General features: G+C 56.4%; 5 protein-coding genes across 5 annotated transcripts; 3 read left to right on the top strand and 2 right to left on the bottom strand.

The window, feature by feature from the left end:
- Positions 1-28080: 28080 nt before the first annotated feature.
- B0H18DRAFT_1045626 (uncharacterized protein) lies at positions 28081-29379 on the bottom strand. Its single transcript, XM_048030757.1, has 7 exons — positions 29141-29379; positions 29025-29087; positions 28940-28972; positions 28806-28889; positions 28544-28750; positions 28297-28482; positions 28081-28239 (listed from the first exon to the last, which is right to left on the bottom strand). Exons 1-7 carry the CDS (start codon positions 29233-29235, stop codon positions 28122-28124), a joined length of 786 nt encoding a protein of 261 aa, XP_047886558.1. The 5' UTR covers positions 29236-29379; the 3' UTR covers positions 28081-28121.
- An 829-nt stretch (positions 29380-30208) lies between these two features.
- On the top strand, positions 30209-31203 carry B0H18DRAFT_135970 (uncharacterized protein). The gene is made up of 3 exons (XM_048036800.1): positions 30209-30648; positions 30707-30955; positions 31010-31203. Exons 1-3 carry the CDS (start codon positions 30300-30302, stop codon positions 31036-31038), a joined length of 627 nt encoding a protein of 208 aa, XP_047886557.1. The 5' UTR covers positions 30209-30299; the 3' UTR covers positions 31039-31203.
- A 963-nt stretch (positions 31204-32166) lies between these two features.
- Positions 32167-32533, top strand: B0H18DRAFT_1125590 (uncharacterized protein; the record flags this gene model as incomplete). The annotated part of the gene is made up of 2 exons (XM_048035036.1): positions 32167-32363; positions 32437-32533. 2 exons carry the CDS (start codon positions 32167-32169, stop codon positions 32531-32533), a joined length of 294 nt encoding a protein of 97 aa, XP_047886556.1.
- Positions 32534-59463: 26930 nt separating this feature from the next.
- B0H18DRAFT_1045574 (uncharacterized protein) lies at positions 59464-60943 on the bottom strand. The gene is made up of 2 exons (XM_048030756.1): positions 59763-60943; positions 59464-59696 (listed from the first exon to the last, which is right to left on the bottom strand). The coding sequence occupies exon 1, from the start codon at positions 60847-60849 to the stop codon at positions 59770-59772; it is 1080 nt and encodes a 359-aa protein (XP_047886555.1). The 5' UTR covers positions 60850-60943; the 3' UTR covers positions 59464-59696; positions 59763-59769.
- Positions 60944-61337: 394 nt separating this feature from the next.
- On the top strand, positions 61338-64131 carry B0H18DRAFT_1108373 (uncharacterized protein; the record flags this gene model as incomplete). The annotated part of the gene is made up of 9 exons (XM_048032742.1): positions 61338-62083; positions 62152-62184; positions 62236-62295; positions 62357-62449; positions 62480-63154; positions 63232-63416; positions 63706-63724; positions 63983-63999; positions 64109-64131. The coding sequence occupies 9 exons, from the start codon at positions 61338-61340 to the stop codon at positions 64129-64131; spliced, it is 1851 nt and encodes a 616-aa protein (XP_047886554.1).
- Between the last annotated feature and the right edge of the window lie 6310 nt (positions 64132-70441).

Here is a 70441-nt window from a genome sequence, read left to right as displayed (position 1 = left end):
TATCGAGACGACGCAATACCGAAAGGACACGCAGGAATACACACATATACATGAGTCCCAGTAAGTATTTGTTCGGACACAAGGAATCAATTATGAAGATACACTGCTAACTCATGTGCATTCGCAATACGTGCTCAGTGCACTCAGTGTGTTGACAGAATAAGGAGAGACGTACATGCATAGTACATCTCAAAATGGGAGGGAGAATAGAGGGCTACTATCCAGACGTCACACAATGTTTTCACTGTAAGACGATAAGAGAAGGCGTGTTGAACAGCCTGTATCAAGGCTGCGGCCCAACAATGGTGCAACATGCATCTACGCAGCACCAAATGGTTAGTATGGGTTATCTCAGACTATGTGCGACAAACTCACTGAAGTCGTTGGGCAGCGACTTCGCTGCCTCACAGGTTCCGGACTCCTCTGGCAGCAAGTCCAACTTCGAGCCCGCGCCATCGGTTACCGTCTCATAGTCACTCTCGACACTGTCTTCTCCGCAATCTTCCTCATCGCCGGTATTGTTCATCGACGCATCTCCGTCGCTGTCGTCATCGCTGCCCTCGTCACTGCCCTCGTCATCGTCCTCGTCACTGTCCTCGTCACTCTCGTGACGTGTCTTCTCTGCATGGACGATCAGCGAAGTCAGAATAGGTGCCGGTACTGAGTAACTCACCATATAGGACACCGGACGGGTCTTCGTACTGGTACCAGCCAAGATCCCTGAGTGGCATAGCTCGCCCGAGGCGGCGATGCTGCTCGCGAGTCATGATCTCCTTGCTGACGAGTTTGGTCAGAGGATAACGATTGTCCCCGTAGTCGACATATGCAGCGTAGACGAGCTCAGGGAGGCTGTTGACCCAGCAGGTAAGTATAGGGATCATGCCGACTTGATCTGCGACCCATAGCCGGGCTGCTTGAATGTACTGATAGTCACCGGCATTCGGGACTTTCACGAGATGATGCTGTTTCGCGATTTCGATCGCATCGTCATCATAGAGAGGCCAGCCGAGTACCCAGGTCATGACAATTATGAGAGCACAAGCAGAGCACAGACAGGAAGAATGGGAGAGGACGACAGACGCAACTCCCGCATTAGTACATGCGGTTTGGGTTGCAACAGGTTGCAACCGGTGCAGAAAGTCGGATCCACGGGGAGATACGTTCCCGGAACGGGGAACGGGGAACGGGGAACATCACGCACCGTGACGCCGTGTGACACCTTCGTCAATAGCGCTGCCAGTGCCACTGTCAGTGGTTACTAATTCACCGCTTGAATTGTTGTACATAGTGGATAGTAGTAGGCACTATGTCTTCTGGGCCATTGTTCGGTTGTTAGGCCACAACACACTGCACAGTGAATATGGTCAGCGATAGCAATGGGTGTTTCCTGATATGGAAACAATCCCAATCAGGCAATGCCCGCTGGGCCACATTGGATCACGTGAGCCGTTAATGTGGCTCCGGTCATGTGATCGTGGCATGATCGCCCAACCAATGAGAGGTCCTTGTTCTCGGAGTTGAACGTAGGAAGGTCATTTCGGAGACGAAGGCGTCGAATGCGACACAAATGCAGGCAGAGACACTAGATCGTGAGACTGAACACGCGTACCTATACAGGAATCCAGCGTGATCATTTGCCAGAGGGGGTTCCCACCATTACAGCTGCGAAGCCACGACATAAGTTGATTGAACATAATAACATTGGGTCAGTTATACAGGCAGAGTACAGCACAACGTCGATGGCTGCGAAGTGATGATACAGAATATACTAGTACTATAATACAGATTCCGCATAGTATGATGGCAAGAGGAGGAGGAACGAACTGCCTTGTGTCGACGCTACGGCTTAGCGAATGTACAACAAGCATTTCTAGGCAACGTCAACTCGTCAACAGGCGTAGTTTGTTATGATGTGTGGCGCACTCACTAGAGGCCATCGGGAGGCGATGTGACCACCTCGGAGGAGCTCGGAGGGGCTGGACCCCTCTGCGGACAAGTCCGACCTCGAGACTACACCGTCGGTCACTGTTTCATTGTCGCATGCCCGGGCCAGCGTGTCTTCGTCGTCGCTGGAAGTCGACGTGTTATCGTTGTCGTCTTCTCCCCTATCGCTATTTCCATCGTTACTCGTGTCACTGCCCTCGGCACTACCCTCGTCACTGTTGTCAATCTCTTCGTCGACCATCTCCTCTTCATCCGACATCAGTCGAGTTGAAGAGATACAAGGGCACACGCAACTTACTGTACAGTTCACAGGACGGGTCATTGTGTTAATACCAGCCAGAATCTCTGAGTGGCATCACCTTCTTGAGGCGACGATACTGCTTCAAGTTGTCGGACATTGTCATGTTCTCGAGGATGATGTCGGTTGGAGGGTAGCGATTGTCACCGTAGTCGACATATATAGCGAATACAATCTCCGGAACATCGTTGACCCGGCAGGAGAGTGCAGGGACAATGCCGACCTGGTCGGCGACCCACAGCTGGGCTACTTCGATGCGCCGATAATTTCCTGCGTTCGGGTCCTTGACAAGATTGCGCGTCTTCGCAATCTTGAGCGCGTCATCGTCGTAGAGAGGCCAGCCAAAGACCCAAGTCATGATTACAATACCAAAGCATGCAAGTATGTTACTTAGGGAGGTCGAAGGCGACTTTCCAGATGTGTTGAGGTGACCGTGGGAGCTTGGAATGAACTTGAACGGCTGTGGCCTCGGGCATGTGATCGCGACAGGACCGATCGCCTACTTAGCCAATGAGAGTACAACTTCAAGTACAAGGACGCAGTTTATGTAAATGCAGAATGGACGCGTTGGAGATGGATACATCAGACGTGATACAAAACAGCTCACAGTAATACGACTTTGAGGCTCGATGCGGACGCATATGTGAGTTCAGTGTGATAACGATTGTTTGCCAGTGGAATGCTACTCTACAGGACCGCGAGGCCACAATACTTGATAGTACAGGTCGGAGATAGTGGGATTAAAACAAACATGCAGGCAAATTACAATGTAGTGTTGATGGTGATGGAGGAGTGCTACACGACAAGGCGCTAGATGATGATGCAGAGCCCGGACAGCATGACGACAAGATGAACTGTGTTGAGTCAAGGTTGCGGCGCAGCGATGGTGCAACACGCATCTGCGCGACGTCAATTAGTTGAAGCTAATCCCATATGATGTTCGACACACTCACTGAAGTCTGTCGATAGCGACTTGGCTGCCTCGGAAGTCCCAGAGTCGTCTGGGAGCAGGTCCATCTTCGGGACTACACCGTCGGTCACCGTTTCAGTGTCACTCCCAGCGGCGTCTTCATCGTCGCTAGCGAACTTCATCGACGCATCTTTGTGATCGCCTTCTCCATCCTCGCCGTCTCCATAACTACCCGTGTCGCTGCCCCCATTACTGTCCTCGTCGCCGTCGTCGGTGTCCTCGTAGAATATTTCCTCTTCATCGCCAACATCAGTCGCGCTAAAGAGATAGCAAGGCGCATAAACTCACTGTACTTTACACAGGTCGGGTCATTGTACTGGTACCAGCCGAAATCCCTGAGTGGCATGACCCTCTTGATGCGGCGATACTGCTTGTTCGTCATCGTCGTCTCCTCGGGAACCAGCTCGGTCGGAGGATAGCGGTTGTCCCCATAGTCGACATACATAGCGTACACGCTCTCCATCTCGTCGTTGACCAAGCAAGCGAGGACAGGGACAACACCGATCTGGTCCGCGACCCACAGCCGGGCTGCTTGGATGCGCTGAGCATTTCCCGCATTCGGGTCCTTGACAAGATTGTGCTGCTTGTCAATCTTGAGCGCATCGTCGTCATAGAGAGGCCATCCAAGAACCCAAGTCATGTTGATTGATATGTGTGGAGAGAGCGATGGTGGGGGGTGCGTGAAAGTCAAAGACAGTGATGCCCTTAAGTGTCTCGGAGGCAAGTGTGGCTTCGGCGCTCCCAAGCGGGAATTCTCTTTGCCGTGGCTGGACGGCAATAGCAACCGAACATTATAAGTAGCGCCGTGGCACCGTCGCCCGATATAGATGTTTAATAGATGTGGCTGATGCCTGAACTTGGGACTGATCGACTCTTTTGTGTCGAACCTACTCTGGGCTCAGTGGCCAATCCTGCATCGGGTTGCATGGTAGCGATAACCACGGGGGAACGTCCGGGATAGGCAATATCTGTAGTCACCAGGACACAATAACGCCTTCTCGGTTCGCTGCCTTCGCGTCTAGATGTGGCTGAGTGATCGACGCCCATTGTTCGCCCATTCAGGTTGTGTGGTCAGTGCCACTCAGTGCCACATCGGGATGCGTGGTTGCGAAGACCATGGTGGCACGCCTGATTTAGGCAATTCTTGGTAGCAAGACCACGTGCCATCTTCTCGGCTGGCTGGCTTCGTGTCTCAGCCATGCGCTCAGGCTGCAATCGTATAAAGGGGCCTCAGGTCCCCCTCGGACTTGACATCCCCAGCACCGCATACCACTTCTCCTACGATCCGACCATGGCGCTATTCGTACGAACGACTCGGGCTATCATACAATCCTTCGCTGGCGATCCCGGCAACTTTCTCGGCAGGACTCTGGAGTGGCCGTGGTACGGGTTTTGGACACAGGCGTTCTACGGCGAAGTGGATCCTCGCACGGTCAATGTTGGCCCGCAGTCTGAGGTTGTCAAGCGACAGCGGACCAACGACGGCCGGGTTGTGCTGAGGAAAAGAGTCCCAGATTTTGTCCTCCATTATGCCACTGGCGTCCCTCTGGATCACGACATAGGCTCGTTGCTCGAGGTGACCAATCACGAGCAGTTGCAGCAATTCTACCAGGGCAGGTGCATCGTGACCAAGTCGCTTGTCTTAGCGATCTGCGAGGTCAAACCCTATCCGGATCCGAACGTTATACCAGCGGGGGACCAATTTCGAGACAAGCTAGCCAAAGCGTTGGGGGCCATCCAGGCTGAGGCGCGGGCGGGTGCCAAAAATCAGGCTGCGCTATACCTGGCTTCACGACGGAACATCTCTTGCGTCGTAGCCATTTCCACCTTTGGAGCCTACTTTTCATGGAAAGTCTTCGTGCAGGGCGGTGTCAGCGACGTGTCGAGCAACCTTGATGCGACATACAGAGATTCGGGCGGGGCCAGCGAAGAAAGCTCCGCCGACCAAGCTGCCAGGTAAGTGAGCTCGCTTCAATTGCCTTCTTATAGTCGATGACGGTCAATTTTCTAGTAACAACGAAGCATCTGCCAATGTCTCTAGTGCCGCCGCGGCTCCATCGTGATTACCACATCAGACGCTCTGCTGAGGATGATGCTAACCAATTTTCAGAAGGAATGAGCGACCAAAACGAAATCGACGGCCAGTGTATGACGGTTCTCCTGTTGTTCGTTGTCATCATGCTAATCGATTTCCAGTGTCAAATATGGACAGTACCCGCTGCCAAGGAAGGAGACAGCGTCGGAAGGAAGGACCGAATACTTCAGAGGACGAAGGGGATGAGGACGATGCGTAAGTCAATCGATCCCCATGGCCTAGTCATCATCTGACAATGTGATATACCATACAGACCTCTCACAATGCAGAAAGTGACAGGGAAAGGCAAGGCAGTGGCGAAGCCGGAAGAGAAGACTGAAGGGGATGTCAAGAACCGACGCGTGGACGAGCACAAGGACAAGGGGAAAGGGAAAGGGAATGAGGTACAGAGTCGGCCAGCACCAGAAATGCCGCTACTTGAGCTGCCACCGCTCCTTGATTTTTCGGAAGAGTGAGTCGTGCTCCCATAGATTCTGATCTCAAAGTCCCATAACTTATTCGTGGATTAAGTACGCTCGAAGAGGTTATTGCGAGCAGTGCGCCAGCTGCCGAGGAGTTGAAATCCACGACGAGCAGTCCAGGTCCGGAGACCGCCTCGACATCTGCCAACACCTCTGGCGCCGCCCGAGGAGATCTCGAACATCAGCAAAACTGCAAGTTTGTCTGAAGCAGTCTGAGAGTACTGACTCAGACTCCTCAGACCCGTCAGACTTCGCGTCTGACAATGGGAGATTAGTTCTGACATCAGAAGCAATCTCTGATGTCAGACGGCCTTCAGACCATCACTCAGACCATTTCAGATGGTCATCAGACTGCTGCTTAGAGCGTAACAAAACGTAGTACTAATAGTACAGACAATACACTGTAAACTACCAGCTAGTACTCATCGTGCTCTTACCTGTCTGTCCACCCACATACCCACCCTCCCTTTCAATTGCCACTGTGCTTGCCGTTTCCGACAACACCCGACTTGCTGGGCGTCGGGCTATCATGTCAAGGTTCGGCAAACTGATGCCCACGGGTCACGGATCCGTGGGCAATCATGTAGGTGCTCGCGCTGGGCATGCGCTGCGCGCGCCCTGCCCGTCGCGGTCACCCATGATTGTTCCGTGCCCACCTTCCATTTGTCAGTTGTGCTCGCCCACCGGCCCGCCCGCTCACCCGCCCACTCGCCAGCCCGCTCTCCCGCCGTCTGCTCGCTCGCCCACACGCTCGCCGACCGCATGGTAGTGGGCGGCGCGGCGATGTAGGAGGGCTGTGGCAGGGCGAGAAGGCAGTGGCGTGGCGCGGAGGGTCCAAGCTCGCGACTAGTCAGTTATTGTGCGGGATCGCCCGGCGTGTGCGGTAGGTCCTCGGCGTGCATCGCACATGCCCGAGAGATGGTAGGATGGCAGAGGATGACTGGGAAAGCGGCGGCCACCATCCGTAGTGTTTCGTCACCATCACCCAAGGTCAGAGACGAGTCACTGAGGGACACGCAGAAGGGAACGTACAATGACCTTTGTCAGAGCACCCGCGAGACCGGGCAAACCGAGGTAGTACCGCTGGAGGTCGGTCTCGATCTGGTCTCGATGTTCCCTGCAGCGAGAGTCAGCACGGTCCCGAGCCTGCCGGCGAGACAGGGCCGGTCGACGGACGACACGCACCTGGGTCCAGAGAGATCGACATGATCCTCTTCCCTCCATACCGCTTCGCCACCTCGCGCGCCACGATCACGTTCCCCTACCGCCCCGCACCTCTCAGCCGGCATCCTCACTTACCCTCACACTAAAATTGAAAGTTCACCAGCTTGCGCTGCCCATCTCCTTCGAATATCGGCGCCGGGCTGGACCGTCGCGGACGGAGTCGAGGTCAATCCCGCCGAGCATCACGCCGGAGGAGGAGGTCGTAATGACGCGTGCGTGATGGTCAGGTGAGCTCTGCGCGCCGGCGAGGAGCGCGGGCATGAGCAGCTCGGTGAAGAGGAAGTGACCTGGGGAGGGGAGGTGAGCATGCGGCAGATGAGGAAAGAATACGGACCAATAACGTTGGTGCCGGATTGGAGGTCGAAGCCGTCGGCGGTGAGTTGGTCGATGGGCGGACCCATCACTCCGCTAACGATCGTCTCCGTGAGGCAGGGGTCCGGACTCAGAGCACTAAGAATAGATGACCCCGCTCTTCCGCGCGGTCGTCATGGGTACGTGCTGCGTGCTCGGCATGCGTTTGGCGCGTCCGAGAGCTGCAGAGCGCGGGGCGGCGAGGTAGGAGGGCTGAGGCATGGCGAGAAGGCAGTGACGTGGCGGGGAGGGCCCGGGTTTTCGACCAGATGTCCCATGGGCCATTGTCGCGCCGGGACGCCTGGGACGCCTGGGACGCTGGGACAGCGGGGGCGGACTGGGAAGGTGGTGGCAAATAGACTGCCTGAGGGTTGGTGTATGTGGATGTAAAAGATTGGAGAGGCAGTGAGAAGGGAGGCGAGGGAGGCATGGCGGAGGTGGGAGGCGCGGCCCTCGCAATGGTGTCCGCTCGCTGTGCATCGTGGCTGCGGGCAAGCCGGCGCTTATGCACCCTTCCGGACGCCTCGCGCGTCGCGACAGGCTTCTGCAGCCGCTGCGTGTCAGCGATGAACAGCGCGGGGGAACAAGTCAAGAGGTGGGAGAGCTTGAAAGGCGAGTAACGAGACAGAGAGGCGAGGGAACGATGACGTGGCGAGGTGCCAGCGTGGCGCAGTTTAGGGCAGGCGCCTAGTGGACTTGGGGAGATTCAATGTGGGTGGCTTGAGGTCGCGCCTGGAGGGTCTGACGGGTCTGACGGGTCTGAGTGGACTGCGTCGCTCTGAGAGAACGAGCACGGAACGAGCAGACGGAGAGGGACGAACGGCGCGGCCATGGACGCCCGATTGCGTCAGATGCGATAGAGCTCTCAGGCACCGGATCAGACGCCTCAGATCCCTCAGGCGCCCTCAGAACCCGCGCACATTTGCTGATGAACAGCCGAACGCCGACTCTGACCATGGAGACGAAGAAGACACAGAAGACATTCCTCCGGCTGAGTACGTCACTGTTCTTCCCTGTAATGGAAAGCGTTCTGATGTCCGATGGTTAACAGACTGGAATGGTCTCAGTGGTATCACTGGGACACTGCCAACGGCATCAGGGAACGAACGAAGATGCTTAAGGCCATTCAACGACAGCACCCTGACCTCCAAATCCGCCGCCAGTAATGATAAGGTCTGCATGAACGAACCTCAGGAACGTCGCCCCTGTCTAAAGCCTTCCCCTTCTCATATGTCCTTTACTGAACTCTGAAAGTGACCTGTACTTGTTCTGAGATGTAGTATATATTGTATTTGTCCGGTCCAATCTATACTAATTGTGTCTGCGACGATCTGAGGTGCAACGCTCAGGTGTAAAAATCCTGAGTTGTCGGACCAATTCCGCGCATACATCAGCCAAATTCACGACGCATCATTTGATTCTGGTACGTTGCTTCCCAACATGGACCAGACGTAAAACCATGGCTGTCTGGAGCTTCGCACATGTCCGGGTTTGCTAGTCAGGCGACCCCGTGTGTGATGCCAGTTTACGGATATTGTGTTAACACACTGCGGCAGTAAAGTTTGACTCGGAGCGAGGAGCGAATCCATTCACTATGTCTTCGCCTGGCAATGTCATCGGCGAGTCTGCTTGGACAAACATGGAGAGACAACACGCACCGCTGTCAACCCATGCATGCCGGTACCGAAAGGGCTACGTGTTCGCGTTCCATCTGACAAGAACACATACAAGACTACGTGGATCGTAAGGTACACAACAGCAAAATGCAGGCGAGCGTCCACCCGGATGTCTCCTAGGGTCACATTACAGCGCAAGACATGCATGGCACAAGAAAGTACGAAAGTACGAAGCACGACAGCGAACAGTGTCTCTCCTCACAAGGCAAACCGATACATCTCCTCAGGCTTATGAATTTCATCCTCCCTCATCGCAGCCTCCTCGTTTTGTCACCGTTAGAGGTCCATGGAGGCAGACGTAAGCGTATACGCGTCCACACCGTATGTCGCACGTCTAAGGGAGCGTCCAGCCACCGGCACACATACCGGCGGCGCGCCAACTAGTGCAGCTACAGCGCGCCCGTGCAGGCGGGCGCAGCCGCCTCCTCAGCCCACCAAAGTCCAGAGTTCAGCCGAGCTACATACCCCGGGCCCTCGCAGGCAGCTAGCTCGGCGGCTTGTCCACGCTCACGCTCCTCCGCCCCACGCTCGCCCTCTCCTCCGACCTCTCCCGGCCGGTTGCCCCCACCCCGCTCCCGCCGCTATGCATGCTACGCACGCTGTGCATACTGTGCACGCTCACCGAGTCGTCCTCCCGCGCGCGCTTCTGCCCGGTGCCCGGCGACGACGCGACGGACACGGACATAGACGTCGGTACGGCGAAGTTCGCCATCGACCGCGCGGCGCTGCTGATCCCGACGCTGTGCGGGATCCCCCGCGCGCTCGTGCTCGGGAAGAGCGAGGCGGCGCTGAGCTGGCTGGACTGCGCGCCGGACGAGGAGGACGTGCCGGAGAGGAAGTCGAACCAGTTGCTGTTGTCCGTGGCCGCGTGCGAGCCCCCTGGGTACCGGGAACGACCAAAAAAGATGAGTGCGACGCCGATCGGCGACCAAGTACCACGCACCGTTCTCTGGCCGATTCTGCTGACCACCTGCATGCACCGGCCAGTCAAACAAAGGCATCCCGCCCTGCCCTCCTCCACCCGCACCTCCCCCGCTCCCATTCGCCTCGCCCAGCAGCTCCAGGGCCATCGCCGTCGCCGACGACACGCCTCCCTGTCTCTGCTGCTGCTGCTGCTGTTGATACATCGGCGCTGGTTTTTGCTGCGGCGTATACGGCGACGCCGAACCGTGCTGACTATGCTGGCCACCAGGGAAGCCGACCGTGCGCAGCGACGGATGGTGGCCCGTGCCCATGTCCATGCCGAACGCGCTGGAACCCTGGGAGCCCAGCTGCGAGAGGAAGCCCGCGGGGGCGCTCTGCGAGCCGAGCCCACCGCCCACGTCGTTCATGCCGAGATTGAGGCTGGAGCTGGCGTACTGGAGCGAGGGTGGCTCGCGCTCTGTGTGGGCGGGAGGCCGGGCGCGGAATGGAGGGGCGTGATGCCCGTCTGGACGGGGCAGCCCGAGCTCATGTCGACCCCGTGGTGGTAGGGGTAGTGCGGCATGCCGCTGGAGCCGCTCGGGCCGGCAGCGAGGAAGGAGAGGCTGAGCGACTGCGGGAGGGCGGGCATGGAGTTGCTGTGCGTGGGGAGGTGGGGGCGCTTGGAGGCGAGGGAGTGGGAGATGTTGCGCACGGGCGGGGACGCGGCGCTGAGGCGCTCTCCGCAGACGGGGATGGTCATGGAGGAGGTCGTACCCGTGGATGAGAGGCGGTAGTCGAGCTAGAGTACGGCGGTCAGCCTATGGGAAGTCCTTGCCTCACGACATGAGGCAAAGGAGATAGGAACGAGACAGACAAGCAGCGAATAATACAGCATCCGAGGATGGCAGTGGCGGGGAAATACAGGACAGGGTGCTAGATCAATGACACAAATGATACAGTATTCATACAGTACCAACGACAAGAGGATGTGGCACGCGTCAAGGCTGTGGTTCGGTGATGGTGCAACGCGTATCTGCGCAACATCAGTTGATCAAGAGGAAGACTTATGTCATGCACGACACACTCACCGAAATCCGTCGGTAGTGAATGAGTTACCCTAGAGGGGCAGGAGTCCGACTCCGAGGGCGAGTCCAACCTTGAAACTACACCGTCGGTGACTGTCTCATTGTCGCTCCCAGCCGCGTCTTCTTCGTCGTTCGCAGTGTTCATCGACGTATTATCAACATCGTCTTCTCCATCGCCATCCGTGTCGCTACCCTCATCACTGCCCTCGTCACTGTCATCCTCGTCCTTGTCAACCAACTCTCCTTCATCCAACATCAGTCGCGTCGAAGAGACACAAGGGCTCATAAGCTCACCGTATAGTTCGCAGGACGGATCGTTGTGCTGGTACCAGCCGAAATCCTTGAGTGGCATCGCTTTCTTGAGGCGACGGTACTGCTTGCCGGTCATTGTCATGTTCTCTCGGATGAGATCGGTCGGAGGATAGCGGTTGTCGCCATAGTCGACATACACAGCGTATACGACCTCCGGGACGTCGTTGACCCAGCAGGAGAGCACAGGGACAATGCCGATCTGGTCGAGGACCCACTGGTGGGCTGCTTGGATGCGCCGATCATCTCTCGCGTTCGGGTCCGACTTGACAAGATTGTGTGTCTTCGCGATTATGAGCGCGTCGTCGTTGTAGAGAGGCCAGCCAAAGACCCAAGTCATAATTATGATACTGATACCGAAGCCTGGAAGACAAACAATATTGTCAAAGTCGAAGACGAGGTTCCAGATGCGCGGTAAAGTTGGTTTGAACAGGTAACCGTGAACTGTGGCTTCGGGCATGTGACCGCGACATGATCGATTGATCGCCCAACCAATCATCGACCTACATACTTGCTGAGTGTAATTAAGCCGCGGCAGATGTGGCTGCTGAATAGGTACTGTATAGTTAAATGAAGCAGGAGGGAGGCCCACCCTGTTGACCGCGCATGCGCACATTGTATCCGGCTAAGATGTCGCTTATTTGGCATCACCAGGTAGGGCCCATCTCGTCGGAGCCCCGACATTGAGTGTTTCAACGTCGATAATAAACACCAGCCACGGGCAACCGCGCTCCCCCACTTGGCAGCGGCACCTTCGATTTTCAAGCGCGTCGCAATCAAGGCCGAGCCGGCTTGATCCTACGAAACGCTGCCTTCCGGTTCTTCCGAGTTGACGCATCAGATGTCCGATTCAAAATAACACCAGACAAAAATAAAACAGGTCTATTCGTGACGATGCAATGGCCTGCGGGGAAGCTGACAGCGAGAGGACACCTCCGCTCGTTTGCGGGAGGAGAGCCAGAGCGTCTGATTGAGTGACCGGTAAGAGACCGGAACACCATCCCCTTGTCCGCAAACCTGTCTCGAACGGACTCGGCAGTGAAATTATCCAACGACACCGTGTAGATTCGGACTGCACAGGACAGACACCGAGCCTTGCAAAGGACCCGCCGCAGGGCCGCCGCACAAACGTGGATAACGCCGCGCAGTCGTGTCCCACCAGCCGGTATCATCGTCGCCATATCGAGGCTCCGAGGAGAAAGAAGGGTAGTGTGGGAGTGCGCGCACGTCCATTTGGCCATATGCAGTGCAGACGATCTGCCAAACCGCCTGCCGCATCCGCCTTCGAGTGGCCCCGTCGAATCTTCCGTCGACGCGTCCGGTGTAAACTCGCCGCCGTGTAGCCCTCTGCGAAGCTGCCTTCCTGCCGTGCACCCCATATCGTGTCGTACCTCTCTCTTTGACGCGCTCGGACCATCCGTCGATGCACGCTTCGAAGTTCGAATTCGTGATGGCGAGGCCCTCGTGAGCCAGAGCTATAAATAGCGGGCAAATGCGCGCGGCGAGATTTGGGGCAGCACAGCCGCCCATTTTGCGAGATATTTTAAGCGCATTTATTTTTGACCCCGTTAGGCGAGATTTACAGACCCGATAGACGAGCAGGCACAGCGGTTTATTTTTACCAGTCTATGTTCTGTCTCTTCTCGCGTCGGTGAGCGAGATTCGGCCCTCCCGATGGACGGCTTGTCCTAATTTTGGTGGTGAGCTCAATAGCCCGGGCTGCTCGCGCACGGCTCCGGGCGTCGTACCTGAGCTTCGCTGACGCGCGCAGCGCATGACGAACACTGACCCAGATGTGCGCGGTGATAACTTACAGCACCACTGCTCGCGGGACGCTGGCATGAGAGTCCGGAGCTTGCAGACAGTGAATTACGAAAGCAGTGGACGCACACTGTCGGGTGAACATTCATTCATGACCACGGGCCATACCAGACCCCACGTCATTCATAATACCCGGAAAGGCATCCAAAGGGGTGGACTCTGGATGGGATCCTCAAGGGAGAATTGTATGGAAGGGGATAGATGGACATGGCCATACGCTCACGGCTCGGCGCACAGACCGACCCCCAATCTCACGTCATCAGCAAGGCCCTCGCACAGACAATAGCGAGCGAACGGAAGGGCTGAGTCGAGGGCGGGCGGGACAGAGACCGCGAGGCGGAGCACCGCTGTGGCACGTCCCGCGCGCTCGCGTACAAGCGCCATCGTCAGCGAGAGGCTCGAGCGAGGCATAGAAGGAAGGTAAGTAGGCACACACGCGCACACGCCCACGAAAAGGTCCGCGTCCAGGGAACGCCCGCGCCGTAAGCTTCAGGCTCGATGACCCATAAAGGCAACTTTTCGCACCAGACCGCACGTCATGCGTAAGACGCGGAGAGAAGCCTCTGGGGACGTCGACGCGCGCTCGTTGTGCGCGGTAGAAAGGTTGCCCGCAGGACGAGACTTGGGAAGCGACATGAGAAGAGAATGCGACAAGAGCTGGGGTTGGGAAAGGAGTTTGTTATGACGTACAAGATGTCGATGGGTCCCCTCCGAGGACCATGCCAATGAAGAGAACAGCATCCGCGTGTCAGCGGACATTGCTCATCGGAAGAAGATAACTGCTGGCACATGTCAACGACACTCGTAAGTTATCTTCCTGCACGATGCAGGACACGGAAGAGAATTCGGCCTACGACGATGGATGGTCGGACGCGCACGGCTGGCTCCCGTCGACGTCATTGCGCGACCTCCCCTTCAAGGAACAGCGCACTACGTCCGCAGACGTCGTTGAGCGCAACGACATGACCCAGTGATCATGCCTCCGATGGATGAGGAGCACATGGGTTTCTCGGATTTTTTCGAGCTAGCAGTGCCAACGAACCCGGCATATCCTTGATCATATCAGAACTTGCGGCCATATGCGCTGCTGCAAGACCCGGATGGGCTCGCGGAAGCCCGAGCCACGACGTCGCCTCCGTGCGACGCCAACGGCGTAGATCCCAAGTGAGCAACACGACCTACTGACTCTCGGTGAGCGCAAGAAGGTTCCCAGGGAGCAGCGCACCCGCGAGCCACACCGGGATCACCGACAAACCTCCGTCCGTCCGTCCATCCATCTCATCGCGATGCTCCCCGAGCTTCCACCAGGCGTCCAGCGGACCCCACCCGCACCGGGACGGCCAGCGCAGATCCAGTCAGCGCGCAAGCCGACTGCCTAAGCCACAGCCCCAGTCTCCACATCGTCCATGACGCACCCAGGCCGCCTTCGCAGGACCTTCGCGGTCGTCTTCGCGTTCATCCCTCGTCTTCTCGAACCCTCACACGCCAAGAGCCGCCCGCAGCGACACGGACAGGCGGCCGGTGTGCATACCTTCCCTTCCGGGCCTCGCCCAGCCTGCTTACTGACGATATGAGAGTGCGCGCCCCCCTCCCTCGCACGCCCACGCCCACGCACCCTTCCTCGGTCTCGAGGCGGGCGCGGGGGCCCGACGGAGGCCGCCCCCTAGACGACCATGCGTCCTGCGCCGGGCGAACGACGACGGCGGGACTGGGTGGAGTGGGACGGCGGTCGCGAGGCGGGCAACTGTGGTGGACAAGTGGTTGAGGTGACCAGGTGGAGAGGGTCGAGCAGGTCGTTCGATGCATAGCCGACCCGCCCCGTGAGAAGGCACTGTCGTCACCCGTCTGCGGCCCATCGACAGCCACTCCACTCGTATCCAGCGAACCACCGACCAAACCATTGCAGAATGGGCCCACTGGTAGCACGCCAGCTACCGACACTGCCGGCAGGAGATGACGGTAGTTCATTATCCTGGACATCCGCGCGCCAGAGGGGCTGCGGAGAAGCTGCGATGTAATAGATAGGGGCTTCCATTTGACATCTGAGTTGACCCGCTTGCAATTGTCGGTGGTCCCTAGTGTTGCTGCCCTGGCTGTATAACCGTAATGAACGTCTCCTGGCAAATTCGCTGTGTGGTCTGTCATTTCAATTTAAATTATGAGGATCTAGACAGATGAGAACTTGGATAGCTACAGGATGGATAGAGGCGCCGCCGCTTGGCAGTGTGGTGGCAGCCGAACAAGCGGAGCACGCGACCTGTGCGACGCAAAGCATTGTGACAAGTCTGCCGTAACCATCGTATGTAGGCGGATGACAGTATCATGTCCCAAGACACCGCAGCGGCACTGTGGTGAATCGAACCACCTTCACGAACCTATCCGTAGTAGCTTTGGTGAACTTCTGCACCCAGACCAGACGGTCAAACGGTCAACTCCATCGCGGAGCAGTATCGCACCATGACCGCGTCGCGCCACCGCCCCGAAGTTGGCGCGCCCGCCGCGTCGGCGCCGCCTCCTACTTTGACCGCTTCGGCGTGGAACGTGGCCCACGCCCGAGGAGCACCCTGGGACCCGCTGACACAGCGCACCGCATAAATCGCGCAACCGCGTCGAGCAAAGGGAACACCTTCACAGTCTTTCATTTTCGCAGTATTCGGACCGCGCACCGGCCGACCTTCGAAGGACGATCCCTTCACAAGTTCACGCCTGTGAACCGCGAGCCACACGACGCGCAGGAGAGGAAAGGGGGAGGAGACCCACTTGTTGGTCCGGCAAGCTGTGCGGGCCCTAATGGATCCTGGTGCGGTGTATGAGGAGTTGTGGGAGAGCGTAGTAATGGTGTGCGGTGGTTGTCTCGCATGTTGTTCGGCTGCCAGCGAAAGCGCTGCACTGGTAGCAGAACGTTCATGCGCTTAGTCTGGAAGTCCTCTGTAAACATCGCTGTCACCCGAGGGCTGAGAGAGGGAGAATCCCGCCTGGCTGCGATACGCACAATATGGCAGACTGCGGTGTCCGTCCGAGACTGACAGTGGCCACACGGAGTCGGATCCTGATCCGGCCCAAAGAGGCAGAGCACGAACCAGGGACGGCGTTACGTTAAGCTGCACATGCCGACGCCGGCAATGTCTTCGATCGAAGATCTGTCAGGCACGCTGCGGAGGCCACGGACGGCCCGCCGCCGCCGGCCGTGGCCGCCGTGCAAAGTGGAGATCGCGCCTGGTCACTGTGCTCAGTGGCTGAATGAATTCGGAATACAATGAGACGTACGGATGCCGGGGACGCCGAACAGGACGGCTTGAGGTTACGGGAAGAGGAAATGATGAGGGCATGGGCGGCTTGAAGGGCGGCCGGGTGTGGGTTTACGCGCAGGACGACGGTCGACCGCGATGGGCAGGACGCAGCCCGGGAGCCGTGGTTGGGAGCGCAGGTGTCGACGCAGGACGGCGGTGAGAATGCCAAGGGTGTTGGGCGTGACGGGGGCTTGGAGGGGAATGTTGAAGAGTAAGAGTGGGAACGGAAGCAGGCTCTCGGGGGAGAAGATGAGACACGAGATGGCGGTGGGTGCAATAGGGATGTGATGGGGCGAGTGCTGAATGGGGATGGGGAGGCCGGGAGGGGCGAAGAGGACGCTGCTGCGGAGAAACGGGTCGGCCGGGTGAGAAGAGAGGAGGAGGAGCCCCGCGGACGGCGTTTGCAGTTGTTGTGCTTTGTGCATGCGCGCGCGTCCGACCGCCAGTCCCAGCCCGGCCTCCCTCAAGTGCTCCTCCAGCGCCGGCCTCCTCCTCTGTCTCCTCCCCCTCCCTCGCTCCTCGCCCGCTGCCCGCGCAAAGCCCGCCCGCCACCATGGGCCGCAGAAAGATTGAGATCCAGCCCATCACGGTGCGTGTCCCGCGGTGCGTGTGCGGCAGGCCTAAAGATGCGCGACGGCCTGCCCGCGCGCGGTGCTGGCGAGAATAGCCCGCTGACGGTCCGCCGCCCATGTATAGCACGAGCGCAATCGGTCTGTGACCTTTTTGAAGGTCTGTCTCTATTTTTGCACTCGGGCTTGGCATCCTTGCCGTTGGCCAATCCGGGCCCGACTCCCGCCTAACGCCCGCCCCCAGCGCAAGAACGGCCTCTTCAAGAAGGCCTACGAGCTCGGCGTCCTCTGCTCCGTCGACGTCGCGGTCATCATCTTCGAGGAGCGTCCGGGCCACCATGTCAAGCTCTTCCAGTACTGCTCGACCGACGTCAACAGCATGGTCCAGCGCCATCTCCGCGTGCGTACACGACGCCCTCTTCCGCATGCTCTCTGACCACTCTCCAGTTCGACGGTGAACGCGACACGCGCGGACCATCAGACTTCAGCGGAAACACAAAGAACGACAACGTCGACGAGGATGACGAGGATGGCGACGACGAGGACGGTGCACGGCCATCGAAGGGTCGCCAGGCACCCAGCAAGCCCGCAAAGGTGAAGACAGAGAGCACCAACGGCAGCCTCAACATCAACGGTGCGATCCCCATCCGCCCCGTTCCACAAGCAAACACCGACCTCTCCATGATCAACGTGCGTAGCCCTTCTCACGTTACTCCCACAGGCTGACCGCCGTACTCCAGCTCGACTACCGCCTCTCGCCCACGGGCACGACCTCCTCCATGACCATCCCCGTCTCCGGCGAGCGCCTCAGCGCCGCGTCCCCGCCTGTGCGCAACATCTCCCACTCCCTCGCCTCTAAGCGCCCCCGCCTCGACGACGGCCCCCACCTCCCCACGCACAGCAACTCCATGCCCGCCCTCCCGCAGTCGCTCAACCTCTCCTCCCTCGCTGCCAGCCCGAGCGGCTCGAGCAGCATGCCGCACTACCCCTACCGCCTCGAGGTCGACATGAGCTCCGGCTACCCCGTCCAGACGGGCATCACGCCCCTCCACTCCGCGTCCGGCCTCCCGCCCACGCAGAGCGCGAGCCACCCCTCCCTCCAGTACGCCAGCTCTGGCCTCAATCTCGGCATGAACGGCGTGGGCGGCGGGCTCGGCTCGCAGAGCGCCCCTGCAGGCTTCCTCTCGCAGCTGGGCTCCCAGGGCTCCGGCGCGTTCGGCATGGACATGGGCACGGGCCACCATCCGTCGCTGCGCACGGTCGGTTTCCCCGGCGGCCAGCATAGTCAACACGGTTCGGCGTCGCCGTATACTCCCCAGCAAACATCAGCGCCAATGTATCAACAGCAGCAGCAGCAGCAGAGACAGGGAGGCGTGTCGTCGGCGACGGCAATGGCATTGGAGCTACTGGGCGAGGCGAATGGGAGCGGGGGAGGTGCGGGTGGAGGAGGGCAGGGCGGGATGCCGTCGTTCGACTGGCCGGTGCATGGGGGTGGTCAGCAGAGTCATCCAGAGAACGGTGCGTGATGCTCAATTGCCGCTCGGCGTCGCGCTCATGATTGTGGTCGTTCCCGGGACCCAGGGAGCGCGCACTCGGCCACGGACAACAGCAACTGGTTCGACTTCCTCTCCGGCACGTCCTCCTCGTCCGGCGCCCAGTCCAGCCAGCTCAGCGCCGCCTCCCTATTTCCAAGCACGAACGCGCGCGGGATCCCGCACACCGTCGGGATCAGCAGCGCCGCGCGGTCGATGGCGAACTTCGCCGTACCGACGTCCATGTCCGTGTCCGTCGCGTCGTCGCCGGGCACAGGGCAGAAGCGCGCGCGGGAGGACGACTCGGTGAGCGTGCACAGTATGCACAGCGTGCATAGCATGCATAGCGGCGGGAGCGGGGGTGGGGGTGGGCTGACCGGCCGGGAGAGGTCGGAGGAGAGGGCGAGCGCGGGGCGGAGGAGCGTGAGCGTGGACAAGCCGCCGCGCTAGCTGCGTGCGGGGGCTCGGGGCTTTGGGCTTTAAACTGAGGAGGCGGGCGGGCGCACTCTCCGTAGGACAGGGCGGGCTGCCTCCGTCCCTGTTCGCGTCCGGCCGAGCGCGAGCTGTGCGGGGCGCTGGCGGATGGACGCTCCCCTAGACGTGCGCGCCCTTGAACTCAGTGCGGACGCGTGTAGTGTGTCACCATCTGCGGACTTTTGCTGGACGGGGACAAGGACGACGACAAAAGGGGAGTCCGTGTGGTTGTTGTTCTGCTTGTGACGAGAGACACTGTTCGCTGTCGTACCTGCGTACTTTCTTGTGCCATGCATGTCTTGAGCTGTACGTGTGCTGTGAGCCTGGGAGTGGCCCCGGGTGGACGCTTGCTGTCGTGTATCTTACGATTCGTGTTAGTAGCAGTGGTTTTACACAGGCGTCCTTGTTGGATGAACATGGACGTTTGAACAGGCGGCTCGTCTGATGTATTGCAATCGTGACTATGCGTGATTGGGCCTTGCATCAGCAATCGCGTCGGGCTGCAGCGTTGCTTTGCGGTGTGTATAACACCTAGCGTCGTGATTGTTAGTTCAGGCTCGCCTGTGGCACTTCGTTGGTTCTCTAAATCCGGCGTTTTGGATAGACGGGTGGAACTACCGGATTGCATTGCATTAGAATGAGTGGCCAGGGCTTGTTGTACGCGCAGTCAAGAACGAACCATTGAATGCGCTCAAAAGCCGGACGTTCTCAAAGCAATGTTAGCCTTAGACATGGGTCGGCGTGCGTTGCGGTTGGCAGTTGCAGATAGCAAGCAGATTTTCGCAAACACATCGATACATATTGAGCGGGGATAGGGACAAGGAGAAATTACGTTACATCTCGGAACATGTACAGATATTGCGATTCGAGTCTCGACGGGTCGGGGGGAGAGTACAGGGGAAGAAATGTGATGGAGACAAATCCAGACTTCAGCGGACATGTGTCGTCAGGCTTACCCGCTCAGGGCAGATCAGTTCGGGAAGCGGAACGTGATGTCAGGATTCTGTCTCTGGATAGCATCCAGCATCCTAGATCGTTGCTTGATGCCATTGGGATGCTCCCAGTGGTACCACATCGACCACTCGTGTCTATGCACACGACTTGCTATCAGGAGACTGACCCTTCAGCAGAAAAGATAGCGACGTACTCGTCAGCAGGAAGGTGCGCGTCTTCCTCGTCTTCGCCGTCAGAGTGGACGTTCTGCCGGTCGGAAGGTCCAGCAGCGCGAGAGGCACTCGCGGATGTCGAGGCAGCCTCCGGCCCCACACGGCTCGTTGGGGCACGCGAGTTCCCGGCATGCGACCCACCGGGGGCTAAGATCCCTTGGTACGGACTGGATTCACTTCTGGCTCAGAAAATGCGCATAAGAGACCGCGAGAACGACTCACTCTTCCCAGTTTACGAACGGTGGCAACTCCAAGCGCTGCACTTCTGGTTCCGGGGGGGCCTCTGCCTTCTCCCTCTTGTCCTCGGCGGCCTTCACTTCCTCTTTCTCCCGCTGCCTTGCTTTCCCCTTCCCCTTATTCTTGTTCTCCTCCTTGTTCTCCTCCTTTTTGCCGTCTGTCTTCTTGCCGTCTGTCTTCTTGCCGTCTGTCTTCTTGCCGTCTGTCTTCTTTCCATCTGCCTTCTTGTCGTCTGCTTTCTTGCCGCCTGCCTTCTTTCCGCCTGCCTTCTTGCCGCCTGCCTTCTTGCCGCCTTCCTTCGCGTCGTCTGCCTTCTCGTCGTCTGCCCTCTCGCCGTCGAGTATGGCCTTTTCCTCTGGCTCCATGACAAATGTTCCCAGCGCCTTAGCTTTGCCTTTCAGTTTCTGCGCCCTACTAGTACCTCAGGGTCAACGAATTGAAGAATGTCTAGAGGCAGGACGACTCACGGGTGCTTCTTGGTGTCGTCGTCTTCTGAAGTGCTGAGTCTTTCCGCCTTCAGGATGCTGTATTGTACGTATTCCTTGCTAAGATCCGGTGAGCAAACAACCCCTGAAGAGGAAGGAAACGATCGTACACTGGATGCGGACCTCGCTTAGGTCGGCCAGCACTATTTGGTAGCGGTCAGTTTGCTCCTGGGGAAGAAATGCGAAGAGTGCTCACGGTCGATCCGCTGCAGCCAAGAAGTCGGGAATCTCTTGGTCTTGATGCACCGACGGACCCCTAGAGATCTCGAACTCAGAAACTATTCGAAAGCGACAGCGACAGACGGCAATGATACTCACCGCGGAGCTTGGTCGCCGGAGCTGTCTCCGCCGTCCGACTCAGGTGCGTGATAAGTCGGATCGTCGTTACTCGATATGTCACTGACTGCATCCCAAGCGAGGATCCTCCACGAGAAATAGGGTCCAAATATGGCGATGGCTACGACTTCGTCGAGGTCTCTATGGGCAGAGAGGTGTAACGAAACCTGTTTCCGTGCACCAGAACGCGCCTCGCCCTGGATGTTGAACAGCCTTTTCTTTAGCACCGCTTGAAATTGATCCCCAGCTGGTATCTTCGTCGGGTCTGGTAGCGCCTTGACCTCGCAGACTGCTAGGACGATGGAGCTGGTCAGGGCGCACCTGCCCTCGTAGAACTGTAGCAATTCTTCATGATTGGTCACCCGTAACAACGAGTCTATGTCGTGATATAGAGGGACGCCAGTGACATAGTGAAGAACGAAGTCGGGGACCTTCTTCTTGAAGACAACGCCGCCATCATTGGTATTCTGCATCTTGGCCAGTTCGAATTGGGGGCCAGCAACGACCTTCCGGGGATCCACGACACCGTAGAACGCTTGGACCCATAAGCCATACCATGGCCACTCTAGGGTCCTGCCGAGGAAGTTACCAGGATTTCCAGCGAAAGCTTGTATAACAGCGAAAGTGCTTCGTATGAACAGCTCCATTGCAGAGTTGGAGACGTGCCAGTGAGAGAGACCGGCACGGTGTCGGTGATGCGAGGCCCAAGGGACCTAATAAGACCCCTTTATATAGCTGCAGCACATAGCCGAGACGCAGAGCCGGTCAAACAATGGGAGATGCCATGCCATCGATCGAACTACCTAAACGAGCATACTAAAGTGGTGGCACGGTGGCAACATTGTGGTCGTCGCGACAATCATCGACCGATTTACCCAAAACGAGTGGTGGCAAGTGGCAACGTTGTGGTCGTCGCGATCATGCCACCCGATATGGCAGATTGCCACACAATGACCACAATCGCTACTGATCAAACGACCGTATCGGGCATGGCGTGCCACCACTTGCCCACGGTGCCACCAGCGATCGGTTGCCGCGACCATCTAAGGTTAGTGCTTCAGGCCACGGCTGTTCCCGTGGGTGCCGTGAGAGCGCTGGAACCGCGTCCCGCTCTTGCTCTTAAGGGCACTGTTCATCTGCCGCCAAGTTCGAATCACCTCGCATCTTCCCTCGCATCTTCCCTCTCTCACAATCTCAGCATGACCTGGGTACTCGGCTGGCCCCTCTACGATGACGATGCGATCGAAATCGCGAAACAGCACCATCTCGTCAAGGACCCGAATGCGCCAGAATATCGGTACATCGAAGCAGCCCGGGAATGGATCGCAGATCAAGTCGGCATAATACCTACACTCTCCTGTTGGGTCGACAGCTTCCCTGAGCTTGTATACGCTGCGTATGTCGCCTACGGGGACAACCGTTATCCTCCGACCAGACTCGTCAGCAAGGAAATCATAAGCCGCAAGCAACATCGCCGCCTCGGGCGAGCTATGCCACTGAGGGATTTTGGCTGGTACCAATACGACGATCCGTCCGGTGTCCTGTATGGTGAGTGACTAAGTGCTGGCACCTTTTATGACTTCGCTGATCATCTATGCAGAGAAGACGCGTCACGAGAGTGACGAGGACAGTGATGAGGACAATGACGAGGACAGTGACGAGGGCAGCGACGAGGGTGACGATGAAGATGGCGGCGGCGGCGATGCGTCGATGAACGATACCAGCGATGATGAAGATTGCGAAGAAGACAGTGTCGAGAGTGACAATGAGACGGTAACTGATGGTGCGGTCTCGAAGTTGGACGTGCTCCCAGAAGACTCCGGAACCTTTGAGGCAGCGAAGTCACTGCCTAAGGACTTCGGTGAGTGTGTCGCACATAGTCTGAGATCATCCATACCAACCGCTGGGTACTGCGTAGATGCATGTTGCACCATTGCCGAGCCGCAGCCTTGATACAAGGTCTATAACTCTGCCTTCTCTCGTCGCACCATCAACATCATGTATCACATCAAGCAACTATCCTGTATTACTCTTCCATTCCCGTTGACGCTGCGTTGTATTCAGTCTGTACAGCAATATCTGTATAGTATATTTGTGCCAATTCCATTACATTCAACTTGTGTCGTCATCGTAGTTTTGCCGACGTGAAGCTGAGAATTGCAAGCGATCATGATGGGCTCCTACGTGCAGACGTGTGCATAGTAGCACTTACGAGCTCGTGTTGCTCTTCGTGCTGCGTCCGACGTATCCATCTTCGACGCGCCTTCCAAGTGTGTCGAACCTGGTAACTCTCATTAATTGGCTGGGGCCGCTGGGCGATCCGAGTCGCCACAGCGCGGTCACATGCCTGAGGCCACGGTTTATTAGATTCACTGCATGCGGTCCATTACCATCCTACCTGCTCACCGTGTTCAGGCGTTCTATTACACAGCGTAGAAGGCCGCAGCCCACACATCCTGGTTTGATTTACGGTATTGCGAAGGAAACCAGCGGTAATAATCAGCACCTTCGTCGCCACGAGTCAATACAAGCCTGAGCCTTGTTCTCCGAGACACTCAAGCCTTCACGTATTTCGTACTCAGCTGAGTACTTGTTTCTACTAAATCTATCCTGCCCTTCCAACCTCACATCCAGCCTGGCAATATGACTTGGGTCCTGGGTTGGCCTCTGTACTACTACGACGCGATCGACATCGCCAAAACGCACAACCTCGTCAAGGATCCGAATGCTGACGACGTAGCCTACGCCGAAGCCGCACAGGAATGGATCGTGGACAGAGCTGGCCTGATTCCGGTGTTCTCTTGCTGGGTCGACGATCTGCCGCAGCTCGTCTATGCTGCATACGTCGACTACGGTGATAGTCCTAATCCCCCAGCCGAACTCAGCCTCGAGGATAAAATGACTGACAAGCAGTACCGCCGTCTGAAGCGGGCAATGCCTCTCAAGGACTTCGGTTGGTACCAACATAACGACCCATCTAGCGTTCTATACGGTAACTTCAGTCTATGACTTCTTATGCCTGTCATGACTGATCTGGGATGGGAGAGTACGACAGTGATGAGTATAATGGCGAAGATGGTGATGAAGATATCGACACGGCCAGCGAAGGAACTGCTCGGAGCGACAACGAAGCGGTAACTAACGGTGTTGTCTTGCAATCAGACATGCTCTCAGAGGACTCCAGCTCTTCTGAGACAGCCCAATCACTGCTGACGGAGTTCGGTGAGTTCGTCGCATACATATGATGTGATCCCTTTTAACCAATCGATGTTGCGCAGATGCGCATTGCACCGTTGCTGAGCCGCAGTCTTGACGCACGGCAGTTCATCCCACCTCCTGTGATTTTACAGTGTACTATCCGAACTGTATTGTTCCCTGTCTAGCACCGTGCTTGCTTGCATGTATGTCTCGATCTCATTGCGTTGATACCTCGCGGTCGTGAAGGCAAGAATTGGAGGTTAACTCCGTGGACTACTGTACAGATCGACACGAGTGTGTTCATGCAGCGGATTGCGTACTAGTACATATATGCCATACATACGATGGCCCGCCCCCGGGGGATGCATATGCAGGCGAAGCCTTGGGCGCGAATGGGGGGACAAATCTCACGCACTATTACATACCCCCGCACCTGCTGTATTTGTCTCGCATGGCCCTCTGACGTGCCCATCCTGAGTTCTTGGAATGTATGTATGCTCCCATTCGCCGGACCCTGGTGGGCGACTACGTCGCGATCACGTGTCTGAAGCCACAGTCACGGCTTGCCCATCATGATCAGTTTTGGAACTTACCAACTTCAACGGACTTGCAACTGTGTCGTCTTCTACTTCCATAAGTAACACTGCTTGACTTTGATGCTTTGGTATCGTAATCATGACTTGGGTCTTTGGCTGGCCTCTCTATAATGACGACGCGCTCAAAATCGCGAAGAGGCGCAATCTTGTCAAGTCGGACCCGAACGCGGGAGATGATCAGCGCATCCAAGCAACCCGGCTGTGGGTCGCGGACCAGATCGGTATTGTTCCTGTGCTCTCCTGCTGGGTTGACGACTTCCCGGAAATTGTTTACGCTGCATATGTTGACTATGGCGACAACCGCTATCCTCCGCCTGATCTCATCCGCGAGAACATGACGATGTCCGACAAGAACTATCGTCGCCTCAAGAAGGTGATGCCACTCAAGGATCTTGGCTGGTATCAGTACAATGACCCGTCCTGCGAGCTATACAGTAAGCTGCATGTGCCCTGATATCTCTTCGACGCAATTGATGTTGGATGAAGAGGAGATGGGTGATGAAGAGGGCGACGACAGTGACGAGGGCAGCGCGACGGATATCGATGGAGATGCAGGCGATGGAGAAGACGATGATGATGATGCGCCGACGAACATTGTCGACGACGACAAAGACACGGCTGGGAAGCGACACTGAGACAGTCACCGACGGTGAAGTCTCGAAGTTGGACTCGCGCTCGGAGGACTCCGGCCCCTCTGAGGCAAACCCTTCCGACGGATTTTGGTGAGTGTATGATCATGCATGATTGAGACTGCCTCTTGACCACTTACTATTGTGCAGATACGTGTTGCACCATCGCCGAACCACAGCCTTGACGCGTGCCACATCCTCTTGTCGTTGGTAGTGTATGAATACTGTATCATTTGTGTCATTGATCTAGCACCCTGTCCTGTATTTCCCCGCCACTGCCATCATGCAATGCTGCATTATTCCTTGCCTGCTTGTCTGTCTCGTTCCTATCTCCTTTGCCTCATGTCGTGAGGCAAGGACTTCCCACAGGCTGACCGCCGTACTCTAGCTCGACTACCGCCTTTCATCCACGGGTACGACCTCCTCCATGACCATCCCCGTCTCCGGCGAGCGCCTCAGCGCCGCGTCCCCGCCCGTGCGTAACACCTCCCACTCCCTCGCCTCCAAGCGCCCCCGGCTCGACGACAGCCCCCACCTCTCTACACACAGCAACTCCATGCCCGCCCTCCCGCAGTCGCTCAACCTTTCCTCCCTCGCTGCCAGCCCGAGCGGCTCCAGCGGCATGCCGCACTACCCCTACCGCCTCGAGGTCGACATGAGCTCCGGCTACCCCGTCCAGACGGGCTTCACGCCCCTCCACTCCGCGCCCGGCCTCCCGCCCACACAGAGCGCGAGCCATCCCTCGCTCCAGTACGCCAGCTCCGGCCTCAATCTCGGCATGAACGGCGTGGGCAGCGGGCTCGGCTCGCAGAGCGCCCCCGCAGGCTTCGTCTCGCAGCTGGGCTCCCAGGGCTCCGGCGGGTACGGCATGGACATGGGCGCGGGCCACCATCCGTCGCTGCGCACGGCCGGCTTCCTCGGTAGCCAGCATAGTCAGCACGGCTCGGCGTCGCCGTATACACCCCAGCAAACACTAGCGCCGATGTATCAGCAGCAGCAGCAGCAGCAGCAGAGACAGGGAGGCGTGTCGTCGGCGACGGCGATGGCCCTGGAGCTGCTGGGCGAGGCGAATGGGGGTGGGGGAGGTGCGGGTGGAGGAGGGCAGGGCGGGATGCCGTCGTTCGACTGGCCGGTGCATGGGGGTGGTCAGCAGAGTCATCCAGAGAACGGTGCGTGATGCTCAATTGCCGCTCGGCGTCGCGCTCATGATTGTGGTCGTTCCCGGGACCCAGGGAGCGTGCACTCGGCCACGGACAACAGCAACTGGTTCGACTTCCTCTCCGGCACGTCCTCCTCGTCCGGCGCGCAGTCCAGCCAGCTCAGCGCCGCCTCGCTCTTCCCGAGCACGAGTGCGCGGGGATCCCGCACAGCGTCGGGATCAGCAGCGCCGCGCGGTCGATGGCGAACTTCGCCGTACCGACGTCTATGTCCGTGTCCCTCGCGTCGTCGCCGGGCACCGGGCAGAAGCGGGCGCGGGAGGACGACTCGGTGAGCGTGCACAGTATGCACAGCGTGCATAGCATGCATAGTGGCGGGAGTGGGGCGGGGGTGACCGGTCGGGAGAGGTCGGAGGAGAGAGCTCGCGTGGGGCGGAGGAGCGTGAGCGTGGACAAGCCGCCGAGCTAGCTGCCTGCGGGGCTCGGGGCTTTGGGCTTTGAGTTGAGGAGGCGGGCGGGCGGACCCTCCGTAGGACTGGCGGGCTGCCTTCGGGACGGTAGGTCCCTGTTCGCGCCCGGCCGAGCGCGAGCTGTGCTGGGCGCTGGCGGATGGACGCTCCCCTAGACGTGCGCGCCCTTGAACTCAGTGCGGACGCGTGTAGTGTGCCACCATCTGCGGACTTTTGCTGGACGGGGACGAGGGCGATGACAAAAGGGGAGTCCGTGTGGTTGTTGTTCTGCTTGTGACGAGAGACACTGTTCGCTGTCGTGCCTTCGTACTTTCGTACTTTCTTGTGCCATGCATGTCTTGAGCTGTACGTGTGCTGTGAGCCTGGGAGTGACCCCGGGTGGACGCTTGCTGTCGTGTATCTTACGATTTGTGTTAGTAGTAGTGGTCTTACGTAGGCGTTCCTCGTCGGATAGAACTTGAGCAAGCGTCTCTTCTGAGATGCACTGTGACCTTGTTGGTCCTTGCTCCTTGCAACAAAAACGCGCCGCGCAACTAAGCAGTGTTGCTCTGTGGTAGGTGGTGTCACGGCTGTACGTACGGTCTCAACTCCGGTTATTCTCGAGGCCATTGGCCTCAGATTGTACTTAGACTGGAACGAGCGATGCATTTTACTAGTCACGACACATGAAACATCGCAAACACTATATTGGGTCGGGATACAGGGACGATCTACATTACATCTCGGAACAAGTACAGACATTGTGGCTCAGAGTCGCGAGGGTCAGGGGCAGAGTAGAGCAGAGGGCATGAGTAAGAGGGGAATTGAGACTTGGTATACGTTCTTCAGGTTACACGTAGAGACTATTAGGTCGGGAAGCGGAACGTGATGTCAGGGTTCTGTCGCTGGATGGCATCCAGCATCCTGGATCGTTCCTCGATGCCATCGGGATGATCCCAATGGTAAAACTGCGACCACTCGTGTCTAGACACAGGTGGCTATCAGAAGACTGGCCAATTCATGGTGTGGATAGTGACGTACTCATCTGGAGGAACGGGCGCATCTTCCTCCTCTTCATTATCAGAGTCGACGTTCTGCCGTCCGGATGGTCCGGCGACGCGAGAGGCGTCCGCGGATGTCGATGCAGCCTCCTGTTCCGCACCACTCGTCGTGGCATCCGAATTGTCGGTATTTGGTCCACCAGTTGCTACGACTTCGTCACGTTCACTACGTTCGCGTGGTAGCTCAGTATTCTCCCTACCATCAATACGAAAGGGATGTAACTCACTCCTCCGAATGCATTAGCGGTGGCAACGCCAGTAGGAGCGCCTGTAGTGCAGGCTGACGTTTTGCCTGGCTCTTGCCAGTGTCCTTACCCTTCCCCTTGTCCTTCTGACCTGAGACCTTGCCGTGGCCTCTGGCCTCCGGCTTCGGCCTCGGCTTCGACACAGTCCTGGCAAAAGCTTTGGCCTTCCCTTTCAGTTTCTGATAGGTACTAATAGAACTCTGTTATCAATTAAATGAGGGGTACCAGCGGTCAGATGACTCACGAATTCTCCTCCTCTTCCTTGCCTTCCTCAGTCTTCGGTATTTCCTGTGTCTGTGTCGGTGCCCGATGCTGTCCATATCTCTTCCTAAGGACCTATGAGCAGGACGGCAATATGAGAGCGAGAGAAAATCATACACTGGCCGTCGATTGCGCTTGGGTCGTTCGTTTCTGGTACAGTGCTCAGTGTCGTCCTGAGAGGAGAGACGTGGAAAATACTCACACTGGACCTGCTGCTGACCTGGAAGCATTGGAGATCTCATGACGCATGGACAGAGATGCTGCGCTGTGACCAGAGCATCTGACATCACTCGCTGCTCGATAACAAAGGAAGCTTACTAACGTCGCATCGTGCTCGTCAAAACTGTCATCATCGGCCGGCCCGGAATCCTTGTACGTTGAGTCAACATTGCTAGATATGTCACTCGCTTCATCCCGAGCGAAGATTCTCCACGAAAAGAAGGGTCCAAAAATTGCAATGGCCACAACCTCGTCAAGATCTCTGTGGGCAGAGAGGTGTAGAGAAACCTGATGCCGCGCGCCCGATTGCGCCTCAGTCTGGTTGCCCGACACCCGTCTGTCCAGCGTGTGCTGGAAGCGTTCACCCGCTGGTATTTTGTACGGGTCCGGTAGAGCCTTGATTTCGCAAATCGCGAGGACAATAGAGTTAGTGACGGTGTAACTGCCCTGGTAGAATTGTAGCAGCTCCTCGAGGTTCGTCACTTGCAGTAGAGAGCGGATGTCGTGGTACAGAGGGACTCCCGTGACGTAATGGAGAACGAAGTCAGGAACCCTCTTCTTCAGCGCGACACCGCCGTCATTCGTATGTTGCTGCTTGACAACCTCGGATTGAGGCCCGACATTGACTTTTCGAGGATCCACGACGCCGTAGAACGCTTGCGTCCAAAACCCGTACCACGGCCATTCAAGGGTCCGGCCCAAGAAGTTACCAGGATTCCCAGCAAAAGCTTGTATGACGGCGAGAGTCTTTCGTATGAACAGCCTGAACGCCATCGCGGGGACGTAGCGGTGGAGGTACTATGCGGAGGAGATGATACGAAGTTCGATGGGTATCGCTGGCCCTTTTATACGACTGCAATGCATGGCCTAGCGCGTGGCCAATGACCCGATGAATCGTGTGGTCACAGTGGCAACGACAACTTCCTTCATTGGACATGTCACGGTGGGACCATTGTGGTCGTCGCCTAGGTTGCGTCGCCCATGCGACCCGATTAAGGATTAACCACACTGTGGCTCCAAGAACCACATCCTTGTGGTCAGCCACATCCATAACGGGCGTCGCCTACCACGGTGCCACACGATCGCCGATCGGTTGCTATGACCGATATGGCAGACAATGGCATTATGAACATCAAGCCACGGTAGATTCCGTTATTAAGCGCCGAAGCCACACCATCGTTCCCGTTTCTCCGAGACATTTATAGGCATCGTTGCTCTTTCACTCTCGAATCAACTCGCATCATCCTCTTCGTTCAACATGACTTGGGTCTTCGGCTGGCCTCTCTACGACGATGACGCCATCAAGATCGCAAAGGAGCACAATCTCGTCAAAAACCCAAACGCGAACGATGCTCAACGCGTTCAAGCAGCCAGGCTGTGGGTCGCGGACCACATTGGTGGCGTCCCTGTCCTCTGTTGCTGGGTCGACAACATGCCAGAGGTCGTGTACGCTGCATATATCGACTACGGGAACAATCGATATCCCCCGATAGAACTCGTCCACGAGGATACGATCTCCAGAAAGCAGTATCGCCGTCTCAAGCGGGCGATGCCGCTGAGGGATCTTGGTTGGTACCAGCACGACGACCCATCTTGCGAACTCTATGGTGAGCTTATTAACCCTACCCTTATGTTTCTTCGACGCGACTGATGTTGTCAATGCAGAGGAGACGGTTTACGAGGATGTCGATGACAGTGACGAAGAAAGTGACGAGGGTAGCGACACCGATGGCGATGAAGATAGCGGCGAAGGAGGTGATAACGAAGTTGCCTCGATGAACATCGCCAGCGTTGACGAAGACACGGCTGAGAGCGATAATGAAACGGTGACCGACGGTGCGGTCTCGAAGTCGGACCTACTCCCAGAGGGCTTCAGCCCCTCTGAAGCGGTTCAGTCATTGCCAACGGATTTTGGTGAGTGTGCCACACTTGATGGGAAATGACGCTGTTGGCTGATGTTGCACGCAGATGCCCGTTGCACCATTACCGAGCCGTAGCCTTGACACAACGCAGTTCACCCCATCTCCGCCTGTCGTCGTACTGTCTAAACTCTGTATCGTTGATCTACTACCTCCGTGACTCCTGTATCATCCTGTCATTGCCATCGATGTTGCATTGTACTTTATATGCATGATTGCCCCAACTTCATTACGTTCAACCTGTCTCGTGGCTCTGCCGTTATGATGGCGGAGACCTTTCTCAGGCTGGCCAACAGTCACGCTGGACTTCTGTGTGAGCGGGCGCGAAGTGAGTATTTTGACCTGGCGTTGTTACGAGCCAACTTTGTATCGCGTTGGACGCCTTCAGGCCTCCATACTCTGGACGTCCGACGTCCATCTCCGTTCGTATGTCATTGGCCGGGCGATCATGTCACGATCACATGACCGAAGCCACATTTGATCGTGTCCAAACCGTGTCGTCTTCATTGTTCAAGCTCACCGGTTGCAACCCGCATACTTACACTGATCCGAGGGTTACCTCTGTCCTCCTCTTTCAATCTCTGCGCTCTGCTTGCGTGTTTATAATTGACATGACCTGGGTGCTCGGCTGGCCCCTTTATGACGACGATGCGATCGAAATCGCGAAACAGCACCATCTCGTCAAGGACCCGAATGCGCCAGAATATCGGTACATCGAAGCAGCCCAGCAATGGGTCGCAGCTCAAGTCGGCGTGATCCCTATACTCTCCTGTTGGGTCGACAGCCTCCCTGAGCTGTATCATTTGTATTTTGAATCCGGCACCCTCTCCTGTATCAAGCCCCCATCGCCATCGACATCGCATTCTTCCTTGCCCACTTGTCTGTCTCAATTCAAACTTGAATCCGTTCATCTTATGTCGTGACATCGCTGTTTGCAAGCCTGGCGAGACCTTGAGGCGATCACTCCTCGAAAGCAGCATACTTATACTCTGATAGGCTCAGGCTGGGCGGTGTGTCGCGATCACATGCCGGAGGCCACACTCGTGTAGCCGGCCGCGCGCATCAGTGGGAGTTGCCACTGGCGTACCGTACGGGTATCCCCAAACCTCCCCACCCTCTTCAAAACGGTTGCATCTAGGGTACCATTTAATCACACCTCCCTTTACACGCCTACCCGCACGTACTCCGTCGCGATTCACCTTCGAAATGACTTGGGTGTTCGGATGGCCCCTCTACTTCGAGGACGCAGTCGAGATATCCCAGAAACACAACCTTGTCAAGGAACCTGTCGTAAACGAGCATGCCTACATCGACGCAGCGCAGTGGTGGGTCGCGTGCAACGCGGGCTTCCCTCTTGTCTTCGCCTGCTGGGCCGACGACGAGCTCCACTACGTTTTTGCTCTGTATGTCGACTATCGAGACAGAGCCCATCCCCCGGGCGTCATCTTGTCCGACGACGTAATGCCCGCTAAACAGAGACGTCGTCTCAGGGAATCTATGCCTCTCAGGGACCTGGGTTGGTACCGACATAACGATGGATCTTGGAGACCTTACCACGGAGAGGCATGGTTGAACGTTGACCACGGATTTCAACCCGAAAGACGAATTGGCCGCTGTTCTGGATGACGACTACCATATCGCGGTCACGTGGTATGAACGATGTCCGAAATTAATCGGCCTGGCAGACCCAAGAATAATATACAATATCGTAGATACCTCACTGCACGTCTACCGATCTATATCTTGCTTCAGTTTCGTCCATCCGGGTATCCCATCTACGCAGTCTTCAAGTTACGCATATCCACCACACGGTCCTCGCACACGCGGTATGCGTCCACCAGCCCCGCGTACAGCGCGACGTTCGTCTCCTTGGGCTCCGCGACGCACTTCATGCGCTCGCCCACGACGTCCGACGCGCGCATCTCCTCGAACGTGCCCTCGCCGCCGTTCTGCGCGCGCCACCACGCGTACCGCGCGAGCTGCGCGCCGCCCTCCGCCGCGCCCTCCTTGCCCGCGACGAAGACGCGCATGCCGAACACGTCCGCGGCGAGCTGGCGGATCACCGCGTTCGCGGAGGACCCGCCGCTCAGCACGAGCCGCTGCAGTGGGGCGGCGTCCGGTGGTAGGATCGCAGCGATGCGTGAGCGGATGGAAAGGAACTGCGACTCGAGGATCGCCCGGGGGTGTGCGGTGCGCGGCATCTCTGCGTCAGTGATCATGCGCGCGTCTGACGGCGAGACGGAGGGGTTGGTACGGAAGAAGAAGGATCCGTGGACGCTTGGGGGGATGATCTCGGGGAGCGGGAAGTAGAAGCCCATGTAGCCAGCGTTGCCAGCCGGCGTCTGCTCGACGAGCGCATTGAACTGTGTCCAGTGCCCGTCGGCGTAGGCGTCCCGGACCTGTTCACGTGCGAGCGCGCCGTTCTTGTAGCAGAGCATAGCGATGTGCGCATCGATCGTGGTAGGGTGAGAAAGGAGGTGTGAGGTCGTGAAGCGCTTGGGCGCGGAGTCGGAGGGAGGGATGGAGAGTAGGAGAGTAGTGGAGGTCCCGAGGGAAAGGATGGCATCTCCGGGAGTGGAGAGTGCGACGACGGTGGCTGGGTTATCACCTGTGAACGGCGCGATGCAGCAGGCTACAAGGAGTAAAGGGATCCGTCAGAACCACGCTTGCACACGGCGCTGAGAACTTACCGGGGTTAAAGCCCCAACGCCCCACCCACCATGGACTGATCGTGCCCAGCACGGTACCACCCGGAGCGGGCTCTGGCCCGATCTTTTCCCGCAGCTCCGGGCCTCCGCACGCGTCCAACAGAGTATCGTCCCACTTGCAGGTGAGTACATCCATCAGGTTCATTCCACTCGCATCTGACACCTCGATGGGAGCGATTGACCCCAAGAAGAGCGAAGGCATGAACGAAGACACCAAAGAAATCCGCGCCGTTGCCTCATACGCTACGGGGTTCGTGCGACGAAGCTAGGATGTGGGCCCATGGTCAATTCGGAATGCCAAACTCGCGTCGTGTGACTGACCTTGGCGATTTGTGTGCCAGTGAACCGCTCGTAGGCACGGCTTCCGGTCAGGTCCGCGAGCGCCTGTGCACCGCCGACGGCTGCTTCCAGTTCGCGGCACTCGCGAGTTGTGGAGGAGTCCTGCCAGATGGGCGCGTTGGGGAGCGAGAACGCGCCAGGAGACAACTGCTCCAGCGGGCATTCTGGGTCGAGCGTCGCGAGCATACGCTCGGCGTCATCAGACCAGTACACGGATCCGTGTTGCTGGAAAGGCTGTATGAGCATCACGATGAGAGACGATGGGGATCCATCGAACCTGTCCGTCGCCAGAGATGCTCAGAATCCGCCCAAAGTTGACGTTCGCGGCCTTCATCCGCTCCATGAGGAGGTCGAAGGCCTCGAGCCACATGCATACGGGAGAGGTGACTTCGCCAGGGCCAGGACCGCGGATGGCACCGTTCGTGGTCGCGTAGTTGGGGAGGTCGCGGTCGAAGTTGACAGATGATTCATGTACGACATCGCTGTCCTCCGTGATCAGTACGGCCTTGAGACCTTGGGTGGAGAGGTCGAGGCCGAGGAAGAGGGGTGAGGTCTCCATGGTCAGGAAGAGGGCCTCACGCGGGAGGTAGGGGTTTATGTGGGGTGTGGGGTAGTGTTGCGGAGGATGGGGAAGACAAGATCCCGACTGTCGGGTGCGGAGAGGGGCTTTATAGGATGATGCGAGCGCGCCGGGGAGGCTAGCGAGTCGGAAGGCCGGCAGGGGATGGCGAGAGGGAGAGTGGATGGTCCATCGGGAAAATGGGTCGAGCGTTCTGGGCTGAGAGAGCGGGCGGGCGGGCCTGCAGCGGACCCTGGCCGGGACATTATCGGTTTCGCCGCGCGACATACGACGGCTATGCTCCGGACCGACGACGCGTTCCAATCAAACGCGCCCACGTGATCTGGGGAACGCGCCATGCATCATCACCTCCCCACCTCTTCCCCGCACAACCCCCGAAGATGCACACGTAATTGGCTCTATGAAGCTCGCAGAAGCACTTACGCACGCATCCTCACCCCCGGCTGAAAATGGTATGCTTCACAATCGTCCACTGTCCAGACCCGGGTTCTCGACCGTCCAGGGCGTTGCTTACTGCTTGGGGATGGCCTCGCACTATAAAGCCGCTCAAGACCAGTCACCCTGCAGATCGAGACGCAGCAGGTGCATGGCCAAGAATCGCAGCATTGGACCTTCTGCCCGACGATCAGCGTAAGTCGTCATGAGACTGCAATAGCACCCTACTGTGATTTCATCTCAGCTGTTACGATATTGAAAGCCATGGGGGCCTTACCTTATTGGCCCCACCGCGCATCTACTACTGTAGAGTTTTATCGAACGCCGGACAGGGCAACGGTCGAGCTTTTTGAGAACATCCTCGACTGAGAGAACCTACCGCCAGACTGGTATAGGTTTCAACCAGGTTTGTCAACGAGCACCCAAGGTCGCGTGAGGATACTGCGCACCGTGTAGAATCACCATCATCCAGACACATCAGGGGGAGAGACCACCCGTTCGGTACTCAGTACGTACGCTGCCTTCAACGTGCAGTGTGCCGCGATGCAGCTCCCGCTGTATCGCCTTGTGGGCCGTTGGACGCCTGGCCATGGGATTTGACAGATGCCACTGCGGCAGCAGCAATCAGCAAATTGCTGGTTCCTGAACACCCTGTAGCGACAATGAAACCACGGAATTATTGGTGACATACCAATGTGGAGGGGTGAATACTCACCACCTCATGATTGAGAGCGTCGTTTGCTACTAGCAAGAGCACGAATGCGGCCTTTGCAGAATCCGGAGGACTGGAGAGGTCGAGAGTAACAATGTGACAACGCGCTAATGAGCTCGGCGGTGTGGCGGCGGCAGCTTTCTTGCGGAGGCTTGGCTACGGCCATCATCCGGCTTCGAAACGCCCGGTCACAACAGTAAGAAGTGGATTGTCACGCTCGTTTACAACTCGTTACGAATACTGATGGGCTGTACTACTTATGTCGGGCCGGGATCTCGGTCACATCGTGAACATCGCTCACTGTTCTCTCAGGAATATCGGGCAAACAGTACACCAGTATGCTACCACGACTTACAACTACCTGCGCAGGTACTTACATACTGTGTGTTTTGCAGAAGAGTTTTGTCTGTGGCACTCGACTGACCGAGTAGCCCAATAACCCGGCCGAAATCCCGGTATGACTGGAAATGTGACGGCCCATCAACGATGGAAGCTGTGCCGTCTCCATGCGAGTTTCAGGCCAATCTCATCAGACGTGTGACACAGCCGCCAGGACTAGGAAAACAATATAAGGACAGAGACGATGGTATTGCGCCTCTAGGACGTTCCGGGAACACCCCTTGGTACTGGTTGCTTTTTTCATTTCAGTTTCTTCTACCACCCCTTTTGCCCCACTTTCTAATTCTTCGTCATGAACGCCTTCTTCGGTCTCCTTATTGCATCGCTGTGCGGTCTTACGAATGCACTCTACATCCCTGTACGAGTCAGTCATGATACTCAGGTCTCCTCCCGTGGAACTGGTGTCCACAACCCTGCCATTCGCTTGGTCGGGTCGTTCCGTCAGCAGGATGCAAACAACGACAGCGTTGTAAACTTCCAGGATACGGTGGTACGCTTTATTATTCTGCCAGTGATCGAATTTCAGCGTCTCACCGATCACTAGTATGCTACGAACATGACGATTGGTGGCGAAGGTATGTTTTGATCGACTGTCTCACGTTCCTTCTTACTGAGATTCACGCACCTCGTCTACAGAGCTCCTCATCCAGTTGGACACCGGATCTTCCGATCTGTGGGTCAACCTCGAGGCCGGCGAAATCGAGTTCACGAACACGACGGACCTCCCGGCTGAGGAAGCATACGGCATTGGGCATGTCACCGGCACCATCCAGTTCGCTAATGTTGAGTTGGGTGACAACATTGTGCCCAACCAAGGTACGAGTGCGGGCTACATGTCAGGAAATTGCAAGCTAACTCTTCGCTCACAGCGTTCATGAACATCTCGAACGCGACGGACTTCGGCACGATCTTCAAAGATGACGTGCGCGGTATCCTTGGTCTCGCATTCGATGCGGGTTCTACCGTCGAAGGCACTATTACTCAGGTCTACGGGAGTGACTCGACCCTCGGCCGTTCCTTCCTCTCGAACCTCTTCATGCAGAACGAGACCAAGCCCCTCTTCACCGTCCAGCTCGGTCGTACGGATGACCCACAGTACACCACCGAGGGCGCGTTCACCATTGGCGAATACCTGCCTGAATTCGAGACCGTCTCGGACATGCAGAAGCTCTACCGCTTCCCCAACAATGGCACAGGCGCGGCTCCCCGCTGGTCCACTATTCTGAGCGGCATGACCATCAACGGCAAGCCCTTCCAGTTCAACGCGTCCGGGGTCCCTGATACGCCGGAGGGCTCCGTCGTTGCGGTGCTTGACACGGGTTTCACGTTCCCGCCCATCCCTGGCGCGGCTGTGGAGGCTATTTACGGTGGCATCAATGGTTCGTACTACGACACGAACAGCAGCCTCTGGATCGTCCCCTGCAACAAGGCGGCCGATGTTGAGTTCCAGTTCGGGTACGTGAATAGCTATCAGGACCCTTGTATATGCGGACTCACTGTCTCGTGAAGCGAAATGTCTGTGCCGATCCATCCCTTGGATCTCACGACGATCGTCGAGATCAACAACACCGAGGTCTGCGTGAACACGTTCCGGTAAGTGCAAAATCCTTTCCTGCGCTGTAATCTCTTCTGATGGCATGCACATAGTCCTTCGACCTTCCCCGTGAACAACCAGTTCGATCTCATTCTGGGTGATGCTTTCCTGAAGAACGCCTACGTCTCGTGAGTGCTGCTCAGCGTTGGCCGAAATGTCATGACTGAAGATGCGCCTCTCCAGCTTCAATTATGGCGACATGTCCGCAGATGCTGTCCCGTACATGCAGATTCTGCCCACAACTGACATGGATGCCGCGCAGGAGGAGTTCGAGTCCGTGCGCGGGGCGATGTACGCCCAAGCCGCTGCTTCTGTCGCCGCTTCCTCCGCGTCTGCCTCTGCAGCCTCCGCGTACGCTGCCCTTGTCTCCGGTAGTGCGCCCATCGCGTGCAACGGTGCTGCGCCCACAACCACGCCGCTCTTCGCCTCGGCTTGGTCGAGCTCCGCGCCGTCGGCCGTCATGACCGACTCAGCGCCGGCCAGCACTGCCTCCCCGAATCTAGCTGGTTCGAGCTCCGGGGATGCCTCGAACGCGACCGTTTCTTCGAGTGCGGACGGTTCATCTTCCACGAATGCGACTGTCGCCGCCGACCCCGCTGCCGCAACGGACGCGTCGTCAACGGCTTCTGCCGATCCCGCAGCCACGACTGACGCTTCGTCGACGGATTCTTCTGCGCCCACCACCACCGCCTCGGATGCCAGCTCGACGGACGCGAGCGCAAGTACTACCGACGCGTCTGCGGGTGCAACCGCAACCCCCACTGACTCGTCCGCGAGTGCGGCTGCGACCCCCACCGACTCGTCTACAGATGCCACTGCACCCACCGCCGTCTCGTCGGACGCGGCCGCAACTCCTACCGATGCAACTGCGACCACTACCGACGCCTCTGCAGCTCCTACCGATTCGTCTGCGGATCCGGCTGCTACGCAGTCCGACAGCTCGTCGACGGGCGACTCTTCTTCTGGCGCGCTCCCCTTCTCCATCTCTTCGTCGACGGATGGCTCATCCTCGGGCGATGGCTCTGGTTCGATCTCAGAGAACCCCAGCTTATTGGAGACTCCCAAGGGCAGCCAATCGTCCTTCGGCAACAACCTGTATGGCACTGACGATGACCACAACGACTACGAGTACTCGCGGCGGTTCCGCCGCTCGTACCGCGAGCCGACAAAGACGATGCACGACTGCCTCACGCCCCTTGTTGAGGAGTACGGCGTGCTGCTGTTCGCGCTCATCGCGGGCACGTTCATCGTCTCGCTCTCGCTTTGCGTTGTCACCATCGTTCTCGCCGTCCGCAACCACACGCGGTCCCAGGCTCGCAAGCGCGCGGCTTACTTCGTGCTCGAGGCCAACGCGGAGGCTGAGGCGGACCCGGAGGCGGGTGCATACACTGCAACCTATCACTACACTGACGACTACTGAACGACCGACCAAACGACCAACTCTTTTCATGACATGACTTTAACATAAGGGCACTGGGTGTTCTGACGAAGCTTTTTACGCTATAACTTATTGTTAACTTTTGTTGCCCCCCCTCCCTGTCACTACGTGCTTTCTACTTCTCAATGGAACGCTCCCCGCAATGGTCTGTGTGCCTGTGCTGAACCTGAAGATGGCCGCCGTAAGCGTTCAAACGTTCACTATGATGGAAGGCGCGGCCTGCTACCAGGCAAGACATAACATGACCATTAACAATACGTCAAACAACACACGAAAGTCGAAGGAAGTCCAAGAACAGCCTAACACTGCATAGGTCACTCATACGGGGGTCATACGCCTAGGAAGAACTACGTGACAAGGGGTTTCGTCACGCTCACGGGAAACTCGATACGATGAAGCCGAAATACGACCGACGACGACGGAAGCGAGGCGTAGAGCGAGTAAGGTTCAATAAATACTATGATGCTGAGCGAAGGCCCCTACCGGACCTACGCGCGACATTCTGAAGTCGCAAGCGCTGCTTGCGAAGATTGTCCATCATGTCCTTTGCGATGGGTGATAGCTCCGATGAAGAGGCAGGTGAGGGGACATCCGCCAGGTCGTTGCGGTATCGTGCGTCAAGCACCGAACGTGTGCGCGTCGGCGTCGAAGGTCCAGATACACTCGCACCAGGCATAGCCGCGCTCTTCGAACGGGCTAGTGCAGGACTCGGGTTCGGTGATACGTCGCTGTTCTCTTTGTCGTCATCCCGCGGGGCGCGCGGGGGCTTCTTCCTATGCGCGCTGCGCTGAGCGCGTGAGGCAGCAGACTTCGGAGGTAGAGGCGGAGGTATCTCCTCAACGTCGTTGTACTGATCGTTGACAAGAGAGGTACGCGAGGTGCTGCGTCGGTGCTTGCGCGGCACAACAGCAGTGAACGTGTCAACACTCTTGGAGGACTCCGCCGCGCGGGGCCCGTACGGTCTCCCGGGGCGCTGGCTTTGTCCCGATGCCGTTCGGCCGAGCTGGGTATCCGTGACCGTATTCTCGAGCTGCCGTTGCAGGTCGAGAGGCAGTTCGGTTTGCGATTGGCGAAGGTCACGGCTAAGTGACTGTTTCGAGCGCCGAGGACGAGGACCGCGGGGGATGCGAGAGGGTTGCGCAGTGCTGCTCCTGCGTGTGACATTGCTATGCACCGACGAACCCGTTGTCGCACGCTGCAGTTCGGGGAACTCGAGAAACTCCAGCTTGTGCATGGGTGCTTCTGCAACGCTTGGTGCAGTCGCCGATACGGGCGCCTTTGCGCCGATGATGGCCTGACTGCAAACAGCAGCGGGGGCAGTAGACAATTTCATCACCGTAGCAGTCTTGACCTCGGCGTGCGAGATGTTGGTATGCCAATGTGATTCCTCAAAAGACGGCGTTTGCGGGCTCGAGTCTGATGTGGGCTGAGAGGGTTGACTTGAAGCGGACGCGCTATCGAGCTGCGGCAGGGTGATCGTCGAGAACCCATACGCGGACCCTGTTTGGGAGCGTACTGAGCGACGACGTTCGCTCAAGAAGCCAAAAACGTGGTTTGCTTGCTGCGGTGTCTTGGGGGATGTGACAAGATTGTCGGCGACAGAAATGGGTTGATCTGGGTCCAGAACATCGCTCGTACCGCTGACCTCCACTTCCAGCGATGATATCGCAGGATGGCCGTCCAAGAGCTCACTAGAGTTTTCGGCAGATGCGCTGCAGTCATTGTAAGCGGTATCGCCGTGAATGAAAGCGTTGTCGGCGTTGTCTGGAGTGACCAGAGGGAGAGATGATGTGGATGAAACCGCAGACCCTGCTTGCCTAAGAGATGTGAGTTGACTTTGCATATGCTACGCAGCAGTGTAGTAAACGTACTGCAGAAAGCGGTCTGCCCAAGAGATGTCTCTCTCGGTAGCTTCGCCGCGCATCTCTGCGTCCCCTAGAAGCTGGCGCAAGGTTGATCCACCACGTTTAGTCTGTTCGCGACCCTCCTGAATGGGCGCTGAGTTCGGTGGGCTGTTCGAGAAAGCGTGCTCATCTAGCCGCCCGTGATTGTCATACATGTTGAGCAGACTGAGAACGGACGGATCTCTGCGCAGCGCACGCAGGCGATTCTCGTCTCGGGGTGTGTAGGTTACGGCCTTCATGGCAGGTAGTGCAGGTGCTGCTTCACCTGCGTTGTCGGTTATATGCTGGTCATGAGTTTGTTGTGGTGTGCAAGGCTGCTTGCGGTCGTCAATGCGGGGGTTGGCGTTAGGGAATTCGGTGCGCGAGTGTTGGGTGCGACTAAGAACTTGCACGGAGTATGTGTTACTGCGCTTAAGACTGCTTGCAAGGGTTTGAAGGGATTGTGCGGGCGACGCTGGGACGGAAAGATGATTTACGGAAGCTAGTGAATGCGTCAGTCATCGGTGAAACAGTCTGTATACTGCACGTACGCGGAGCAAGCGACTGGACAGCATCCGTGCTTGCCCAGCGCGCCGACGCAGAGCGCAGAAGACGGGTGGCATCTGTGTCGGGCACTTGGTCCTCAGAGCGCAAGATGCGACCCTCGGCGTCGGTCACGAGCGGGCCATGCGACTGTTTTCGCTTGTCTTTCTTGCGACGGCCGCTGAGAGAGAATATTCGCTTGAAGAAGCCCATTTCGCGGGTTGACTTGCTGAGCGGTGTGCGAGGGCGGGTGCTAGGGAGAAGGGGCTGGCGGGCATCAAGGGAACATCAAGGTTCGAGTTTGGTTCAAGTTCAAAACGCAGGCGCTGCGCCCGTCGCGTCACGATCACGTGAATGTACGGCATCGGTCACTAAGTCCTTGATCACGTGGACGTGTTCATTTCGCCGCCGGCGCGTCGCGACGCGCCGCTCCAGTCATCGTCTCTCACTCCGATCACTGCATTTCGCGACCTAAATCCACACTGTTGTTCGTGGCTGGAATCATACATTCTCTACGTTGATTGCGACCACAAGATTAGCGATTGAAACATGCCTACGTCTGCCAACAGCGAGCATACGGCGAAACTAGAGGCCGCAAGGACATTGCAAACGACACTCGAACAAACCCAATTTCATCTGGTCAACTACCGCGAGCAATTTGACTCTCAGCAGGACTCGCTCGATGGCGATGCCGGACAGCTGTTTCAAGGGAGGACAGGTCTCACAGACCCCGCTATCGTCGGGGTACATCTTGCATCGCAAGTGGTCCGTGCTTGCACTATGGCTGATATACGCGACTTACGCAGCCAACCTATAGGCGTTTTTGCGGAAGCTCAAGATGCAGTACCTTGAGCAAAAGGCGAAAGATCAATACATCAAGACGATCGTGAGCGACGACGCACCGAACATCAACGCCGAAGACAACGAACGACTGGCACTCGCGAATGAACAGAAGAAGGAGGCTCTACGGATAGCTAAGGCTCAGCTAGCAGAGAAAGATAGTGACATTCGTACCCTTGCGCCGCTAGTAGAGCAAGGTGAGTCGTGTTTACATCCTTCTAGCATGCGAACGTACCTACGTTGCCCTCGCAGATTACAATAAAGCCAAGGCACTCACATCAGAGGCCTCCGATCTTGCGCGGAACATTCTCGACGCGCGGCTACAGCTCACTCGCTTGAGACAAGCACACCCGCATCCGCGTCTCACTGTCACGTCAGCCAACGCGCAGCTCGACGCACAGGTCGAAGAGATGCAGAAGCTCGACGATGAGCTGCAGGGCATCAATGCGAACATTGATGAGGTCAAGGATAATGTCAAGGAAGGGGCACGCGACGTCGAGCGGCTCCGTATAGAGCGAGCGGATGCTGAGAAGCTTGTCCGTGCGGGCGAAGCAGATGTTCAGGACGGACGGGTCCGCGGGCTGTACGACTGGTATGCAGCGTCGCATTCTGTGCATGGAGGGTTCCTGATCGGCACGATAGGTTTATAGCGTCGCTGGCACTACACCGCTCGCTACATTCTCTCGAGTCCTTCCGTTCCGTGTCCGAAAATGAACTACACCTCGCATATTCCATCACGCCGACGTCTGGCCCTGACACGCGCCGACGACCTATCCGCATCGTCCTACTGTTCGTGCCTAATACGAGACAGCTAGCAGATGCACAGATCGAGGGCCTCAAAGAGGATGTGGGCGACATCGTCGGTGCGCATGTACAAGCAAACGACGTCCCTGGACTCCTCGCGGCCGTTCTATCGAGAGCTCGAGCAGGATCCTGACTGAAATTTCGGTACTCGCCAGGGAGGCTCTTGGGTTATACTATATTCCAGTACGTGCATAACAATTTTATGTATCATATATCTCAATGTTCACAGTCACAGGCGCATGAAAACGCTAGGCACGTCTGTGCAACAACGCTTGTAACGAACGCACGACTACTTCACGGAACCTTGCGATACCGGGCATGCATTTTTTGGTCAACCCTATCTTATTCGCGCATGGTTGCGGAACACAACAACACATCTGAGAATAGTACGACACCGTAGGTATGATACAGTATGTACATTATACGACTCGGAGGATCTTCGGGTGTGTGGGCATAGGGTAGTAGAGCACCAATTGATGGTATAGAACGCATCGCGAGAGCCATCAACACACTTCTCGCATTCGAGACTTCCGTCGCACTGAACACCTACCTCCACGTATTGGACATCCCCCCCATCCCATCCGACAGACTCATCGTCGTAACCTTCATCGTCTCCGTATTCCACACCGTCATCGCTGTACGCATCGTCCTCTTCATCCCCGTCGGCGCTGCCGGGAGTGTATGGGTCAAACCTGGATGTGTCGCCCAAGTCGTCATCCTCCCGGAGGTCCACCTCAGGTATTTCTCCCCTTCCCGTGGCGAGTAGGACGCGTCCACGTAGCGGAACCACTTCACGTGGCACTGGCACATGAGTGGCATCCAGTCGTCCAGCCTATCCGCGAGCTCGATAGGTGGCGAGCGCGACCGCTCGATCCGCTTGGGAGGATAGGCTCTGTTTCTATAGTCTATGTAGACACCGAAGACGAGCTCGGTGGACTCGCCAACCCAGCACTCCTTGAGATAGGGCCATCCCGTCTTCTGTGCGATGAATTCGGCGGCTGCACACTCGTGGTCGACGTCATTGGGATCCGACTCAGTGGCAAGATTGAACTCTTTGGAAAGCTTCCTACAGAACGGTTTGTTGAGCAACCCAGCCAAGCACCCAGGTCATTGCGACGAAGTTAGACGACGTGAGGGTATGCAGCAAGACATGGAAAATTACGTAAAGTGACACCGTCTACCGTTACCCGCTAGTCCGTGGATGAAGGTCCCGCGCCACACGCCTCAGCCACCTCGCGTCTCGCGGCCGTCGCCTTCATGCAATGCCCAATACCTCGCTCGAAACTCATCGTATGGCCTTGGCGACCTCATTTTCGGAATCTACGCGTCAAACACTACTCAGGCATGATGTCAGAAAGGCCAAATTGAGAGGCAGCTGCGCGCAAGACCCCACAAGAGTCCGGACGAGTCGGCGAACACCGTGACCCGCACGCAGCGTAAACGGCGCGTGCGTGTCACATATCGCGTGTCGGGAGGCTGGAGGGTGCTATGAGTGGTAGATTGAGCCAGGGTTGAAGCTGTTTGTATAGTGAGTCTTCACTGCTCGTGTTGTTGTCCTTTCGTCCTTCTGTACTCGCGCGAGCAGTCCCGGGCTTATGGGATACTGGTTCGCCACATTATAAGTTATGTCGCACAGTATATCCAATCTTCATATATGTATCGCTGTCGATATAATACTACTGCTCGTAGGAGGTCCAGCCGAGCTGATACAGTGGTCTTCATGACTGTTGGGTATAATCTCACACCTAACAATCAAATGGTATTCTACGCTGTATGCAATATTTCATGAGTGCATCAAGGGTCTACCATTGCACCAATACCAAGGCCTAGAGCCAAGATTCACGACCATTGACAATTGCACACTGTACAGTATGTGCACCCGAGTGATGAACCCACTTGAACGGTCTTGACTCCTGAGCTCGAGATCTCCGTGTCCGGGACATACTATATGTCGGAATGTTAGATCCGTATAGATAGAATTGTACTAATAAAACTCACCTTGGACTCGAGGCCGATATGCGGTCCTCGTCGTATGCTTGCGCTGTCGCTTATCGCCGGCTGAACATCGCCCGCCTTGGACGGTAGCCTCAAGGCTACCGTGTGCGACATGCGCCATCCGACACCATCATATTTGATCAGTACCAATGTACATGTATAAGTAGACAGACAGAAATACGAACCTTAGAGTTTTTCCCCCGAGCTCTCCGATCTGCGCCCCAACCCTCAAGCACCTGCGCGTCGAGTCGATACTCGCCGCTGTTCCATCGCGTCGTATACGCGATACTATAGTTCAGTCACCCTACAGCCTACCCTAGTCTCCTGGCCCACGATGTATATACTATGGCACTCACGCGCCGTTTACGCTGCGTGCGGGTGTTCGCCGACTCGTCCGGACTCTTGTGGGGTCTTGCGCGCAGCTGCCTCTCAATTTGGCCTTTCTGACATCATGCCTGAGTAGTGTTTGACGCGTAGATTCCGAAAATGAGGTCGCCAAGGCCATACGATGAGTTTCGAGCGAGGTATTGGGCATTGCATGAAGGCGACGGCCGCGAGACGCGAGGTGGCTGAGGCGTGTGGCGCGGGACCTTCATCCACGGACTAGCGGGTAACGGTAACCGTCGTGGTGTTACAGCTAAATAAGTATTGCTAGACCTCTCGCCGAAAAGAGTGCACTGCACAGGCGGGTCAGCAGCGGCTTCTGTGGGACGATCGTACGTCCTCCTACCCTGGTACCCAGCTCCTACCTACATATGTAAGTAGCGCGTCTTCGTCGTCGTCGAGGGTCTGCGTGGTGATCGATTGATCTCACACGCGCACGAAGTCTTGAGCCTTCATCGACATCGGTACTACCGTGAACTTGAAGGCTGCGTGGTCACTGGGACACCGACAAAATGGAGGAAGACGACTGGATGTAAGTTTCGTTGTCCACATACGCGAGTTACATGGTCTTAACATGAGGAATATAGTACAGCTGCAACGTCCGAGGGCATTCCTCGATGTCCATCGATTCCGCAACTTCCTGTTGAGGTCTGTGGACGAATTATCGACCACGTAGCAACCGGAGTGGATCACAAATACGTGTCCCTGACGAGCGACCCACATCTATCTACTCTCGCGTCCTGCGCGCTCGTATGCCAAGACTGGTACTACCTGACGTGGTACCATCTTCGTCAACGTATCCATCTACGACGTCGGGAAGATGTCCTCTCACTCTTCAAGACGCTTCGTGAAAGACCGCGCCTCCGTGAGGCCGTCCAACAGGTCATCATATCCGGTGCCTTACCTGGGTACCGTCAGCCGATTGGGCACATGGGGACATTTGCCGTCATGCTCGCTGGCAAGGCTCCCAGGTTGTCGAGGATCACCATCACAGATGCTAAATGGATCGCGGGCGCGGTTCGAATGGTGGACGTCGGCTACCTATCCAGGTTCAGCTCCATTAACACTCTGAACATCATCGACGTTACCTTGTCCAGCGTTTCCCTGCTGTCCCGCCTCGTTTCGGCACTCCCGCGGCTGAGAGAGTTATCATGCATCAATGTCGACTGTTTGCAGAAACAGCAGGTCTTCCCCGGCTCTCTTCCGCTGAACTGTGCCAACATGGAGTATCTCGGAGTGCGATGGGTTGCACCAGAACTCGAAGACTTTCTCGTGCAGATCAGCCGGGCTTCTCGCGTGCGTGTTCTCATTCTTGCGGTAGTTGGCGAGTTGGGTCCCCCCGAGTCGGCAGCTAGCCGCAGTCAGACTCTGCTGGATGCAAGTTCCACATCTGCGGATGTGGTTGGGCTCAGGTTCTGGGTCGATCCTACTCCCATGCCTGATGGGACAATTGATGCTACTGTCGGAAAGTTTTATGTCATTATCTCTGAAGCAATTGGCTGATTGATTCGTGCCTATAGAGCGACACTACAACCTTTCACACCACGACCGCCTGTGGAGGTTGGAGATCCACCTATATCACCCCTATGCAGCGTGGCCCTGGATCCCGTACATATTGTCTCGCATCACCTCAAAACACTTCCAGGCCATGTCTGTCATGTTGGTCATTCGGACAGACCACATGGCCGATGACCTGGGCGAAATGCTAACGACGATGGAGCAAGATAGTGTGTTGGGACGATTGGACAGCATACTGCAGGAGGAGCACTTCTCCAGTATTGTCGTGTCACGCGGCATCTGTCTAGGCTTCGACACTCATGATGATACCTGGACCTCTGGCACACTGGAGCCGGGTTCAGCACTCCGAGAGCGGTGGGATGAACTCGCCAGGCAGAAGATGCCACACTCAGAAGGACGAGGTATACTAACGTATGTGATACTATTGACTCAGACTGCGGGGGAAAGCTCAGTGCCCTTCATAGCACCATGCATAATTACCAAGATTTCATAGTCTGGCGTGAGGACATGGAAAGAATCCATCGTGCGCAGGCCACGCAGCCAAATACCGGAGGAGAGGCACAGCGAGAAGGTCAAGATATCGAGAGTCCTAGAGGTGGCACAGATTGACGTCCTTGCTGCCCTGCACCCTCGCAGGTATTGTCCCATGGAGTGCCGTGCCGTGAGTACAGAGTCGTCATCGTTATTACCGCTCTATTAATCCGTCCGGCGATCTCAGCGCGCAGAATGACCATGGCTGGAACACGGGTCGAGACGTCGCTGGCATGGGAACCTAAGATGTTCATGCTCACTTATGATCACATACCGCACCTGCATGACGGTTTCTCGAAGCCAGGAGAATCAGATGGATGTATTGTGCTCGAGTTAGACAGATGATAGTTGAAGAACAAGCCTCGGGCCGTCGATCGATACAAAATACATCTACAGAGTACGCACTACTACTCCGAGTCGCACTCTGCGTTGAGTGATGCGGGCATGTTGCAAGAAGACGTACAAATATGTCTCGCAGACCGCAGGCCGCATTCTCTTTGTCGAAGACTGCTTCATCACAAGCAAGGGATGATCGATGATGTATGGCATGGCGTCCTCCAACGGGTGAGTTTTGGTAATGTGCGGTACGAGCATGTGAAATTCTGTATGCACGGAGAACGAGGGGAACTACGCGACGAATGTATAGACAAGGGGGCGGTGCGGATGCGAACGCCATACTGACGAGAAACGGGGACCGCACCAACACCTACGGAGGTGCTGCCATGTGAGCTATCCATTCCACCGGGACGAAAAAAAAATCATCTTGGACGAGGCCTTCTGTCGTGAAGACCCCGAGATCTGGAATATAGAACACGTCAGGCCTCTAGTGAGGTACCGCGTGATAAATACTATTGTTTGTAGTCAGGGCGAGGGCTCACAATTGGAAGAATATGGTGAAGATGCTCATCTCCGGCGCGTCAATAAAGAGACTGCCATTCGCGCTCAGAGTCGGCACCTGCACCTCCGCGTAGTCCTCCGCCACACTCGTGCGGAACATCGTAACGGGCTGTGTGAGCTCGAATGTGCCGCCGCCCGACAGAGTGATGCTTGAGGCGTTCCACTGCGCGTTCATCGCGACGACGGAGTACGGCACCTGGTCACACGTGCTGTACTGCGCGCAGGACGAGTCGTAGTCGAACGCGAGGACGCACCATGCGTCGTCGTCGGTGTCAGAGTCGGGCGTGACGGCGCGGCGGATGGAGCCGACGGGAGCCCCTTTGTGAAGTGCTTCAGCACGGAGTAGCGCTTGGTAGCCTTGATGTCGTAGTTCTGCGAGCCGCTGTGGTCGGGGTCGTAGTAGAGAAGACCTGGTCAAAGGCTAGTCAGCCATGCCAACGAGGAACTGGTATCCTGCAGTGAGTCTTACCGTCGTCCTCCCCACTAGACTGGATGCCATCCCAGCACGTAGCGTTACTGCTGAGCGTGCAACCTATTTCGTTAGAGAGCGCAGTCCACCAGTCCCTTGGAATAGACATAACATTCAATAGGTACGGATTCGACCGATGTACGCCCACTTACCAATGCGAGTCTTCTGCATAAGTGAATGACTGCCAAACAATATGCGCCATACGGAGGCCGCTAAGCATTGTAGGATCATACTGCGAGCCGAAAGTGAGTTCGGCGAGAGGATTGTCGGAATCATCTGAGTTCGCCGCATTGTAGCCTGATCCCAGATGACGTCAATTGAACAAATATCCTAGCGTCGTCGTACTCACAGCATATCTCCGTGAACCAGGTTGGCACGCCGCCGCTCAAGTTGCGCCCGTGCGCAAAGACCTCTTGTTGGGTCGCCGCACTTGCAAAATCGTACAGGTGGTGGCAGTTCCCACCTAAAGACTCGCCCACGGTCACATTGAGCCAAACCGGCTCGTCGTTCGAGTAGTTGGCTGTACAGCCCATTTAGAAGGTCCCACACATCGTTTGGGAAACGAGCCGACTGACTTGTTTCGGAAGACTCATCAGAGATGACCTGCGTAGAGAGGCCGGCTGCGTTCAGCGATGCAGCGAGGGTAGTCACAACCTCCGCGCGCTGTTGAGGGACAACCTGCATACCCTCTTGAGTGCAGCTGCCGAAAGTGTCGTCGGGCTCGCTGTACGCTAACTGTTTCGTACCTTGCCATGCCGGTAAGCCGGCTCCAAAGTACCCTGAAAACAACCCATTAAATGAGTAGCCCCCGCGCACACAAAAACCCGGCTGTGACTTACTGAACTTCACGGTGATAACACAACTTGGGATTGCATCATGCGTTGTCACTCCGCGTTGAAATGCAATGATAGATAGACGTCAGACATAGACATGTCTTCTGCATAGCGGCGAGAGTGACGATACCCGCAATACTTATGACTGAAAAGTTCTAGATGAGAGCTTCCCGATTCTGACTGACTGACTCAGCGGGGGAATGTGCGCGATCTCGGTCACTGGTCTCAGCCGCTGTGACTCCTCCTACTAGCTTCGGTTTTCGAGACTGGTTGAGCATGGTGTGATAACAACGTAGTTGAGTGCATCGAGAATGCCTTCTTCGACAAGAATGTCACGGTAGTCCGCGATCCAGGACGATCACGTGCAGAGATTACTCAGGCCGTAGTCTGTCTCAGTCGAGGTCAGTGCTTCGAGGATCGACACAAGATAACAGAGAATCTTGAACACGAACATGAGCTTGAATCAAGAACAACCGTAGCACGGTAGCAAACAATCCAGAGGTGTCATGTCTGTCATGGTATAAGTAGCAACGATTGCATACCAGGAGTCAACGTTAGTGCGAGCTGACAGGCAACGGACGAGTAGAGCTGGCACCGTGACAGGCGGCATCTCTGCTCGATGATCCTCGGCGGTGTGTATGTTCTGGGTTTGCGGTATGGGTACTGGAATCTATCTACGGAGGTCCAATCAGCCCGACTTCAAGCTTCACACATGGGTTGAAGATAGCACGACTGACGAGGTGAGGATCGACAGCTTGGCTACCGTTGTCATTAATCCTGGGCGGCACGATTGAGATTCGCAAAGAATACACAACGATCTTCACTGCCCACGCACGGCGTACCGGGATGTATTACGTCGGGCTACCGTTGTGATATCGCACATCTTGTGGGTGCCCGACTACCTGATATGAAATGTTATTAGAAAGCGACGCCTATACAACGTAATCAGGAAGCCAAATCACGTACCTCAACGCTACAGCTCTCTTCCCGTGGAGATGCACAAACTAGTCTTGATAACAGATATGCACATAACGGTAACACAAGGTCGAAGTGCGACAACGCTTATTCCGATTCGTTTCGTACAGCACTCACACGCTCATCTACGGTTACAACAGGTCTGCGAGTCCGACGCGAACGACCCGAGATTGGAACGCCGTAAGGGACAGATCATCCCGGAGCAGCTTATCCTTTTCCCAGTCGGGCATGCCCGCGAGAGCGATGAGACAGGTTTTGTTGACAATTCCCGCGCCGATGAACTTGTGCGTGAGGTCTTCTAGATCTGGGTTCAGCGACTGGAGGAAGGCACGGATGACCCCGTCGTGTGGCTTGCTCGGTGCTGTACCGGCGGAGGCGGTAGTTTGGTGGCGGGTCATAGCCGGGGCCTTCCCAGAACGGGCGGTCTGGATGGCATGGACCGTTCTTACCTGGAAGAGAATGCGATGAGTGCTCATTCACACGAGCGGCGGCGGACTCTCACCGATACAGACGGACCCACTGAAGGTGTGTCACGATATGTAGACTCAGAGTCAGACGCCGTACTAGAGCTCGACGACTCAGCAGGCGATAGGACCTGTCGGTGGTGATTCAGATTCAATGAACGAACATGGCATTTCATCCCCTTGACTTACCCTTTCGATTGGTAATGATATGGGGTCCGAACCGCGGCATTCCTCGGGCTCCTGCGAAGCCGCCCACTCTTGCGGATGGTACCGGCGTCTCCATCTTCATTGGGTCCCCCTTGTTGATCCTGATTGGCATTCTTCATCGCTTGTTTGTGCTTCCACCGCATCCTCTTGAGCCAACGACGGGTGTATCCATCAATAGGCCAGGCGTCTTCGTATTCGGTCTTGATGAATGGAAACTGGCTTACGACCTGCGCCCGGGACAAAAGCTGTGTGAGGCACCTGTCAAAGTCGAAGCCATACTGGTCACCTCGTTAGAGAATGCGGTCCACCGCTCGGGGTCTTGATCTCGAAAGAGTTGCAACACATCTAGATGTTCCGACACAAGCGTCCGCACGCCGCTCTTTGTGATTGAAAGGCCAAGTCAGTTCAAGGTGACTTGATCTCATAAAAGCAACGCACTGTAAACCGAGTGAACTTTGGGTCCATGCGACCGAGTCCCATCGCCTGAGAAAATGAACCCAGTTTCATTATGTTCTGAGGACGTGGCCAAAACTTTCTCCGTGGACCTGCGGGTTGCTTCACAGTGAGAACGGATAATCACGACGTCGCGGAACATACCATGCGTCGCCGAAATGGTTTCTGAGGCAACACTCATCTACTCGCAGTGGTATGCTGGCTGAGTGAAGTGGAGGGATATCGTTCAACGATGTCCAGGAAGCCCGATTATATCAGTATCTCGGGATATTAGGCTACATCTGCACGCGTACGTGATAACGACAAGATCGACGGAGTCTCCAGATGGATATGACCTGCGTGCAGGATCCCGCGAAGCGGAGGAAGCTTCCTGACCGCCCACGAGCAAGGACACGCGTCAATATCAATTCATCGACGAGATTGTACGCCGTCGAGTCCTGACCTCCGCCTTATCACGCGACCGTGGCAGTGGTACGGCAGGGGAGTCTAGCCCTGTCACTCGCGATATCAAAAACCGTAGAACGTCGCGTGGAAATGGGATGCACTGTGAAATGTGCGGACGAGAGTAATTAGTACGACATTGAGCCCCGATCTACAGCGTCATTTGTGTTGCCAAAAGCCCGTTCTGCACGAACGCCCTGGGATTCCCGTCAGCCTCGGCATACTTGGACATGAACAGCTCGTCGTTTGGCACTACACCACACCATGATCAATCACAAGAGCCAGAATCAAGAGGACATAACGCACCAGATCGCAGCTCATCGTTGAGGCGCACTTCGCCCGTGTGCAGCGCCTTGTCCTGCATCCAGACCTCAAAAAGCGACGCGGCTTCGCTGACGCTCATGCGCGGCGACACAGGAAAGTTCTTCAGGCCCCGCGCGAACTCCGTAGTCTCCGGCGAGCGCTTCGTGTAAGGCCCTGCAGGACGTGGCGGCGGCAGACCAAGGGCTTCGCACAGCTCGAATGGCATCTTGAACGCAGTATGCTGGGTGCCTGCTGCTCCCATGACCGCACCATGTGGCTGAGTAGAGCAAAGCATGAGGCGTTAGCAGCCTGTAGGAAAGTAAATGGAACGTACGAAAGCCTTCTTGCCGCTCGCGTATTCAAGGATCATTCGCGGGATCGCCAGGTGCTGCGCCATAATTTGTCGGTAGTGCGCGTCACGGTACAGACTGTAGCCGTACATAGCCTGCATATCGTCTACGGCGAGCAGCACAGGATATCTATCGAGAAATAAGCCGACACCCAGAAATGATAGACGGATAATTACGTTGACTGGTGCGACAGCTCATCCATCAGAACAGCTAGAACCACAGGCGCATTGACCGGGTCCTGTACGCCTGCTTTTACAAGCTCGCTAAGAGGGGAGCCAGCGGGCACAGGAGCGTTTTCCAGCGAGACATGCTCCCGAGTCTTTGGCGTTTCGATGAGCCGCTCGTTGACACTAAGGAACCTGCGGAGCAGCTGGTCGGAATACGCTGACTGAGAATATGTCCGCGTTCGCGCGTCATAGGCCTAGTCCCTAGACGAGTCAACGAGGTGCAATCCTGAGAAGCATTAGAGGGGTGTCTGCTCATAGAGAGAGATCATACCTCGCGGGATGTACATCACGATCCAGTCACTATGTGCTGCATTTTCTACTGTCTGCAGTAGCAGATAGCCCTTGCCACAACCAGTCGGTCCGGCTACGAGGCAGCGTTAGTGGTTTTCGCAGCGAAGAGGTATCAAGACTCGCTCATGATCAGTCTAGTGTCCCGACTTGACTTGTCGCTAGCACCGTCCAGAATGTTCAGTGCACTGATAGTGACGTCCCGGACGACAGAGCACGGCCTTGAAAGTATCCGGAACTAGTCTTGTGCGTCAGACAGAGTAGTTGATGATGAAACAGGGGCTTACGTCGCGAAGTGGGCTGTCCGGAACACCGAACGCACGCATAGCTTCATTCTGCGAAGCCGGGAACCGGTGAGATACTGCACGTATGCGGGGATGCGCTCCGTGACGAGGTTGCCCCCACAGCTTTGATTGTTGCTAGTCATCGTGACGGGCTACATGCTAAGTGTCAGTCGCGCCAGAGACTTGGGATACAAAGCACACTCACGGCACTGTTCACGAATAGCGTGAACACGGGCACACCTTGCAGAGCAGCTTCCTTGAGGTAGTAAGTACCTGCTGTACACGCCATCGCTGAACAGCACAAACCAGTAAGTTCACAATGGCATACGGTGGGATGCCAGTCTGACTACCTAACGTATGGAGTCTCCGGTGCCCTATCCCATGTAGTGATACCGACTCCACCGCCTCCAAGGTTGTATCGATAATCGGTGAGGCCGAGACCTGCATAGCACGAAATCCAGATATTTCGGTCCCATGGAAACGGAGGTAGACATACCACTATTCTGGTTCAAGAGCAGGTTGGAGACGTTCTGGCGAACATCATCCGGAAAGAGCGCGAGGTCAAGCGTCCACCACGCTCCCGACGCGCCAACGCCATGGATAGTCTGCCGCGTCGTGGACGTAATCTGAACCCCGCGAACCCCTAGGAACAGTAGCGGCACAAGGGTGAGTAGTCGGACGGCCATCTGGACAAGGTGTTGCGGTCCGACGTCCTTCACTTGAGCGTCCGCCTATATATGCGCCTCAGACTTTCTGGAAGCCTTCTGCGGCAATGAGTTCCACGATTCCATGATGGAGGGCGTGACCGCGTGACGGGTTTCATCAAGTGACTGTAAGTGACGCAGACCAGTTTTCGCCGCCAGTGTGAGATCACGGAGAATGAGCGCAATGGAACAGTGGTCCTCAAGTGTCCAAGGGCCTACTCATCAAGACGGTGTCAAGAACTCTGCACAAGCGACAAAGTTTCCAATCTATTGGCTTTTGCTGAGGCATGAGCTCTTGAGATCTTGAGCTTGAAGGATTGACGTTCTGGTGCGAGCTTCGGTCTGACGACAAGAAGGGACCAAGGCGGGCCGGCGGCTTTCTGTGCCTTCAGGATTCCGTGATGCGGTCTCATGGCCAGATCTTGCCATGAACAGACGATCTATACGTAGCTGACTTCCACGTTGCTGCTAGATCATGAAAGGCCCGGCCGTTGCAATGGATGTACTAGTCATTGAACGCGCTTCTCAGCATAATGCGGACTCACGAATCAAGATGGACATACCGGAATCATGTTCAAATTACTACTCCCAGCAAGCTTGCTCCGCGATGTTCTCAGCTTGGGAGACGCGGTGGCAACGGCCCATCAGAGACCGTAGAGTACGAAGAGTAATGCACAGGTCTTAAGCATCGGTTGCGCAAATGTGCACACCAGCAGTGTCGCGGGCAAGTATGCAAGTACAACTTGAAGGCCGACGCTCATATGCCTCCTCAGTGCATCCTGCGCTCATCGCACCGTGTCCCACGCCATCGAGGTTCGATCGACGACCGGCCCGCCCGGGAGGACCACCCCGGAGAGTTCGGGCATGCCATACTGGGACCAGACTCTGTGTCGGAGTCTCCGATTGTTGCCTCCGAGTCGTATCCCTGTCGTATCCTCAACCTTCATCTTCTGTACATGAGCATTTGCGTGGTCTGCAACGACTGCAGCTTCGTGTCTTCGCTTCCGCGCAAAAAGCGACCGAGGCCGACTCACTGGTACGGCGTCCAGACTCCGCGGATCTGCCAACACTGCCACACGCCGTTATGGCTCCCATATGGCCTGATCCTGACGCGGGCAATAGTATCGCGGGAGTGTGTTGTTGACTGACATTACTTATCGTCAGTACAGGTTCTGCGCCGCAGCGAGGTTATCGCGCTGCGACTTACTTGCACAGTGCGCCAGGCTTGATCGCTTCACCGTATCTGCGTCAGTCACTTCAATTCTCCGAACGGCCAGTGCTCAGGCCTCTCTCCGCTGTCCAGAACAATGTGCTGGTGGAGAAGACTTGCCCCCATCTTACTTTCAGTGAGACTGTGGGCCTTGATTAGTGCTTCGCAAGTGCCGCTCACACCTTCGGTCGATACGTCACCCCGAGCATGGCACTCCCGCCCATGGAACGAACGTCTAAGCGAAGACGCGACGGGCAACCTCGTATTCCAGTCTCTGGCTCTCTTCTGCAAATGATGCCGAACTCCAAGTACCCTATTGGTACGATTCCTGCTCCAACTCCTTGTTACGTCCAGTCACTAATCTCGGACTCAGGCCACTCCATTGCGCGTGCGATCATCCCGAAGGGCACTGTGCTTCACCACGGGAGATTTTTACGCGGCTGCCCGTCGATGGACTGGATCGCGTTCGACCTCGAGCACTCCATGATGTTTGCCTTTGGCACGAACGGCACCTTGCTGACGTACATCGCAACTCGCGATCTGCAGCTCGTCTACTTTGACGGATGCAGCGGCAACAAGTACGGCGGTGTGGGCGACACCCAAGACATCTTGATCTGGGGTGAGCCGGGCCGGACAGGGGACCCAGGAAGCCCGTGGAGGCACGAGATAGACCGTATAGTCGACGGATGTGCTTGGGCAAGGCAATACGGAATTGACGGTTTCCTGCGGATGGAATTCGACTTGTACGTGCTTCAGCTACTCTAGATGCCTCGCGCTGACTTTCCTTGCTACATGTCCCAGCGAGGTCATGTACTGCGATTTCTCGCAGGGCCTGGAGCTTGTCTCTACCATGTCGAGTGTGAACTCGTTAGCTGATTTGGATCCTTCTTCGCCTTTCCCGACTCCCTCAGACGCGTCACGATCAGAAGACGATCTTTCTGCACCGCCATGGCAAGATCGGCTCCCTCGTGGCCAGTGCACTCCAGAAGCGACGATCCACGGGCTTACCCACAATCAGCTCGACAAGGAGAACGGTCTGCTCAGAGATCAGTTGGTCGATGATCCACGTTCGTACCCCAAGGGATGGAAAGGGGCGCTGCCCGACCTAGACATCGAAGGCTTTAACGCGGGGACATGGCACAACCAGTTCCCAGGAGAAGTACGCGTCCGCGTTGATCCCGCGAGTATGTTCTCCTTCTACGACCCAGCCCTGACGTCGCTCGTCGAGGCGCGTCGCACAATGGCGCGGGACGAGTACCGCCCGGGCAACATCTCGCAGGCGGACATCGCCCACGTGCGCGCGGACATCGCCGAAGTCATGACACGCAACTCGTCGGCGACGAGCGGGGTGGACTGGGAGGCCCTTGCACGGGTCATCCAGGACCGCTTTTCAGGCCGACTCCCGTACGTGCGGCACCTCCTGCACCAGCCGGTGACGAACGTCACCGAACGGCTGGCGAGGGTCCGCAGGCAGCTCGTCGTCTCGCTCATCCCGTACATGCACCGCGAAGACATCGGGGAGCCAGCATGGTTCGCGAGGATCGCGCGCGACTGCGCGGCGCGCTTCACGGGGCACTTGCCGCGGGCAGAGTTCACGAAGCAGGAGCGCGTTCTGCATCACGCCGTGGAGGAGGTGCTGCACGAGATCTGTCGAGTCTACACGGAGGCTTGGGTAGATGCCTTCGACGCGGAAGAGAAGTCCGCCGACGTCGTCCGAGGATACCTGGAGAAGTGGAGGGGTGAATTCGACTCGCTTATAGACTGGCTTGATTGGCCAGTATGGATCAAATGCGAGCCCGCTTGTGGCGTCGACGTGAGTGCTTCCTGTTGAATACGGATCTATGAGGTTGACAGGATTTCCGTAGGAGCTCTGTTGGGTGCCGCAAGGCGCGCCGTGGGTTCCTGATGGCGATTACGAACCGCACTGTATTCCGATAGACTTCGACGGGTTTCCGCCTCCACTTTAGAGAGGGATGAAACGTAGTCAAGGATTATTCATATCAGGTGTGCGGTCTCATGCGATTCTGGTCAGAAGTGATGTTGACCATCAGTCTGTAGTATATGCTACATATGACTTACTAATACACTAGTTTTGTGCGGCCTGCGACTGGTGAGCCTCACACGATCGGGCAGTATATCAAGTAGAGGTATCCATAACAAGTGTTATAGCCGTGTTTCTGCGCGGCGTAGAGGTTAATGGACGTCGGACCTGAGGCTGAATCTCATAGTGAGTTTGAATCGAGATCAGGTCGAGTGAACGATGCTGAAGACATCATAGTACGAGGATTCCTGTTCGAAAAAGAGCGGCAATCAGCGGAGTCAATTCCTGTATGCGATGGATAATGAACATACGGAGCAATGACGACGACAAATCTTCCGTGGTGACTGCTGGGCCAAACTGAACGTCGCTGGATGATAGTGCGTTATTCGCATCCACGCGACAAACTGTGCCCCGAGGTCACGTCGCCAACGTCGTCGGCACTTGCAGGCGCAACGTCGCAGTGCTCAGGCTCGCATGCTTCGACCTCCTCATCGCCACAAACAGTGACCGAGTCGTCTTCGTCTTCGGAGCGCGCCGCATGGTCTCCAACGTACACATCGCTCTCGTACCCTTCGTCGCTCGAGACGTCCTCATCCGTACCATCCATGTACCCAGCTTCTGCATACTCCACAGCATCCTGGCTGTACTCCACGCCGTTCCCGACGGGCTCCTCGCCTTCCTCGGTGTAACATATACCTTCCTCCGTATGATACGCGCCATCTTCGTCACAGTCCTCGCGTTCAAACACCTCTTGGTCGTCTCCGGCGAGTTCATCATCGGTGTCAGCATCAGGTTCGATACCTTCATCGTCGTACTCCCCGCGAGCGGCGTCGTCTTCAGTATCATCGCCTTCGTCGACGGGATCGGGCTGTGGGAGCATGCGCAAGGCGTCGATCCAGACATCGTCTCCGAGGCTCTCGATATTGAGACGCCACGGTGTATGCGACCCTCCAACGCAGCAATACCATTGAGGTTTGCCTTTCAGCGGCATAAACTCCTTCAGCGCGACTGCGTACTCCCGGGGCAGCAGCAGCGAGCGAGCAATACATCTGGGGGGATATGGCCTGAGCTTGTAGTCGACATAGACCGCGAAGATAAGCTCTGTATGGCAGCCGTGACCAACCACGCAGTCCATGAGGTACGGCCACCGCAGCTTCAATGCGATGTAGTCGATAGCCTGCGGCATACGTGAGTCTTAACGTGTTGTCGGCTTCTGGTCCTTGTACGAGCTGGAGTTGCCGAGCGAATTGCAGGAGATATTCCTTGTCCACGACCCATCCAAGAGCCCAGGGCAATAGAGACATATTTGATGCGGAGAAAGACAGGTTCCGGTACGCGACACCGTGATGAAGGAGATTGAGGCCTCGCGGCCACTGGAGGCGTGATCCGCAGCCACAGACGCGTCTAGCTTTCTGAGAGTCTGAGAGTCTGGCTACAAATCGTCATATCGGAATGTTGGACGAATACGTTCTTCAGGTTGCGTGTGTCTATCCTACAGGTATCAGGTCATCGGTAAAGAATCATCTAGCCTTCGCCGCCATAGCCTGGCCAGCTGGGTCTGAGGATCTGAAGTGTGGACTCTAGTACTGACGCGACAATAGTAAGAAGTCGTCACATCAAAAAGCTGGCCCATTCGACCGCAGCTTTCACTGTGTACTGCGCGTAGACTGGGATCGATTTATGATGCAAATACATATAACAGTGTGGATATTGTACGAAACGACGAGATTGATTCGGGGGATTGCGACGTATGTGGTACAATGTAACAGCGTTTGAGCGACTTGGAGAGCAAATTTATCGGAAAGAGCAACGGGGCAACATGCAGACAGTGAGATGATCCTAGGTATGAATACGGAAGGGTGCCAGGGCGACACAAGGCGACGGTTTCTGTTGAGTAAGTGAAAAATGGCGGTCAGGTTCGATGCACTCGCGTAGCATTGAACATAAACGTACGGAAGTATCACGGTGCATCTCCTGCCGCGCCCGTGGGGCTCGTTTCAGAGCGGCATTCCACACCGCGAGATGAGGGCACGTCATCGACCCCTCCACGATGGACATCGCCTGCGCTCGACGTAGCGTTGCAGTCGTCGTAAATCCCGACGGATGCAACCGCCTGACCACCATCGTTCTCAGTGCATATGTCGGCATCCTCGTCACCGCGAACAGTATCCGAGTCGTCGTCTTCGATGTCCACCACGCCTTGTTCATCGTACACGGCAACCTCACCCTCGCTGCCCACCATAGACCCCTTGTCGTAGTCTGTACCGTCCTGAGAGCCCGTCGCACCCTCTTCCAGGTCCTCCGCATCGCCCTCGGGGCACTGCTCTCCTTCCTCAAGGTACTCTTCTCCTTCCTCGAGGTACTCTCCTCCTTCCTCGAGGTACTCTCCTCCTTCCTCGAGGTACTCCTCTCCTTCCTCGAGGTACTCTTCTCCTTCCTCGGCGTACTCCACGAGTTCCTGATCGTCTTCATAGAACTCCACAAGGTCTTCTTCGGCACCAACACCATACTCGACTTCCTCCTCATCGTACTCCCCGTACTCGGCTTCGTATTCTTGCACGACAACATCCACACCAGCTTCTTCCTCCGGTTCGGGCTGTGGCAACGTGTGCAAGACGTCGACCCAGACTTCATCCTCGTCGTCGTCATCGTCGTCCGGATAGCGCCACGGTGTATGCGAGCCGTCGACACACTGATACCACTGAGCCTTGCCCTTGAGTGGCATCAGCTCGTTCAACTTGTCGGCGTACTTCTTCGACAACATCTGCGAGCGCGGAATCCACCTTGGGGGGTACGACCTGCGCTTGTTATCGACGTAGATGGCGAAGACGAGCTCGGTGTCCCAGTCGTTATCACCAACCCGGCACCGCATCATGTATGGCCACCAAAGGCGACCCACGATGTAGTCGACTCCCGCGTACTCGACTTCTATTTCTTTGTCGGCTTTTGGCCCGCGTACAAGGTTAAGACGCCTGGCAAGTTGGGTGACGGCTTCTTTGTCGACAAGCCACCCGAGAGCCCAAGGTTTCCGCGACATCATAAAGTGAGGGGTGGATACAGTGAAGGCGAGAGAGAACACGGTGTGGGTCTGGGCGGAAAGTGGCGTACAGCTAAGAAGTCAAGCCACAATCAAGCGGTTCAAACGAAGCAACGCGGTCACATGCCGTGGACAGAAGTACAAAACTGCCTAATTTGGACAGAGGTGGACACGGTCCACGGCGATTGATCGGATTTGATCCATGCTGATCATGATGTGCCCTGATGTGCCACGGTCCACGCAGGTCCACGCAAGCCACACTGCCTATTTGGGATAACAACCATGGCCGCAAGGCGCGACCTTCCAAATGCAGGTACATTTCGGAGAACAAAGGTTGCCTAACATGTGCTTCGGAAGTTTACCTGGCCTCAGAAGCGGACTATTCGCAGCCTACGAGTGTGCCCACCTCGGCATATATAAGTGTGGTGGCAGCGTTCAAACGCGGTCGCAACTGGCATCCACTCCGGTGATCCTAGCTCGCTGATCTAACCATGGACGACTATATGCTCTCCCTCGATGTTCTACAGTCATTTGCTGGCGATCACAAGGAGTATAACGAGGATGGACTAGAAGGTTTCTGGTACCCGTACTGGGCGAAAGCTTTCGACCGTGACGGAAGATTCAATCCCAACCGTGTCTTTGCCGCTCCTCAATACCCTCTGACAAAGCTGCAACTCAAGAGTAACGGTGCTCTGAAAAAGGTCAGGAAACTGCCGGACTTCGTGTTACTTTACATGGAGGGCCACCGGGGAGTCAAACGCCGGGTCACGTCCTCCGAGGTACGCAATTACGAGGCGATGCTTGCACACTACAAGGGTGATTGCATAGTTGACGACCACGCGATCCTGGCTGTTTGCGAGATCAAGACACTTCCATACCTATCTCCCGACATTCCGGAGCACAGCTATGAGGCAGCTTTCGAAAGGGACATGCATCAATACCAAACCGCCGCGAAGTCTGGAGCTTTCAAGCAGCTTACGTTGCTATTTTCTGCCCTCGCCGATGAGGGTCGGCACGTAGAAGCAATCGCCGCAGTGGCGGCTGTTGGTCCATTCTTCTCCATCGCAAACTGCGAAGATGATCAGATCGAATTCCTATCCAACAATACTGACCCTACCTACCGTCAACCGCCGGCCTCAGAGCAGCAGTCCGACACGGACCTAGAATATGACAGTGTTTATTCGCCTCCCCTTGAAGCCACTGGCACCGCTCACCAGCCAGCTCGGGGGCGTCCGAGGTAAGTTGGACCACCTCTCAAGGGTACAACTTGAGGACTTACAGGCCCTTGTGCTCGTTGCACAATAGGACCCTCCGCCCTGCAGCTGCACTGAAGAAGACGTACGTTGTTTTGTAACCAACTCTTATTGACGTCTTTGACATCTCTTGCAGGGTGCGGTACGGGACCACGGACGTGACCAAGGGCAAGCGCACAGTCTTAGCATCTGCAAGGTCAGCTTACATGACGTTGGGTATATGTTCCTCTGCGGTAATTTGAAGCCAACTTTTGCAGTCGCCCAGGAGTTGAACCTTCAGGACGGGCTGGACCGTCTCAGCGAAGTTCCAATACTACCATGCAAACTCGTCGTTCAGAGCAGGGTACAAGGTAAGCTACCGTGTACCAAATGTTATGAAGCGCGATGTTGACGGCGTACGCCGTGGCAAGTCTCAATCGCCAAAGGATTCTTCGTCCTGAGGTGCCAAAAAAGGTCCCTACTAGTGGTACAATGGTTACTGCTGCTGAGGCCCCCGGTGCCCCCTTTACGCGTGGACGAGCCGGTGCTCCTCGTTCATCGCAGAACTCTGGAGTTATAGGAGGGGATTCAGGCGCATCCGCACATACTGACCAGGCCGGAATGTCCGCCGTGCCCTCGAATACTCCAAGAGTGACCAGCGCGCGGGTTGTTCAAGGCCAGCGATCGACGGCCACCAGGGCGGCTCGTTCTACCACAGCTGCACCGCCTGTTCATCGGCAACCAGTACGGCTCGCCGGTGCTCTTCGTGATGCTCAGACAGCTGTCCAAACTTCCAAACCTGCTAGTGGGCCTCATGCGACCGCATCACCTCAGCGTGTTGTGGACTCGAGGACCCCAGGACCCTCTAGGATCCCTCGCAGGAGTGGTGGACCTGCGGACATGAGCAGGAACGTGGCGGCTGTTAGCACAACACAGAAAAGCGGTACAAGTATACATGGACCGCAGCGCACAGCCTCGGGCGCATCGGCTGTGCTCAAGAAAGCTGAAAGTGCTCGCACTCAGGCCATAAGGCAGCAGCTTGAACAGCTTCGCGAGCCCGCCTCCGTAATAAGGGAGTAAGTGCCGTCATTCACCATCATCGCGTTGTGATCTAGCATTGCTCATTGTGACTACTCTTCGTAAATTACCATAGATTAGAGTGGACAGAATTCGAGCGCTGGACGGATCCAAGTGCAGAGAAGACTAAGGATAGGCTGCTCGAGATGATTATCCAGAATAATCCTCAACGTCAAATCGAGCATCCTCATAGAGTCATACTTCGGAACGCTGCGCTGAACAACTCAAATCCGGATCTTAGCGCGTTATTATCTGCACTCAGTATGTCTTCCTTCAGTATTACCGGGAACACGATGTTGATGTGTGGGCCCGTGAAGCTATACAGGAGTAACAGGACGTATAATACGTCTGATACCGCTCCATGGCATGGGCAATACCGTCTTCTTCCTCTTCACCTACTACCACTTATTTCCGTTGTAATGTGACTGTCTTCTACTCAAATGATTTCCTCGCCCGGATCGCGTACCAGTCGCCGTAATGTATGTACTGAGAAAGACAACCGCAATTTTTCTATTCCTCGAAACATATGATCTTGTTATCACGGCTGCAGAAGCGCAGGCAACGCTTGGGTATGTACAGTGTATATAGGCTTCTGAGGACTCACATGGGTGGATTTGCCAGTGGCCCCAAGACGTATGACAGAGCGCTGCCTGACATTCCACGACTCGGACGCGGTCGTCCTCAATCTGAGTCACGCCTACTTCGACATACTCTTCGCCCTTCTCGATGCATGTCTACTTCTCCTCAGTGCATTTCGTATCTTCCCGGACGTACTCTGCACCTCGGTCTCAATGATAATCCGAGTCCTCGCCTTCGTGTTTCAGCAGGTTCTCCAGCGGCGTAGGTAAGTGATATATTAGTACTCGAGTCCCTATGAGCTATGCCAGAGGCAGAAAGTAGTGAAACAGTTCGTCGTGATAGCCTGAGACTTCGAGCATGGACCTGCCCCGCAGGCATGCCTGACGTAGGGGGCTAGGGTGTCAGGAAGGGGATATTTGTTAAATGATGAAGGGCAGTCTGTATCGATACACGCATGTAATGAACGTTGAACATACTGCACTACCACAGCCCATCTTCTGCAGCACCTGCTGGACCACCTTTACAATCGGGCTCCACGCCGCTAGAAGACGTGCCGTTGACACCTTCGCGAACATTAATATCGCAGGCTGTACTCGCCGGCGGGGTCGTATTGCGGTTGTCGTTCCCAATGACGGATGTCACAGCGTCGCCGTCCTCGATATCGCATGTTTCAGCGTCCTCGTCATCGCGAACAGCATCCGGGTCATCGTCTTCGATGTCCACCACGTCTTGTTCATCGTACACGGCAACTTCACCATCGATGCCCACCATAGACCCCTTGGCGTAGTCTGTACCGTCCTGAGAGCCCGTCGCAGCCTCTTCCAGGTCCTCCGCATCGCCCTCGAGGTACTCTCCTCTCTCCTTGAGATACTCTCCTCCTTCCTCGGCGTGCTCCGCGGGTTCCTGGTCATCTTCATAGAATTCCACAAGGTCTTCTTCGGCACCAACACCATACTCGACTTCCTCCTCATCGTACTCTCCGTACTCGGCTTCGTATTCTTGCACGACAACATCCACACCAGCTTCTTCCTCCGGTTCGGGCTGTGGCAACGTGTGCAAGACGTCGACCCAGACTTCATCCTCGTCGTCGTCATCGTCGTCCGGATAGCGCCACGGTGTATGCGAGCCGTCGACACATTAATACCACTGAGCCTTGCCCTTGAGTGGCATCAGCTCGTTCAACTTGTCGGCGTACTTCTTCGACAACATCTGCGAGCGCGGAATCCACCTAGGAGGATACGACCTGCGCTTGTTATCGACGTAGATGGCGAAGACGAGCTCGATGTTCTCGTCTTCATCAACCAAGCACTCCATCATGTAAGGCCACCAAAGGCGGCTCACGATATATTTGACTCCCGCGTCCTCGACTGCCAGCTCATCGTCAGCTTTTGGCCCGCGTACGAGGTTGAGATATCTGGATAGTTCGATGACAGCTTCCTTGTCGACATGCCACCCGAGAGCCCAAGGTTTCCGTGCCATCCCCGTTCAGAAGCAATACACCAGGGATAACGAAGACCAGTACGCGGGAGTGCGAGGAGAGGATAGACTATAGTAGTCTCATGTGAATGAGTTTGAGCCCGACGCGTTATTAGTGAAGTGCCCTGTGGAGGAGCGATGCACGTGGCCGTGTCGCGCTGAGCGTTCCGGAGCGCCGGGATCGAGCCTCTAAATAACTTGTCCGGCGCGCGACGACGACATCGACTCAGAGTCCTGATGGCCTTCCGCAGCATCTCTTTCTTGGGTATTGTCCTTGACAATGGCCCTTCAAGCAGCTATTGGAGTGCTCTATGCGCTGACGTTGACTCTGTGGGCGTATGGTCTTGAGCAATACCCACTCTACCCGCTGAGGTCGTCTGAGGGACCTCTGCCCCTTCCATGGGACACACCCCTCGGCGAAGATGCGACTGGAAACCTCGTATTGCACTCTCTCGCCTCGCTCATGCAGATGAAGCCCAACTCAAGGTACCCGAGAGGTGCGCAGGGCCTCCCTACGTTGGTAGTTGCGCGTTCTAACATCACTGTGTCAGGACACTCCATCGTCCGAGCTAGTATCCCGCCTGGGACGCTGTTGTATCACGGTCGAGGAGATAGTGGTTACCCATACATGGACTGGCTCGCATTTGATCCGGAACACTCCCGCATATTCGCGAGAAGCGAGAACGGCACCCTCTTCACCTTCACCACTACCCGCGAACTCAAACTGCTGTACTTCGATGGCTGCAGTGCGAACGAACTCAGCGGCACGACGGATGCGCAGGACATCCTAGTCTGGGGAGAGGTTGATCATGGAAAGCCATGGGACTGGCAGTCTCAGGTCGATCGCATCAACCAGACGTGCGCTTGGGGCAAGCCATTTGGTGTGGACGGGTATATCAGAATGGAGTTCGACTTGTACGTCGGCTGTTGCATGCATTCCACCTCGTGGTCACTCAGCATGGCATCAGTGAAATCATGTACTGCGACTTCTCAGATGGGTTGGAACTTGTGTCCGCAATACCTACAGTCAACGAGGGCGGCCGCCCTCCTCCGCACGGTCCGGACAAGCCAGATGATAGCACGAGCTCTGCACACACCGTCGTGATACCTGGATGGCCCTCTTACGACGGCCAGGCCACCTTTCATGGCCTACACGTCCCCGGTACTGCGCAAGGTCACCATTCTGACCTGCGCCAACCTCGCTTCCCTCCCAACCCGCCAGAGGGTTGGAAAGGTACCTGGCCTGTCATGAACAACTCGATACGGCACGCAGGAAGCTGGCACAACGACTTCCCGGGCGACGTCCGGGTGCACCCCGACCCCTCCACCCTAGTCTCGTTCTATGACCCCGCGCTCACCTCTCTGGTAGCCGCGCGTCGCTCCGTGCGCCGCGACGACTATAGGCCGGGCAACATCTCCGCAGAAGACATGGCCTGCGTGCGTTCTGACGTCGTCGAGATGATACGGCGCGATCCCAGTGAGCGCAGCGGAGTGGACTGGCGTGGACTCGCAAGGGCCATACAGGATAGGTTCTCAGACCGGCTGCCGTACCTGCAATATTTGCTCCACCAGCCCGCGGCGAACGTATCCGAACAGGTCAGGACGGTGCGCAAGCAGTTCATCGTCTCCCTCCTTCCGTATATGCAACGCCCGGGGCTCGGCGAACCGGAGTGGTTCGCTCAGATCGCTCACAGCTGTGCGACAAACTTCGTCACGCACCTGCCTGTTGAGAAGTTCACGAAGCAGGAGCGCATCCTACGTCACGCAATCGGTGAGGTTCTGCATGAGATTTGCCGTGTATTGACACTCGCATGGACCGAGGCGTTCGACGTCGAAGAGAAGAGCCCGGACGTCGCCGTCGCGTTGAGGGAGAAGTGGAAGACCTCAGTCGATGCACTGGTCGAGTGGCTAGACTGGCCAGTGTGGTTGAAGTGTGATCCGGCATGTGGTGTAGACGTGAGTGCGCTGGGGTGAAAACGGATTGTACGCACTGTGCTCACTGAGCTTCGTGACAGGAATTCTGCTACTTGCCACAGCGAGGAGGGCCGTTCGACCCAGAGCCTGACAAGGACGTTGATCAGACGCCACAGTGCGTCGCCATAGATAGTTCGTGGACTTGAGGTCATAGCCGTGTCGAACCTAGGCCATAGCCCTCAAGTGTCTTGCTTGCGTTTTGAGAATGTTGTCGTAGGATCTGTAGGGAGCTGTAGGGTATATACATTTAGTAATCAGGCATTGGCTGTGCACTGGGCTCGGCGATGATCGCGAGAAGTGAGCATTACGTCGATGGCAGTGTACAAACAGGATAAGTAAAATGCAGCGAGAGGGGCAAATAAAATAACGTGAGTCCGCGAGGTAGTAACCGGCTAATGAGGTGTCTCATTCGGCTACGGTCGTGAGGGTTTTGGTCCATTCTACAACAGTGGGATGGGCCAAGACCTGACACGGAGGCCATGTGAGTTCTGTACAGTGGCAAAATGAGAGAAAACGGGCCTGCGCACCTTCCTCGCGTCGAAGTTCTTCACCTCCAGTCCATCTAATGTTGTCGCTCGAGAGAGCGCGACGTATGCCTGACCTATAGCCGGCGTCAGCGGGCAAGACATCACGACGGAGAACGTATCTTACCCTTCTCGAAAACCTTGCCGAGATCGACCTTGACTCGCTCTAGTGTCTGTCCTTGCGATTTGTGTATCGACATCGCCCATGCGAGGATCAACGGCAGCTGCGAGAGCCCAAGATGCATACATCAGATCTTACTTTCACTATGTCTGAGATGTCTGGCAAACCACACGTACCTGCGACCTACTGACTTGTACCTCACCATTCGGCAGCTCAACCTTGAATATCTCCACCGTCACCATATGGCGGCGCATCCCGCCGCCAGGTAGCAGGAAGTCCACTACGGGCCAGAGCTGGCCGCTGCCGAGCTTCGCATCCTTCCCATTCTTGGAGGGCGGCTTCACCGAGGATACCGGTCTGGAAGTGGTGCCAGACATTTGCTTGTCATTGACGTTGGAAAGCGCCTCTGGGTCAGCGGGGTCGGCGAACTTGATGATCTTGCCCACTGAGCCGTTGACGAGTGTCTCGTCGAGGTTCTTGATGAGCATGACCTGGGTGCACGCGTCAATGCACGCTGACAGGTAGTCGTACAATGTGCTCGTCATACCTGGGCGCCGACCTTGAGCGTGAGCGCGCGCGGGACCATGAAGTTGTTCAGCATCTTCTCGCGCTGCTGATCGTCGTGGAGGGTTCCACCGTCCGACGAAGTGAATGACCGCACTTCCGTGTCCAGGCTCTGCATCCGCGTTGCATTCGCGCGATCGACATCTTGACGGAGTGGGAAGCTAAGGCCGTCGCGCGGGCAGTCAGGTTCCACATTTTGGTGAGACAGTAGCAGCGACGTACAGTTCGGCGGCAGCAACGCCGTCTTCGTATATGATCTCGCGGTCGAGGCTCCTGAATCTTTCGATCGACCGCTGCGACAACTGCCCATAACGCATCTCATTGAGCATGTCGACGAAATCTGGAGAGCATATAAGCACAGGCACGTTCACAACAGACCTCTCGCAGGCCACGGACCTTGATCACGCTGCCGGAACACCTTCGTGAGCTTGAAGTTGTTCTTCTTGATTGTGTGGCTCCACATCTCTGCTTCAAATGCGAAGCTGACTTTCCCGCTCTTGTTGACGGGAGGAAGCTGGAAGAAATCTCCAGTTACGATGACCTAGCCTCGAGCGTGAGCGAATCTACGTGGATGTGCTGAAACTACACTTCAACCCACCTGGATGCCTCCAAATGGCACTGACTTCTTGCGCATCATGCTCCCGATGCGACAAAGCTTGTCGAAGAGCTCGCCCTCGACCATCGAGACTAAATGGCATCAGTTGCGAAAATGTTATTCCAGCTCAAATCCCGACTCGCGATGCAACGTACCTTCGTCGATGATGAGCACCTCGGTGCGGAGCCAGCGCGCGCTCGCCTTCTTGTTCTTTCTGATTCGTGTGACAAGGGCGTCGACATTGTCTTTCCCCAGACCGATTCCAGCGAAAGAATGGACAGTAACGCCACCAATGTTGCATGCCGCGATACCTGCATAGACCATGTTACGACTGACTGAGAAATTTACGAGAGAGGCCTGACCTGTCGAGGCAGTGACTGCTACTGCATCTTGCGTGCGTTTGTACTTGAGTTTGAGAGCAGCGATTATCTCGCGTAGAAGCACGGACTTGCCGGTTCCTGTGTGGAGGGACAGTCAGCGACTGATCTCTTGAGGAATATATGCGAAGTGATCCGTATTAGGGTATACCACATCGCATGGCCATCCAGACGAGCAGAAGAATCAGGGTAGAGCATACTGTAGACCAACGCAGTGCTATATACACTAAGGGGGGTTACCGACGCGCATATAGTGGGTAGGGAACACCGAGAACCAGCCACAACTGTATGTGAAACACTCACCTGCACTACCAGTGTAAAACAGACTCTTTCCCTCTTTCGCGAGATTCAATATATGCGTTTGTTCCGCGCTGAGCACGACTTTCCCCGCCTTGCCACCCGCCGTGGAGGTGGTGGCCGCAGCCACTCTGATCGCGCTCGTATTTGTTGGCCGCGTCGAGCCGAACGTTCGAGAAGATGTTTTGGCAATGCTGCTCTTCGGCTCCTCCCAGTTCGTAGGAAGCTGTCTCCGTTTAGCTGGTGGGTTGGCGGAAGAATCATCCGATATGGACGATCGCTTCTGGGAGCTGCCCCCGAGGCGGGCTTGCTGCGAGGTCGCTATGGCCTGCTGCGAGGAGGCTATGTTGTCGTTGAGAGCATCCTGAATGTCCTTCATACGCTGCGACATTCCAGTCATCGTCTGTCGTGGAGGTGTGGGCGTCCAGGGGATCGTGCTGGGGTCAGAGTCGCCGAGGGCAGAGTCTTGACTAGCCGGAGGGATGCTGTTCGCCGAGAAGTCGCGCTTTACCGTGCGCAGACCTGAGATAGGTTGTCGTCCTGTAGCCATGCCGAACCTAAAGCAGTCAGCGCGTCCGAAGAACTCAAAGACGCGTTGGTGGAAGTCAAAAGGTCGAGTGACCGCTGCAGGCGCTACCGGTTGAATGACGCGATCACGTGTCTTGGTAACCCGCGTGGCGCGACGTATGTATACACTGACTGGTCACTGGGAGGCGGGCAGCAAGACGTTGCTTTGACGTTGATATAATACATACAGGACAACTGATTTTGAGTATGTA

The sequence above is a fragment of the Fomitopsis serialis genome (assembly GCF_022376445.1).
Source record: "Fomitopsis serialis strain Sig1Antser10 chromosome Unknown B0H18scaffold_160, whole genome shotgun sequence".
In the NCBI taxonomy this organism is placed as follows: domain Eukaryota; kingdom Fungi; phylum Basidiomycota; class Agaricomycetes; order Polyporales; family Fomitopsidaceae; genus Fomitopsis; species Fomitopsis serialis.
This window is presented reverse-complemented; position numbering and strand designations above follow the sequence as displayed.

Bases quoted from the DNA above. Each gene is read 5' to 3' on its own strand.
- B0H18DRAFT_1045626 (XM_048030757.1), bottom strand. From the start codon at position 29,235: ATGAAGCGAGTGACATATCTAGCAATGTTGACTCAACGTACAAGGATT. The intron at 28,890-28,939 runs GTATGATTTTCT...ATAGGTCCTTAG, and splicing joins AAGCGCAATCGACGGCCAGT to GAAGAGATATGGACAGCATC. The intron at 28,483-28,543 runs GTGAGTTACATC...ACGCGAACGTAG, and splicing joins CCGCTAATGCATTCGGAGGA to TGAACGTGACGAAGTCGTAG.
- B0H18DRAFT_135970 (XM_048036800.1), top strand. From the start codon at position 30,300: ATGACTTGGGTCTTCGGCTGGCCTCTCTACGACGATGACGCCATCAAG. The intron at 30,649-30,706 runs GTGAGCTTATTA...TTGTCAATGCAG, and splicing joins CCCATCTTGCGAACTCTATG to AGGAGACGGTTTACGAGGAT. The intron at 30,956-31,009 runs GTGAGTGTGCCA...TGTTGCACGCAG, and splicing joins GTCATTGCCAACGGATTTTG to ATGCCCGTTGCACCATTACC.
- B0H18DRAFT_1045574 (XM_048030756.1), bottom strand. From the start codon at position 60,849: ATGATGTCGCGGAAACCTTGGGCTCTCGGGTGGCTTGTCGACAAAGAA.